The following is a 72,089-nucleotide window of genomic DNA, read 5'->3' as shown; positions in this document are numbered from 1 at the left end:
AGCATTTATTGCTATAAATTTCCTTTTTAAATTTTAAAATAGCTTTTGCTATATTATATTGGATTTGGTTAAATTGTATACTTTAAACAGGTGAACTTTCTATTACGTAACCTATGTATCAGATTTAGTGCAAATGTGTTCCAAGATTAGTATTTTTTTAAGTCAACCAGTTTTTTCTCCTGGAAAGTTTACCTTATGATGTCCATGGTGATTATTCCTCAAATTACATTTTCACTGATATTAAAATTGCTGATTCACATTCTTATTGATTAATATTGAGAGTATACCTTTTACTATATTTTTGTCATATATACATACATACACATACATATAGCTTTTAATTTGCTTCTTATAACTTAAAATATTACTGAGACTGAGTTTTTAACATTTTATTTTTAAGAATTAACAGACTAATTTGCATTATTTATTATTATAGCGTTCCTTGCATTTTTCTCCTTACCTTCACTAACGTGTTAGATTTAATTTCCATCTTTGTGAAAATATTTTATTTGCAAAACTAAATATTTTGTAACTTTTAGTTATTCAACTGATTATTTTCTACTTTATACCCATATTAGAGTTTATTATTTTGTCATTGTGAAACAGCTTCATTGTCTGAGGTAAATACCCAAGGTTCATTGTCTGGTGTCAGGAAGATTTAGGACACCAACACGTAGGAGGAATTTAGGAACAGAGGTTTAATAGGCGAAAGAAAGAGAGAGGAGAACAGCTCTCTCTCTAGTGGTTTCTGAAACGAAAGGCCGGCCAGTGGCAGAGTTCGCCAGATTTTATAGTCAGGCTTGAGGAGGCAGTGTCTGATTTATGTAGGGCCCACAGATTGGTTCTATCAGGTGTGACATTTCCATAGGATGGGGAAGGCTGGCCACCCCTCCCCAATCTTATTATGCAAATAGGCTTTCCACTTGACAGGCGCCATCTTGTCTGCTCCTTACTGTATAAGTGGCTGGCAAAGGGAAGGGAAGATGGAGCTGCCATTTTGAACTTGTCTTTTTCCAAGTGGCTTTTTCCTGCTCTTATTCACCCCTGTAAGCTTCCAGCTTGCTCATCTATTGCTGCAGCTCTATTTTACAGGCTGCTGTTTGTTAGAAAATGATTTTGAGGCTGCTTTTCATTAAACAGGAAAACCTTACTGAAGACTCCCATACCCTCACTATCTACCTAAGTAATTTCTTAACTCCTAAATCAATTATTTAATAGCTTAAATTGTTTAGGAAACTAAAGCTTGAGAATCTGAGTAAATTGCTCAAAAAATATACAAGAAGGCTAAAAAATAGTCCCAAAAATCTCTTCACTGTGTGTGGTCTGTATTACAAATTGTTTAGTTTACATAAAAGCATGCAACTTTTGGTAATGTGGCACAATTAATGATAACATATAAGAAAATATTAAAGCAGATAAGTGGAGAAAACAATTTAAATTAATATTGGGTACTTTTTACAAGATATTTTCAGATGGATGTTCTCATATAATTCCAAGAAAAGCCTTAAAATAGTAATTATTATCTCTATTTTCATAGACACAGAATAAATGTTTGGAACAGATATATAAATTATTCTCATCGTAATGTTAGTAAATTATAACCTGATCTCATAATTTAAGATTGTGAAAGCATGAGGGTTATTTTTAAAGTTTTTGTGGTTCTTTTCCTTTCCTTTTGAACATTATAGCACTTCTTGTTCTAGATGGGTGGGGGATTATTGAAATTCCGTCTCCTGTTTTTCTTATTTCCTCAGAACAATATTTTCTAAATCATGTTTTTCTTTTTTTTGCTTTTGCTTTAATTAAGAATTTCCATCATCCACCCACTTGTACTCAAAGACCAGCAGCAGACTTCAAGCTGTCCTCTTCTTGACTGATCATTCACAGGAAATATTCCCTCAAGGGACAACAGATCGTTTCTGTATGAGAAATGAAATGGATGTGTCACATGGAAGGAGACTGTCAAGCATAAAACATACAAAGAAGTCCCTTCTCTCAGTTTCATGTCAGTTATTTTTTTACTTCCCATAAAGCAGGCTGTGTTATAAGGTGTTAGGCAAGTATATTAAAATATTTAGAAATTCAAACGATATTTTTAAAATTAGGAGTAATTAAGAAAACTTTGTATTTTATGTCCATTTTATCTAAAATCTTATTACAGTAGAATTTTGGATTCATAGTCAAATGTTTATTTACTCAGCCCAATTAAATATTTTGACATATTTTTGATGCATTCTGCTCCAAGCAATAGACTATTCTACAGCAGTACTAGGGGACAAAGACTATTCTATACTTACAAAAGTATCTCATAATTGACAGAGACTTTCCTTGGGCAAACTTTAGTCAGGCTTCTGTGACTCCTCTTCTCAGCTAAGGTTTGACTTTTGTACTTCCATGTTCAAAAGACATCACACGATTGTAGAATATTAGCAGAACTTTAGCAAGAATCCTGTTAAGTTGGTTTAGCAACGATTCCCCACCCTCGATATCCGATTATCCTCAGTATTTGGCCAGCTTCCCTACTAATTCCCCACCATCCTCAGATTGATACCTGATCATACTGGACTGCCTTCCATGAGAATCCTGTTAGGTCAGTTACCTACTCTCTTAATAAATTTTTCTGTCCCCTGATGCCCAGATCTTTCTTCTTGGCTATAGAGTTTCACTTTTCTTTTCTTTTTTTTTGAGACAGAATCTTCCTCTGTCACCCAAGCTGGAATGAAGTAGAATAATTATGGCTCACTGCAGCCTTGACTTCCTGGGTTCAAGCTATCCTCCTGCTAGTTCCATCTAGTCTCCTGAGTAGCTGGGACTACAGGTATATACCAGCACACCCAGTGCTAAAATTACAGGCATGAATCCCACATGCACCCCACTTTTCTTTATTGTATTCAGAATTGAGCCTCATTCTATCCTGAGGTATTTTTCCCCCTACTGCAATAGCACCAAATACAGTCTATTCTTCATACTTTCTAGCTCTGTCTGTAGACAGTAGTTTCTACCACTGTCTAGCTTTGGTTTTCTTTGACAAAACTCAACCACAATTTTGGTTTTTAGAGTAAGGAAAGAGTGTGACAATGTAAACTTTCAGCTTCAATTGTTTTATGGTGCAGATAAAGCAGCCTAATATCTCATGGCTTTAAAACAATAAATCATTATTTCTGTAACATGAAGTTTGTGGACAACTTCACATCCACTGGATTCAATGAGCTCCATTGGGTTTTGTTTTGGCTTTACATGTCTACTCTTTTCCCAAACCCAGGCTGCAAGGAAAAAGTCTAGAAAAGAAGAAGAAGAAAAAAAAAAGGATAATTCTGCTTAGCTTTTCAGAGCAAAAGAATGGGATCTGGATTAAAAGACAAGCCTTGACTTGTTTTTTATTGTATTTTAAGTTTCATAGTACATGTGCACAACGTGCATGTTTGTTACATATATAAGCCTTGACATTTAAAAAATGATTGAATAGGTAGTGAGGAAGTTTTTTTCCTTGAAGTGTAAGTTTACATTTCAATGGAGGGGTGTGAAACTCAAAGCCATGGGGTCAGTGGTTTATATTCCAAAAGATAGTAAATGACTAGGGAGCAAAGATGTCTCTCCTGTCAGAAAGAGAGAGGGGACTGCTGATCCATTACTATATAAACTGCTAGATTCGTTATTGCACAGTTTCACCCCTGTGGTGCAAGAAACCCACACGATACATGCTGGTTTAACCATCTGGCATTCATATATCACCCCAGAAGGGAGAAGAATTGGGATGTACTGAACTGCTTTAGTTATTGCAGTAAATTATAATAATATGTCATTGCTCCAGAAATATTATTTTTGCATTCAGGATGATATGAGCGAATACATATATACACTGAAAACTTGTTTGTAGCCACGGCAGAGGAGCAAATTAGAGTAGCACAAATATGCAGTGTCTCTTAAAGCTTTTGCTTGCAACTCTCACGTTATCACTTAAGCTTATTCTATTGGCCTAAGCAGCACGAAGTCAATGGAGTCAAAGGTAGCATGGCAAGGATAGGGAAGAAATGAAAATTATAAGCAAATATTACCATTTACTATAGTCTATTGCTCTCAAATAATTTCCTCTTTCTTGTACATAAAATATGCTTACCTTTTTTTAAAAAATACATCTCCATATGATCTCATTCAATCACAGCACCAAGCTTAAAAGAAAATTTGTGGCTTAAGTCAGGATCTAATTCATTTCTGGATCTGGTGTCTCTTGATCCAGAAAACTAAGAACTAAATAAAAAACAAATGAATTGTGTTACAATCTCTCAAACACAGAAAACCCTCCATAGTGGAAGAGAGAGACAATATGACTATAATGCATTTTCATATTAAGAAAGATGAGTAACAGGGTGCACATAGACAACCCCTGGTTCACGGAAATTTTGAAATCCAGGTAGAGGGACAAATGTTGCAGTGTCATTCTATTCAGTTAGAATTTAATTTTTGACTGAAGTTTCTTCCTCCTGTCCCCTGAGTTTATGTAGTCAGTCCTTTATTCTTCATAATTTTTGACTCCACACACTAAGTCCTTTATTTTCCATTATCCTTTTGGACTAGATTTGAAAAGGGAGTTGGGGAATATACCTTCCTTGGTAGTTGAATTGCTGCTTCTGCTTGTTCCCTGCCAAAGAAGTTTGAGGTCTCTAGGGTTATTTTACATTTCAGAGTCAGCATCTCTTTTAACTCAAATGAAAGGTGTTAATAATAGAATTCTTTAAACATGTTGGTGTTTATTTTAGTCCACTCGGCATCCTCTGCAAATAGTCGCACCCATAATACATTTGAGGATCTCTCTTTTTCTCTCTCAACTTAATTAGAAGTACTTTGAGCTTGTCAGGTTTTCATGGGATGACACGTTGTGATTCTTCTACCTAGACCATTTATTTAACTGAAAAGATTGCTAGAGTAACTGTATTCATTTCAAAGATTTTTTTTTTAAGACATAGTAGTTATATCCTTGATTTTACCTTTGCTCTTGATATAGTTTGGACATTTGTCTTCACCCAAATCTCACGTTGAAATGCACTCCTCAATGTTGGAGGGCCTCATGGGAGGTGTTTGTATCATGGGAGAGAATCCCTCATGAATGGGCTTGGGCCAGGCCCCTTCATGAGGAGGTCAACCTCCAATAAAGCCTGCAGAACTACAAGCAAATTAAACCTCTTTCCTTTATAACTTATTCAGTCTCAGATATTTCTTTATAGCAATGTAAGAACTGCCAAATACAACTCTTATACTGCATCCTAATTGAGATTGTTGGAGAAATAATCTTTAAGCAGACAGGTAAAGTAATAGTCTTTGTGCTTAGACGTAATTTTGAGTATGCATGACAACTACGCAAATCATTGAAACATGTATTTTTCACTATGCCAATCACTAATCTGAAAAGATAAACTCTTCTTTTTATTATTATTATTATACTTTAAGTTTTAGGGTACATGTGCACAACGTGCAGGTTTGTTACATATGTGTACATGTGCCATGTTGGTGTGCTGCACCCATTAATTCGTCATTTAGCATTAGATATATCTCCTAATGCTATCCCTCCCCCTTCCCCCTACCCCACAACAGTCCCCGGTGTGTGATGTTCCCCTTTCTGTGTCCATGTGTTCTCATTGTTCAGTTCCCACCTATGAGTGAGAACATGCAGTGTTTGGTTTTTTTGTCCTTGCGATAGTTTGCTGAGAATAAACTCTTTTGATTTTGCTGGTGTTCTTCAACTTTGCTAGGCAAACATTTACATAACAGTTTTGCATTTTATTACAATTTGGATAATCTTTAGATAAACCTAATGATTTTTGTTCTTTTTATTATGGCAGTGAAGTAAATCTCTGTATTTTCTAATGGCCATTTTATGAAACTCAAAGATAGTTTAAGCATGAAAGATCTTAACAGAGTTTATTGTTAGGAATTTGGGAAAGACAAAATCAACATTTATCTCACAACTATTTGAAGAGAAATAATTATTGGTAACATAGTGAAAATAAGCAGCAATAAAAAATTTGTTATGAGGAACCTAACATTTTAATTCAAGAGATTTTTTTTTTAATTTTCTTGAAACATACTAAAAAGCAATGAGAGTTAACAGAATAATTGGGTGACAAAAGAAAGCTCTACTAACCTGATCATTACACAACTTGGTAATTTTACAGAGAGAAGGCCTCAATGAGAACATTATTCTTTAGTCATTACTCATATAAAAATCTGCCACTGAGGACTTACTATTATAACTTTACATGTATGTTTAGGCAGCATGAGATACATAAATATATAATTTGTAATTTCAAGCATTTAAATATGGTTTTAAAATATTAACTCATCAGTATAAAAATAAAACTGATATAATTCATATTAAAATATCCACCTAAATAAATTATAATGGCAGTGTTAATAAGCAGATAGTAAACTCATTAATTCTCTTATATTTATATTAATTTTAATGAAATTATTGTGTAACTATATGTTAATTATCAGGCTTAACTAAAATAAATAATATATTTGTTCTCCATATACAAATGATAACTAGATAAAAAATTAAGGCTAGCTGTTTTTCTCCACACTTATTTTATTTCATTATTAAAAATTTGTGAAGCAAAAATAAACAATTTTAGCCCAAGGTCTGTTTTCTGGCATAGCAAACAGTTCTAGTGTACACACATACTACAGAGTAAGTAGAACAATCCATGACTTGGTTAAAAAGGAAAATGAAACACACAAAAAGCAAACTTTACTTTCTAAAACAGATCCGGTTTAATTATAGGCCATGTGTTCATTGTGTAGGCTTTATTATCTAGGTTTCTGGCTTCAGTGCTTGTTATAAAAACTAGTAATCTTTTCTTTGCCTCTGGAAACTGCATGTTACAGTTGGCCAATGTGTTATATCCAGAATCTTAAGTGCTACTATGCAGCCATTGTCACATCAGAGAATTCAACAGCTCACCTGAGAACAAAAGGAGCAGGGAGGATCACTTCTAGTTCAGCTACAGAAAATGTACTCTGAACAAACTCCTGATCAGGACAATTTTGACAATGGTGAAAATCTGGATATCCCTGGTAAATGTCATATTGCCTAACTTCCTCTGCCGGTGACCTGAAGGAAGGGAGGGGCAGGGGACAAGGGAGAGAGAAGGAGAGTGGGAGGAATTGAGAAAGATAAAACCAGTCCCTGACATCCAGGAACTGACCTGACACAATTAGGCTTTGGTTTTTAAGGAGCTGGCATTCATAGCTAGACTGTGCTGTTTCGTTGATCAGATGAGGTGATGACATGACCAAGATAAAGCTAGACAAAAAATAGCAGAACACTTCAGATTTATGTCTGATTACAACCAAAACAAAAACAAGGTCACTGTGCAAGTCACAGAAAATACTAATATCCCTGAAACTCAGCTAATATGAGATTGCTGCCTCTTTATTAGTTACATTTTAACTTCCATCTATTCTTCACTCCCTATAGCTAGACTTAAGATACTGTCATAGAATTATACAAAATCACACTTACTTGAGCTTCACGCAAGTCACATAACAAACTCACAAATCCTATAATACATTTTTTTTTTCTGACATCGTCTTACTTAGACATCCCATACTTGTCTATTACTGTGTTCTTTTTTATTACAGCAAGCAATAAACCTAACAGTTCAGCTACAGGTATCATGAGAGTTGAGAATGATTCTGTTTGGAAATTATTTATTTGAAGAAAATAAATAAAGCTTTATACTTATTTCGAGATGCTCCCTTTTCTCTCCAGTGGTACTAACCTTTACCTAAAAATGAACTAAAATTAAATATGAACTAACAGACAGTCAAATCCATGAAAATAGACCTCAGTTAATAATGTTTCAGGATTTTAGATGTCCAAACCAGAGAGTTTACTACAATTACTACTGAGTAATATGGACCTTTGCAAATCAAACTACATCTGACAGAAAAGTATGGAAAACAATGAAACTCTTATAAATGATTTAAACTCTAATCATGAACTTAAAATATCCCAACTATTAGTCTTATGCCTTGAAAGATATAATGGAATTGTGATACTGGCAAAAATTTAGGTAAATTAATCACTTTGTTAATTTCATCACCTGCTATACTTGTTCAATAGGAAGATACCTACAACACAGAACTATCATGTTTCAGATTAAGGTGCAAGAGCAGTAGAACAATATTTGATTTTACTACCAATTGGTTTCTCCTCACATCCTATTTAATAGGTAACTCTTTAGGTGTCTGGTATTATGGATGTTAACTTTGAACCTTGTATTAGGATTCTCCAAAGGAACAGAACTAATAGAATATATGTACATATAAAAGGGAATTTATTAGGGAGAATAAACTCCCTAATTTGTGATTGTATGGCACACAATCACAAAGAGAAGTCCCACGATCCGCCGTCTGCAAGCTGGGGAAGAAAGAAGCTAGTAGTGACTCACTCCAAGTCCAAAGGCCTCAAAAGCAGGGAAGCCAACAGCGCAGCCTTGAGTCTGTGGCCAAATGCCCGAGAGACACCAGCAAGCTACTGATGGAAGTCCAAGGGTCCAAAGGGCAAAGAACCAGAAGTCTGATGTCCAAGGACAGGAAGAGAGGAAGAAAACATCCATCACAGGAGAAAGAAGGAAGCCAGAAGACTCAACAAGCCAGCTTACCCCACCTTCTTCCCTGCTTTATTCTAGTCTGATGTCCAAGGGCAGGAAGAGAGAAAGGAGACATCCATCATGGGAGAAAGACGGAAGCCAGAAGACTCAGCAAGCCAGCTTATCCCACCTTCTTCCCTGCTTTATTGTAGCCGTGCTGGCAGTGGATTGGATGGTGTCTACCCACATCAAGGATGAGTGTCTTTCTCTCCCGGTCCAGTGACCCAAATGTCAGTCTCCTCTGGCATCACCCTCACAGACAAACCCAGAAACAATACTTTACCAGCTATTTAGGCATCCTTCAATCCAATCAAGTTGACACTAATATTAACCATTACAAACCTTCCATACAGTTGACTTTGGGAGGATAGGAATAGACTGGTTTTGTTTATACTGGTTCTATACTGGTTCTTGGTGATAATGTAGAAATTACCACCACCACCACCCCCCACCACCACCTCCACCCACTCCCCAACCCCCGCCACAAAAATGGTATATGTTGCAGGACAGGCTGCATGTGGCCTTGACTGACCCAGTTTCAGCACTCCCCACCTTTCCCCTGCCTCATGCTTGTAGTTCTTAAGTATAAACATAGAATGTGCTGAGCCTATGAGAATGCAATATCCTGAGATAAGGAGGAACTGTCTAGAACATCCAGACTCTGCTCTTGTCCCTTCTAGAATAGGGGGTCCTACAAGACTTTAGCCCCACAATTAACATTGCCCATGTGATTTAAAATCCAGAGTGGAGTGCCATTCGGGTCCCACAGGGGCAGTTTGACATGGGGCATGCACAGTTGAGACTCCATCCACGCTGTGCAGCTATTCTGAGCCTTGGGGTACTGGCCCACCATGAATCCTAGGCTTCCATTGGCCCTGTCCGCCTGTCTATTAGTAATAAAATTGCTTAAGTTGTTTTATTAGTACTTTTTCTGACTGGCTTCCTGCAAGTTGATTGACACTGGTGTACGGTGTTGGCAAAATGTTTAGAGTTCTCCCCTGGGACTGATACCTATGTACAGTGAACCTGCTTTGCATATGTTACTAAAAGGGTTATAGAATCTGACTTATAATTGGCATATCGTTATTCATACTAATATTATTTTTCACTAAAATACACATTTCTATCTAATAATTTCTATAAGCTGGTTTCTCTTTTATCATTATTTCATACTATTTGAATATTCCCATGTGATAAGATTATTGGTTTAAGGAAATCATTATTGGCTGACAATGAGTCACCACTTATTCAACTCCCTATGACAAGTTAGTTTTGCAAAAATCTGGAACATTTTCAACTCTGAGGAGCAGCCAGGAAAAATAATATGTATTTCAAATTAAATAATATACTAGAGTTTGGATATATTTGTTTCATGCAAAATTGCATATTGAAGAATGAACAGTTAAACTTTAAGGCTTTGAATATTATGTAATTGGAGAGAAAGTACTTCAATGAACATGTTCTCTTTCCATAATTTCATACAAATAAAGGAAAAAACATTAAAAAGATGACTAAAATTATAGGGTTGCTTTTTAGTTGACAATTTAAGGTGCCTGTCAATTCATTTACATGTCAACATCAAGAAGAGTGATTTATCACTGAAACTATTATTTTGACTACAAAGAAAATCTAAACAAATCAATTTTTCTGGATATATATTATATTCATTATTATGATCAATAAAATACATATTTTGATGAGGGAAACATGCCAAAATTATTCAGGAAAAGAAACCTTTTTTGGTTTATAGGAAGAAATATGAGGAAAATTTAAAATGACAAGCTCATTCATATCTATATAGAAAAAATCAATAATAACTGATAATATATATTGAAAATTCACTGTAAGTCATGCACTCTTTTGACCACTTAATCCTCATAACTCTAAGAGAAAAATTATCTTCATTGTAAATAATTTAGAAGCAAAGAACAGAGACATTACGTAACATGCTCGAGTTAATCTAGAAAGTAAGTTGCAAAGCAAGCATTCACAACCAAGAAGATTATAACTATCACTCTAACATTTGTATTATTTTTGCTAGAATTTAGGTCTAGTGGATATGGCACAGACTTTGAAAACAAATGTTATATTCTTTTTACTGTTTGGTACAAGTACATAAAATTTATTCTTATACCTTATTAAATAATAGACCATTTTACAATTAAGATTTTTAATTCATAGTGGGTAGGAGCCATGTACCTAACCATCATCTTTGTATTGTTTATAAATGGTCTGAGTATAGAAGATATTCAATGACTTGCCTAAGATCACAGAATCATTTAGTACCACAGTCTGTTAATAACTCAGATTACTCTAATTTCAAATAGAAATGGAAAGCAGAAAAAAGCAGGGGTTGCAATCCTAGTTTCTGACAGAATAGACAAAGATGAAAAAATGCAATCTTTTGATCTTTGATCAAAAAGAAGGGCATTGCATAATTGTAAAGGGTTCAATTCAATAAGAAGAGCTAACTATCTTAAATATATATGCACTCCATACAGGAGCATTCAGATTCATAAAACAAATTCTTAATGACCTACAAAAATACTTAGACCTTCATATAATAATAGTGGAAGTCTTTAATATGCTGCTGTCTGTATTAGACATACCATCAAGACAGAAAATTGTCAAAGATATTTAGGACTTAAATTCAGCTCTGGACCATGTGGACCTGATAGATATCTACAGGACTCACCACACCCAAACAAGTGAATATACATTTTTCTCAGTGCCACATGGCACTTACTTTAAAGTTTATCACATAATTGGAAGTAAAACACTCCTCAGCAAATGAACAATAACTGAAATCATAACAAACAGCCTCTCAGACCACAGCACAATCAAATTAGAACTTAAGATTAAGAAATCCACTCAAAACCACACAACTACATGGAAATTGAACAACCTGTTCCTGAATGACTTCTGGGTAAATAATGAAATTAAGGCAGAAATAAAGAAGTTCTTTGAAAATAATGAGAACAAGGAGACAACATACCACAATCTCTAGGACAAAGCTAAAGCAGAGTTGAGAGGGAAATGTATAACACTAAATGCCCTCATCAGAAACCTAAAATGATCTCAAATTGACACCCCAACATCACAACTGAAAGAACTAGATAACCAAGAACAAACCCCAGAGCTAGCAGAAGACAAGAAAACACTAAGCTCAGAGTAGAACTGAAGGAGATAGGGACACGAAAAACCCTTCAAAAAGTCAAAAAATCCAGGAGCTTGTTTTTTTTTTTTAAATAAAATAGATAGATTGCTAGCTAGACTAATAAAGAAGAAAAGAAAGAAGATGCAAATAAACACAATCGGAAATGATAAGGGGGATACCACCACTGACCCCACAGAAATACAACCATTACAGAATACTATAAACAGCTCTATGCAAATAAACTAGAAAATTCAGAAGACATGGATAAATTCCTGGACACATACACTCTCCCAAGACTGAACCAGGAAGAAGTTGAATCTCTGAATAGACTAATAACAAGTTCTGAAATTGAGACAGTAATAAATAGCCTACCAGCCAAAGAAAGCCTAGAACCAGACAGATTTACAGCTGAATTCTACCAGAGGTACATAGAGGAGCTGACACCATTTCTTCTAAAACTATTCCAAATAATCGAAAAGGAGAAACTCCTCCCTAACTCATTTTACGAAGCCAGCATCATCCTAATACCAAAACCTGGCAGGAATACAACAAAAAAAGAAAACTTCAGGCCAATATCCCTGATGAATATCATTGCAAAAATCTTCAAGATAATACTAGCAAACAAAATCCAACAGCACATCAGAAAGCTTATCCACTATGATCAAGTCGGACACATCCCTGGGATGCAAGGCTGGTTCAACATATGCAAATCAATAAATGAATTCATCGCGTAAACAGAACTAAAGATGAAAAACACATGATTATCTCAATAGATGCAGAAAAGGCCTTCAATAAAATTCAACGTGGCTTCATGCTAAAAACACTCAATAAACTAGGTATTGAAGGAACATAACTCAAAATAATAAGAGCTGTCTATGACAAACCCACAGCCAATATCATACAGAATGGGCAAAAGCTGGAAGCATTCCCCTTGAAAACTGGCACAAGGATGCCCTCTCTCACCACTCTTATTCAGCATAGTAGTGGAAGTTCTGGCCAGGTCAATCAGGCAAGAGAAAGAAATAAAGTGTTTTCGAATAGGAAGAGAGGAAATAAAATTGTGGTTGTTTACAGATGTCATGATCCTATATCTAGAAAACCCCATTGACTCAGCCCAAAAGTTGATTAAGCTGATAAGCAACTTCAGCAAAGTATCAGGATATAAAATCAATGTGCAGAAATCACAAACTTTCCTATACGCCAACAGGAGACAAGCAGAGAGCCAAATTATTAATGAACTCCCATTCACAATTGCCACAAAGAGAATAAAATACCTAGGAAAACAGCTAACAAGGGAGGTGAAGGATCTTTTCAAGGAAAACTGCAAACCACTGCTCAAGGATATCAGAGAGGACACAGATAGATGGAAAAACATTCCATGATCATGGATAGGAAGAATCAATATCATGAAAATGGCCATACTGCCTAAATAAATTTATAGATTCAATGCTATTTCCACTAAACTACCATTCACATTCTTCACAGAACCAGAAAAACTATTGTAAAATTCATATGGAACCCCAAAAATGCTTAGGACAATCCTAAGCCAAAGGGAACAAAGCTGGAGGCATCATGCTACCAGACTTCAAATTATAACGCTACAGTAACCAAAACAACATGGTACTGGTACAAAAACAGGCACATAGACCAATGAACAGAATAGAAATCTCAGAAATAACACCACACATCTACAATCATCTGATCTTCGACAAACCTGACAAAAACAAGCAATGGGTAAAGATTTCCCTATTTAATAAATGGTGCTGGGAGAACTGTCTAGCAATATGCAGGAAATTGAAACTGAACCCCTTCATTATACCTTATACAAAAATTAACTCAAGATGAATTAAACACTTAAATGTAAAACCCAAAACTATAAAAAGTCTACAAGAAAACCTAAGCAATACCATTCAGGACATAGACGTGGTCAAAGATTTTATGATGTAATCACCAAAGCAATTGCAAGAAAAGCAAAAATTTACACATGGGATCTAATTAAACTAAAGAACTTCTGCACAGTGAAAGAAATAATTGCCAGAGCAAAAAGACAACCTATAGAATGGGAGAAAATTTTTGCAATCTATCCATCTGAAAGAGGTCTAATGTTCAGAATCTTTAAGGAACTTAAACACATTTACAAGAAAGAAACAACCCCATTAAAAAGTGGGCAGAGGATATGAGCCGACAGTTTTCAAAAGAAGACACACATGCAGCCAACAAACATGGAGAAAAGCTCAACATCGTTGATCATTAGAGAAATGCAAATCAAAACCACAATGAGATACCATCTCAAGCCAGTCAGAATGGTGATTATTAAAAAGTTAAACAACAAATGCTGGCAAGGTAGTGGAGGAATAGGAATGCTTTTACACTGTTGGTGGGAATGTAAATTATTTTAACCATTGTGGAAGAGACAGTATGGTGATTCCTCAAGGATCTAAAACCAGAAATACCATTTGACCCAGCAAACCCATCACTGGGTATATACCCAAAGGAATTTAAATCATTCTATTATAAAGATACACACACGTGTATGTTCATTGCAGCGCTCTTCACAATGGCAAAGATGTGGAATCAACCCAAATGCCCATCAGTGATAGACTGGATAAAGGAAATGTGGTACATACACACCATGGAATACTATGCAGCCATAAAAGGAACAAGATCATGTCCTTTGCAGAGACCTGGATGAAGCTGGAAACCATTATTCTTGGCAAACTAATGCAAGAACAGAAAACTAAACACCACAAGTTCTCTCTTATAAGTGGGAGCTGAACAAGGAGAACACATGGAAACAGCGAGGAGAGCATCACACACTGGGACCTGTCGGGGGAGGGGAGAGCATTAGGAAAAGGAGCCAATGCATCCAGGCCTTAATACCTGGGTGACGCGTTGATAGGTGTAGCAAAACACAATAGCACACGTTTACCTATGTAGCAAACCTGCATATCCTGCACAAGTACCCTGGAACTTACAAAATAAAATAAACCACAAGTGTATTTTTTCAACTCAGAACTTTCTGTAAATATAAAGGTATGACAGGCTAATTCTTATTTTTTCATTACCAATTTAAGATGTAATATTTTTCTTTTGACTCTACATGCACTCTAGATCAGGATTCCCCAATTCCAAGGAAACAGACTGGTACCAGCCTACTTCCTGCCAGACCCTAAACCGGGCAGCACAGCAAGAGGTGAGCAGCAGCAAGCGAGCAAGCATTACCACCTGAGCTCTGCCACCTGTCTTGTGAACAGTGGCATTAGTTTCTCATAGGAGCACAAACCCTATTGTGAACTGCAAATCCAAGGGATCTAGGCTGCTTGCTTCTTATGAGAATCTAACCAACGCTTGCTGATCTGAGGTGAAAGAGTTTCATCCCTCCCATCTCATGGAAAAATTGTCTTCCAGGAAAACTGTTCCTGGTGCCAAAAAAGTTGGGGACTGCTGCTGTAGGTCTACTGTCTACCTCTCTTTGCATTTCTCTGTCTTCCTAGGAGTTGGATTTTCATGGACACATGAACCAGGCTCACTTATCTGGTGGTTAGATTCAGTTACTCAGAGTTAGGAACAGAGATTAGAGGGTAGGCAGAGAAATGGAATATTATTTCCACTCTCCTTGGCTACCTTGTCATCATTCTGGCAGGGATTCTCAATCTATATCTCCCCACACTGCTTCAAACAGACTTCCCTTTCCTTTCTTCCTCAGTCCTCTGGTAACAATTCTTGGCTCTTGCCAGCTGCTGGGTATCTCACTACCTTTGTTAGTTTCCCTTAACCCTGATCATTTCTTTTTAAATAGTCACTTTATTAAGTTTTCATTAATTAGACCCTTTGTGTGTTTCATCTGCTTCTACCAGACTCTAAATGCACATTAATCCAAAATTCAAATTTTTAGAGAAATGTCCTCAATGTATATTCTATATTTCTTATTTGATCTTAGACTCCATTAAAGCTAACAAAATTATCTGGTTATATTTTTAAAAGCCTGTACCTTAGAATACAGCTTTGCATATAGAGGAAGTTTGATAATATTAATTTTAATTATTTTACCTTCCTTTTTATGTCTTCTAATTAATCATTCACCTCATTCTCACTTCTAATAACTCTCTTTATTCTTAACCTCATGCATTGCGTCTCTCACTTCATTCTGCCTTGAATGCTATTGTAGATTTTGTTTCCTGGAAATAGATTGTGAAGCTGAGATTTGTTTGCCAAAGTTTATTGGGCATTTTATCACATGAAACAATGAGGAAAGCAGGATTGCGCAGAGGGGGAATCTGACTTGCAGTGTGATTTTAACTGAGGACTTCTGCTGATTTATGGGGAACTCTAGGGCTGAACTGACTTGCAGAATTCTTTCAAACTGAGACCAGGGTTCCTTCTGCATCATCCATTTGATAACCACAGGCCACACTCATAAAAGATACCTTATCTTTGGAAAGATAGTTTCCTGTGTGCAAGAGCAATTTTCAGTGAGGAACATAGCTATGAGAGTCAACAGGTACTGTCTCCAGCAAGTAGAGGATGAGAGCCTCGATCATATGGTAGAATATAACAGTATCCACTATTAACGTTTTTCCACACTTTAATGATTCTTTAAAATATTATTTTAGGTGTATTTTTTTTATTTTGATGTAACCTCAGATTTTATGAAATCATCTTATTGTTGTGAATTTAGATTACTATATAATTTTAGCATTACATTCATGATTCAATCAATTCTCAAATAATTTTATTAACAACATTAGGCCTCTGTTTCATATCCGAGATCATGTGGAGTGGATTGGGCTTGTCCTTGTCTGCTGAAAATGAAAAATAAATGCTAATAAAATCTTTGATGTGATAGAAAATCATGGAAAGTTCTAAGTTTTCAAATCCAAGTAAGCAGGCACAAAATACATTCTAGGTGAAACATCCAGGGTTGACAAAATGAAAGAGGCTATATCAGCTCCACTATGCAGAACTTGAGGGAGAGTTTTACAAAAGGGGTGACCCTGTCCTGGAGTGGCAGCTGTGGAGACCTTGAGCAAGAAGAGAATTCTCTAAGACACTGTTGTTTTTCACATAATATTATTTCCAGTCACCATTATTTTAGATGCCATATTTCATCTGTTTCTCATCAAGTCCATTTGGCTGAGTGATTTTACTAAGAAATACATGGAAAATAAACATTTAAGATGCAGTTTGTTTATAATAATCAATTTTTTTAATGTGAATTGTTTTACTAAACTTAGCCTCCCAGGTCTCACGGTCAAAATCAGTTCCTTTTGCTCCCTCACAAACTCTAAGAGATACTCTTCTACTATAGCTCTGCTAAACCAAAGAGATTTTTTTTCTCCACTTCTAACTTTTCTACATATAGGGAGGTATTCACTAGCATTTGAAATAACTTGTAGTCTTTCTTTGGCAAAACATGGTTTATGGCAAATTGTAAACATTCAGTGCATATTTTTCTTAATTTTCCTGTCAATATGCTGACTTCAATGAACAAGAAGCAAGCCACTGCCTTTTACCTTTCATCATGTAGAAGTTTAAGTATTCTGAGTGGAAGTAGGGGGAAAAAAACTGATGAGGTTTCAGGTTGCAATTATTACTCTGAGACTATGAGAAATTGGTGTTCCCGTTTAGGATTTCCACAGGTTTTTGACAGTGACAAAGACCAAAATTTATGATAAAAGGGTATTCAGTGGCAAAGGCAGTAAGGGAGAAGGGGAATGGTTTAGATGACATTTCTTGTCTCCTTTATTTTGGTCATTTATCTCTTTCATAGACATAAATTGGGTGTTTATTATATTTTGCGTTGGCTTATCTACTCCATAAGGCTATTTCCTCCCAGTATTTGTCAGATGTGACAATATCTTAATTTCCTATATTGTTGTCAACTAGGCTGGTTTGGTAGGCTTTCAAAGGTATTCCATTGGGAAGTGGGGGTGAGAAGATATGACAAGTCTCTCTAGCTAACGTCACCACTCAGAAATCTCAGTAGTATGTTCGCAAATTGTTTAATATGTTGTCATATTCTCTTTGCCAAATCTCATTAGAAGTATAATTTCCAGGTGGAAGTGTAGATTAAAATATCCTTTAAAATAGGAAATTCTAGCCAGTAAATAAGAATCCATATGTAGTTGGAGAAATAAGTGAAACCAGCACAGATGGTATGGAAGCAATGAAGAATTAACTTGTCTCAGAAGATGATAACTTTTACTAAGTAGCATAAAGTAGTGTTTTTTTGTAATGACATCCATCTCACGAGAACATATTAATAATTAGTGCAGAGATTCCATATAATATGCATCTTTCACATTTTAAAAATGACATGTTAAGCTGATTTTTTATTTTCTCTATCCCTTGAGTGGCATTAGAATATGTGTGAGTATGTCATAGATACTTTAGTGATCTGTCCTTTTAATGGTCAACACAAATGTAGTTGCTCTCTTGAGTGCTTGTATTCTGATGACCTTGTTCTCAAATTTGTCTAACATTTTCATAAGTGGATCTCATATATAAATCCTTACTGCAAGCAGACAGGATTGTGAGAATATAAAACACTATTGCTACTTTTCCCTTTTAGCAAGATATGCTATCTTTATTTCAAAACCATGCCACAGGTTGTCAAGAAATAATGAGATCCAGGCTTCTACGATTCCAGTTTAGATTTCTAGAGGCTTGCTTTCTGGTTCTGAGAATCAAACATTCTTTCTTGTTAATATTGTCCTATTTAGTTTAATCTGCACCTTTAAGAAGTCTCCACAAAGCCCTTTGGAGAACTATTCTTGTTAATAATTGGCACTAAACTCCCTTTAGCTCAGGAATTTCTAAAGCTTTTTATTTGTCTTTTAAGGTCTTATGACCTACACCATTTGACCAGAGCGGGTGAAACCCTTTGCATACGTGTAGCTACTCACGAGGCCTCTTTGTTCTCTCATGTGACTTTGGCTTTGGGATTACCATGGTATATGATTCCAAAAAGAAAGGAAATATTGGTTATTATATCTTCTATGCAAAGGTCAAAACTTACTTTAACCAAAAAGAGTACAAGAGCATCTTCAACGTCCTGAGGAAAAATAACTGTCAGCCTTTTCCTGTACCAGAAAATATATATGCCATTTAAGAAAGAGGGCAGAAGATTTTGGTTGAATGAAACCTAATAGGTTTCCTAGCACCAGACTCTGTCTAAAGAAACTTTCAAAAGAAAAATAATCCCAGAAAAAAAGAAAGTGTCAATAATTATCTCAAACAAGTTAAAAAAAAAGAACATACAGAAAAATCATTTTTAAAAGATTATAAAAAACTAACAGCATATTATTTGAAAATTTAAATATAGTAATTGGAACTAATAACCCATAAAACAGGGGAGCCTGAATCAGAATTTAGAGTTCTTTGTGTATTTTGAATTCCAATCCTTTACCAACTATATGTTTTGCAAGCATTTCTCTCAGCCTTTTGCTTGTCTTTTCTTTCATATAACAGTGTCTTTCACGAAGAGAAATTTTGAATTTTAATGAAGTCTAGCTACTAGCAAACTAGGAATAGAAGCTATCCTTAACTTGAAACTTGATATAGAAACTCTACAAAAACCTATGGCTAATATACTAAATGGTGACAAACTATATGTACTTTTTTAAGGTCAGGAAAAGGTAAGGGTGTTTTCACTAATAACTCCTATTCAGCATAATGCTGGAAGTTATGTTTAGTACAATAAGACAGTAAACAAATATAAATTTGTGCTGATTGAAATGGAAGAAACAAAATTGCCTTTACTTGCAGTTAACATGGTTGTCTATGTAGACAATTTCAAAGAATCAATAAAACATTCTGGTGTGTGATGTTCCCCTTCCTGTTGTGGGTAGGGGGGAGGGATAGCATTGGGAGATATACCTAATGCTAAATGACGAGTTGATGGGTGCAGCACACCAGCATGGCACACGTATACATATGTAACAAACTTGCACATTGTGCACATGTACCCTAAATCTTGAAGTATAATAATAATAAAAAACATTCTGGAACAACTAAGGTAGTAGAGCAAGGTGGAAGGATACAAGTTAATAAAATAATGTGAATTGTTTTCCTATATGCTAGTCTCAGAGGCGTTTAAATCAGAGCAACTCCATCTTGAACAGGGGCTGGGTAAAATAAGACTGAGACTTACTGGGTTGCATTCCCAGGACATTAGGTATTCTAAGTCACAGGATGAGATAAGAGTTCAGCACAAGATACAGGTCATAAAGACCGTGCTGATAAAACAGGCTGCAGTAAAGAGGCTGGCTTAAACCCACCAAGACCAAGATGGCAGCAAACGTGACCTCTGGTTGTCCTTACTGCTCATTATACACTAATTATAATGCGTTAGCATGGTAAAAGACACTCTTATCAGTGCCATGACAATTTATAAATGCCATGGCAACGTCAGGAAGTTTTCCTAAGTGGTCTAAAAGTGGGAGAAACCTTCAGGTCCAGGAGTTACCCACCCCTTTCCCAGAAAACTCATGAATAATCCATCCCTTGTTTAGCCTGTCATCAAGGAGTAACGATAAGTACAAGCCGCTGAGCAGCCCAAGCCACTTCTCTGCCTGTGGAGTAGTCATTCTTTATTCCTTTACTTTCTTAATAAACTTGCTTTCATTTTACTCTAGGGACTTGCCTCTAACTCTTTCTTGCACCAGATCCAAGAACCCTCTGTTGGTGTCTGGATTGGGATCTCTTTCTGGTAACACCAGTAATAAAAAATTGAAATTTTAAATTTTAAAAATTATTATTTAGCATGTCACCAAAAAATGAACTAGTTAAGTACAGGTTTAGTAATATAAATCAAGGATCTGTATGAGGAAGCCTACTAAATGCTGATGAAAGAAATCAAAGTTCTGTATAAATGGAGGTATATCCATAGATGGCAATACACAATATTGTTAAAATTCCAATTCTTCTCAACTTTCTGTAGGTTTAACAAAATCCAGTCAAAATAATAGGAAGCTATTTTGTGGAAAGCAACATGATCCTAAAATTTAAATGAAATGGCAATAGACATAGCATACTCAACACAATATTAAAGAAGAATAATAAGGAAGATTCACACATTCCATTTTCGATGCTACTGTACTCAAGATAGTGTGGTGTTCGTGAATGAATAGACACATAGATTAATGGACCAGAGTAGAGAAGTTCAGAAATATAGTGCAGTGATCATTGACAAAGGAGCAAAGGTATTTCCTGTGGGAGCTAATGTACATATTGGCCTGCGAAAGAAAGTAGTTTTGACAAAAGTAAAGAGAGTCTTTTCAATAAATGGTACTGTAACAAATGGATGTTCATATGTAAAATAAATGACTTAAGACACAGATCCTACCCATTTCACAAAAGTCTACTTAAAATGGTCAGAGACCTAAATGAAAATATAAAAACTATGAAACTTCTAGAAGAAAATTTGTCATCTTAGATTTTATAGTGAATATTATATATAACACTAAAATTGTAATTAACAAAGGAAAAAATGATAAAAGCTGCACCTTATTTAAATACTTCTGCCCTACAAAATATACCATTAAGGAAATGAAAATAAAGTGAACAGATTAGGTAAAATATTTACAAAACACACATCCGATAAAGGACTTGTATTTAGAATATGAAAATAACCCTTAAAACTTATCAATAAGATAAATACCTAGATTTAAAAAAGGGATAATGTTCTATACAGACATCACATTAAATATATATATATTTATATATATACAATATAGATTAAAAAATGGGATAATGTTCTACACAGACGCCACACTATATATATGTGTGTGTGTGTGTTTCTGTGTATATATATATATGTGTTTATATGTGTTTATATGTGTGTATATATATATATATATATATACACACAGAGCAAATAAGCACATAAAATATGTCCAACATCATTTTGTCATTAGGGAATTGCAAATTAAAATAAAAATGAGATACCACTACATACCCATTAGAATAACCAAAATCCTCAAAACTAACAATACCAATTACCAAAGACGATGCAGAGCGATAGAAGTTCTCATTCACTGCAGTTGGGAATGCAAAATATTATAGCCGCTTTGGAAGATAGCTGAATGGTTATGACAAAGCTAAACATAGTCTTATTATATGATCCAGCAATTATACTCCTAGGTGTTTCCAACTGATTTGAAAATGTATATTTATATAACAAAAACCTTAACATCAATGTTTTTAGCCACTTTATTCAGCTAGTAAACCCTGGAAGTGACCAAGGTGTCATTTGGTGGGTGAAAAGGATAAACAAACTTCGGTACATTCATATAGTAATTTATTGTCCAACAATATAAAAGAATGAGCTATTAACCCACAAAATGACCCTGAGGGAGCTTATATGTATATTGGCATGTGAAAAAAGCCAGTCTGAAAGACTACATACTACATGATTTTAATAGGTTTTGTAAAATGCAAAACATATAGATGGTAAACTCAACCGCTTCTGTGGTTTTTGGTAAGGGAAGAGATTTATGTAAGTCAAATATAGGAGATTATTTAGGGCACTGCAATTATTTTGTATGATATTGTAATGCTGGATACATTATTCCATAAAAAATGTAGAATGACAAATGTATGCGACAATAACATTGAAGCAGTTAGGGGAAAAGTTGATGGCCTATGTATCCTGGTAAATGACTGGAGTCTGTTATACTAAAGGCAACTTATTTGCATATAAGCACCATACTCTAGGTGGTAAAGTTGTCCTCAAATGGGGTACGAGTTAATGATTCTGATACCACTATACACGTATACTGGAATGAGCAATTAAGGAAATGGATGATGGATGATAGGTGCCAGTTATGTGATCCGTGAAAGGGTTGTATATGCAAAGTGACCCCCAAATGCACAAGGAGCCAAGAAATTAATGATGAGGGAAGATAAGTCTAGTGTGTCCATTTTGCATGATTTATTAGGGGGACTACAGACGGAAGCATGATCTTGAGCAGGGGCAAGACAGATGGATGGCTGTACCACACACCCAGAGCTTATATGTTGGGGAAAAAAGCATATGTGGTCTGGAAGGAATGTATAGGGGGCTACAGTTGTCACACCCTATGATTTCTGCAATGACAAGAGTTTTAGAGGAAACTTACAATGAATAGGTGTTCCTACTAAAGAGTAATGCATCAACCAGATATTTTGGAGGCATTCCTGAACTTATGGTTAGTCAAAAGTTGGATGGCAGATTAGCATTGGAAATAAAGTCACTCTTGTCCCCACAAATGACACTGCTGTTATGGGAATACGTAGATAAGTGAGGAAAGGAGGCTAGAATTACACACATCAATAGATCAGATGCGGAGACTTTAGTAAGAATTCATGTTTAGTTAATATAGATAACAGGTGACCACAAATAGAAATATTTCTAGAACTGTATATAAATGTTATACATATGTAGATATGTGTACAGAATGTGTTAGTATAACACATATATTTCCTTGTTCTGTCAGGTGGGAGAGCCTAAAAGCAGTAATATACTAATAGTAACAAGCACCCCAGCACAGATCTTGGTTTCTAATGCCATGCTTCATTAAGTAGAATAGGGTTTCTTGTAAAAGTTCCTGATTCTAGGCTGGGGCAAGATATATTTATGATGAGCCTCTTTCAGAGAGTAAGGAAGTCCTAACAAAACCCAAAACCTCACAGTGTTCAAGGTGTGTTAAAGAGCTACAGGAGCAAACTGAACAAGCTTCCAATGTCCAAGCCAGAACAATTCAAGCAAAAATATTGTATTTTAATCCAAAGTTTTAAATAAATATCTGTGAGTCAATACTCATACAAACAAATGATTAAAGAAAGAAATAGGGGAGAATAGACATCGCTTGTGCAGAAGAATTCAAAATAATTTATTTTGATAATCTGCCCTCTAGGGGATAGGGCATAACTCTTACTCCTTAAGTGTGGGTTATGCCCTGTGACTCATTATTCAAAGAGTACCTTATGGGAAGGGGAGGTGGCGGATAAGTAACTTTACAGTAGAGAAATCTGACAGACATTTCCCCAGTCAAGTGATCAAGGTTAACATCAATAGTCACATTGATGGTGTGATAAAAATGTCATTTTGCCTCTATGGTCTTCCCACCTAAAACCCACCGCCATAGTCTAATCACAAGAAAAACATCAGATTAATTCCATTTGAGAGATATTTTACAAAGTATCTGACCAGTACTTCTCAAAATTACCAAGGTCATCAAAAACAAGAGAAGTCTGAAAATGTCACAGCCTAGAGGAACCCATGGAAACATTATGAATAAATATATTGTGGTACCCCGATAGGATCTTGGAACAGAATAGAGACATTAAGTAAAAACCTAAGGAGTTCTGAATACATTGTGGACTTCAGCTGATAATAATCATGGGTCAATAATGTATCAATATTGTAAAAAATATATCAATATTTGTTTGTTCATTGTGACAAATGATCATACTAATATAAGATGAAAATAATACGGAAGCTAGATTTGAGATATACGGGAATTCCTTATCTTCACAATTGTTTCGTAATCAAAAACTTTAAAAACAAAAATGTTTATTTAAAAAAAACCTAAATCACTACCCCAAATATAAATGTATTTTTCATATATGAGATGCAAAAATGCAATTGCATATGTTTAATTTTGTTACTGATTATTTTATTTAATGAAATTTATTGTTAATGATTGAGAAATTGAGAGCTCAACACTAATGTTTTTGAATGACATGAGGTAACTTTTCCTGGTGACTACAATTTGCTTTTTTACTTCATATTAATAATTCTTCTTTATGGAAATGTAATATTTAACTGACAATTAAATGTTTTGATGGATGTCTATCTGAAATTACTCTTGAGCTTTAAGTTAGGGATTTCACACCTGATGTGTTCCAGTGTGTGTCAATAACAAATTGAAAACACCTCTGTTTCACGGCCAGCTAAATGATCTCTATTAAATTGATAGTAAATATCCCTTCATGCTGTGTTTGCACAAAGCACAGCATACATTAGAGATCAGGTGTACGAGAAATATATTTAATTGGATATTAGTGAGACTGACATGCATATGAAAAACACATCATTAACTTAGAATATAATTTGAAGGTTACCTCTCCGTTTTTGTACAAGGAGTTTGTGTGAATTAATAATGCTCTTTTATATTTATATAATGCTCAGGAGTTTCATGCTTATATTTAATATAAAATGACATGAACAAATTATTACCTGTTACTCAAACCAGATACAAAAGTTTTCAACAGTAGACATACTTTACTGTCATCATGACCTTTAAATATCCAAACTGCTTATTATCAGCAACTTCCTTTTTTTTTTTTTTTTTTTTTTTTTTTCTGAGACGGAGTCTCACTCTGTCGCACCGGCTGGAGTGCAATGGCGCAATCTCGGCTCACTGCAAGCTCCACCTCCCAGGTTCACACCATTCTCCTGCCTCAGCCTCCTGAGTAGCTGGGACTACAGGCGCCCACCACCACGCCTGGCTAATTTTTTGTATTTTTAGTAGAGACAGGGTTTCACTGTGTTAGCCAGGATGGTCTCGATCTCCTGACCTCGTGATGCGCCTGCCTCGGCCTCCCAAAGTGCTGGGATTACAGGCGTGAGCCACCGCACCCAGCCTATTATCAGCAACTTTAATATTTAGATAATTAATCATTCTAATACCTAAATATATGAATTAATTATTAAATGAATCAATAACACGAATGTAGGAGTTCATTAGGAAGTAGGTGTGGTGTGTATTTCTTCATGATAGGGACACTGACAAAATAACAAATCAGTCAAAGATTGAAGTACATTTTGAAATTGAAAGAGATGCTTACAATAGGCAGTCACAAGTTTGTATACATCAACTCCACCACTGTCCACACTGTCCACACACCACTGTCCACAACTCACAGTAGAAATAATTTTTTTTCTGATGTAATAAATTTGAAAGGAATGTAAAAATAGAAGAAAGAATAATTTTGAGGATTGGGATCACTTGTATATACAGAGCTTAACCATTGGGAAAGAGAATTGAGACTCATATAACTATTTGTTACTTTTTTAAATGCATAAAGTTAAGGCTATGAGCAATAAAGAATTTATTCCATCAGGAAAATCCTGCAAACTAATCGCCTAGGAATATAGTTTGCCCCTTTGGGCAAACATATCTCCAATGAGGACAATATATTGTTCATACTGGTATAGAGCTTGCTTATTAGACAACAGTTTGTGTATTAAGACTCATTTCAAGACTCTTCTCTCAGCCTTACAGTGTTCCATTATCTTGAACTATTACATCACAACCTTTTTTTCAAACCTAAGCACTCGTCCACCTTAAAAACCTGCATTAAATCACTTGAGTCCGGAAACCAAAACCTCACAAACAAGTTTACTCAACACCTTCTGCAATACTGCTCAGACTTTGTCACAATGGTGTGCACCCTTACAGTAAGAAGGTGGTCTAATTAACTTCACTTGATAAAAATTTTTTTCTCTTGGACTTTTTTGGATTCAACTGTTCATAATTCAGTTTTCTTAAGTACTGAAGTATTGTAAACTTACAGTGACACAGCTTTTGTGTTCAACAAAAGTGAGAGCCTTGGATGCCCTATGAAAAAAGGGGCCTGACTGCAGAATTGTTCCTTGCTGTTTTAATTGCCCTCTCTTTGCTGTCATTGATGGGGAAACTGAGCACTGCTACTTGCTTAAGCTCAGGGAAACCATAGAGGCATACCTTAGTTACCTACCCTTATTTCTAACCTATACTTACTGCCCAAGGGCTTCTAGATTACAGCTGTCCCAATCCATGTGATCACAATAGCTCCTCAGAGGCTATGCTTTCATTATAATTAGACTGGACTAAGGATACATTGCATTATATTAACCTGGACTCCAAGCGCTGCAGTTCAGATATATCTCCTATAGCCAAACTTTTTAAGGAAAAACAATCTTCCTTCAGGGTGCCAGATGTAAAACACATTTGATCCCCAACTACTTTATAGAGCTAGAACCAATGAGCTTATATGTTGTTGACCACAGGGCAGAGACAAGGGATTCCATATCCTCCAGTGCTCATTTTAAGGTCTGTATCTTTGTCCTCAAATTTGGTAATCTATCCTTGGGTAAGACTACATCAAACCATAAGATAATTGTGGTTTTGAAAGGAAGGGGTCATATGAATATTGCTCTCATAAGACACCTCTGCTTCTATGTAAATGTGTGGGTGAAAATAAATGCATAAATAAAAGGGTTACAGCTAACTCTTCATTTATAAATATATGTATATATGCATATATGTGTGTATATATGACTATATCAGAATGAGAGTGACTTAGGAACTCTATTTGTCTATATATTCTTCCAAATACACTTGTGTGTGTGTGTGTGTGTTAGACTGATGAATCAGAAAACAAGATAATTAGGCTTCCTTTGATTGAATGGAATGAAATGTGTTGTGACAAAATGACCATTAACCGTCAAACTATGGTTAATGCCAATGGAAACACAAAGATGAAAAAGGAAGACATTTCTTTTCTTTCAGATGGTGTATCACTTTTCCGTGAAACTCTTGAAATTGATCTTTTAATGGTGTGAATGTTTTAAATAACCATCATAGAAATTGAAGTTTGTTTTAGAAATAGATGTACATTTGGGAAACATGACTTTTTTTTTCATTCAAGAAATGTTGGTTAGACATGGCCTTCTTTGTTGGGCCTTTACCTCTAGGGAACACATGATGCCATTTGGTTTGCCAGCTCAAAATGGTGGTGATGCTTTTTGGAGGAAGAGCACAACCATCTATTGTAACCTTCCATATTATGTATAATTAGAAAAGTTATTGATTACTACATCATTCTTTTGTTTCTATCCATTAGTAGTTGATTATTTATTTGCAATGTACGTTCATCCCATTATTCTTACACCTCTTTTTAGTTTGAAAGTTTCTCAATTTTTAAATTATTTAATTTGTAATTGGCACATAATACTTGTACTTATTTCTGAAATAAAATATGATGTTTTGATGCATGTATCCATAGGGTAATGATCAAATCAGGGTAATTATGATACCCATCACTTTAAACACTTATCACTTCTTTGTGATGCCAGCATCCAAAGTATTTCTTTCTAACCGTCTTGTAATATACACTGCATTGCTATTTGCTGTACTTACCCTACTGAGTAATAGAACATCAAAGATTATTCTTCCTGTTTAATTGTAACTTTGCATCCATTGCTCATCCTCTCCCAGTCTTCCCTCCCCCGTCCCTCCCCAGACTCTGATAACCACTATTCCACTCTTTACTTCTACCATTTGCATGGATATGGATGAACTAGGTGGGCATTATGTTGAGTTAAATGAGCCAGGCACAGGACAAGCACTGAAAGGTTGCACTCACATGTGAAATCTAAAAATAATAAGAAAAAGATTTTCTAAAATAAGAGACAGTTTTTCTAAGTAGCATTTAGTTTTTCAAATTGTGTCACATTCAAGCTTTCTCATTTTGTAAAATTTTAATAACATTTCTATTGTTTATTTTCCCACTAACATCAATAGTAAAAGCAAATATTTTGAACATTCAGGACATTAATTCCTGGAAGCAGGTTTAGGGAACAATGAATAGAACACAGTGACATTGTAAACCATTTCATTTTGTATATGCACAGTTGCTACCTAGATTCATGGGGAAGCTTGAGGATAATTTCAATAAAATATATAAGCATACCCATAAATTTACTTAATTCATTCCTAAAGGTGTTTTAAACTAATATTCTTGATTCTGGGCAGATCCAATTATTTTTCCCTTGGTAAAAATAATGTTTACTCATGATTAGATGGAAGCAGAATGAGTGAAAACTAACAGTCACTCAAAATTCCTGGGGACTATTAACCTCATTTACTCCTCAAAATAATATTTGGTTATGATAAAGAAACAGAATGTTACAAAGAAAAAGTGACTATTTCTACTTTAATATTTGGCACAGTATAGATTGAGATAACTCAGATTAAATTGCAAGGATAACATTCAAACAAAATCAATTACTTCATCCTACACAGGTTTATTTTTTCCTCACAATTTGTATCCAATTCAGTTCAATGTATATGGCCAGGGGTGGGGGTGGTTAGTTGATTACAGGACATTCACTTTACTTCATTCTCATTCAGAGACTCAGGCTGATCTGGCATCCTTAGGAAACACTGCTTGGCACCAGAGAGTGTCAATGGAGAGAAGTTGGCTGGGCTTGCCCGTGCAGTGATCAGCAGCCTCCTATTTGCGGAACAAATTAAACAGCCATCTTCAACTTCATAGAAACAAGAAAGTGCAGCTCTACCATCCACATGCCAAAAAAGATATAATTTTTAATAGACTTAGGTCTATGGGTACTGTGCACATTTTTATATAAAAGCAGAAAACTTGGTTTAAAAATTACTGAAGGCACTTTCACTTGAAGTTGTATAGCTAAAGATTTTATATTCCTAGTGAATCTCAGACAATAGAATTGCTAAATTGCTAAGCATGTGACATAATCAATAGTAATAGACTGATAATTAGAAATCAATACATTAGAAATATTGGTTGGATACTCATCAATTACAGAACATTAAATACCTGCGGCAATCACTCAAGTGGCCAGGGTTACTGTATATATAGGAAGGCAGTCATGAGAACATAAGAAAAAGCCCAGCAGGGGGAAGCACAAACTCAGTCTCTGGCTCTGATATGCAATTATGTTTGTGTATAAACCAAAGATCCTACTGGTGCCTTAATACAACTAGTAACTAGACTGGGCTAAAAGAGAGAGGTGTTTCTTCCTCTACCTCTTAGTACATACATCACAGTAAAATACCAGAGAACACCATACTGATACATTCTACTTTTCCAAATATGCTTGGCTCTCAAGAGTAATGCTTGCTTCTCTGCTTTGCAACAAACCCGTTCACTTTTCCTGACACCCAATCAGTCATGAAGAAAATCTTCATCTGATAATTTTCATTTAACAATTACTTGTGATACACTAAGCACTGAGTTACAAAATAAAAGAATGAAACATGAAGTGTTCATGATCTCTGGCCTAGAGGAGCTTGCCGTGAGGGGTGAAGGAGAAATGCAAAAAAATTACAGTACCATATGGTTAGTGGTCAAACAGGTCAAACTCTTACCAAAGGGACAAAAACAATTAACTTTGCTTGAAGGAATTTGAGTTTTCTGTGAAAGCGATCACAGAATGAAATTAGAAGTTTTCCAAGTACAAAAGGTGGAGGTCTTTAACAGAAGGAAACCAGTATGCACAAAGGATATTTGTAAGTATTGTAACACAGTACGGGCATTACAGACCAGAGAGTAATGAGTGGTTTGCAATGAGGAATTCCCAGAGGTTTTTATTGTTGTGGTTGTTAGTATTGTAGTGTTAGTATTGTAGTTGTTTTAATTAAAGGATCCAGATGATCAGATTTGTTTAAAAAATGATTCCCTAGCTAAACAATTACTTTAGCATTTTTATCTTTACTTTTTATTTAATTATACCAGCCACTCAGTGCTACTTCTTGCCAATCCCCTCACAGATCTCTATAGCACTTCCCCTTCATGATCCTAACCACTCGGGGTATTGCCCTGTCTATAGGTACTTTCTTCCTTGATCACCATGTCTAATACATTTTACAAGCAATCTTTCTCTTTTCCTTAGACCCATGTGGACTGTCTTTTGTTTCGGTATTTCATTCTTCATTTAATTTCTTTTCCTTTTCCTTCCCTTTATTTAACTAGCAGCTTTGGGACTACATGTGTGTGGCTTTTCCTTAATTATAGATACCCTTGTGGATTATTTTATCCAGGTTTTAATCTTCATAATATGTTGTAAATAAGGCAAATAATATTATTTCTGCATTTTGAAAACCTCATTTGGAGGGCTGTCTCCATGAACTAACAATTTTGCTTTAGTGAAAAACAGAAAGGGTAAAAGAAGTATATTTTCCTTACCCATACATTCCACTTCCAGCAGCACACTGAGTATCAAATAGGACTTATATATTGAAAATATAACAGGAAGCAAGTCATAAAAGGTGGCCAAACCACTATCAGAGAATCTTGTCATATAATATAGATCATGTCATACTTGTCATACTTTCTAAAGGAATGGATGGTTTAACTTTTATATGTAACTAACACCATGCTCAGTAAACAGTTGTGTAATTGATTACTTAATCCTAAAATTGTATTAATGAAATAGTAATGATTTTCCCTGTTAAACATGCCACTAATCTTAATATTAAGAGTTTAACTTACCTAACAGTACATAGAGTATTCAATTATCCTACTTGGAAGTCAGAATTTCATCCATAGATTATCAGAGGTTTGATAGTGTGTGTCCTTGAATCTCTATGTGCATGTTAATGTCTTATCAAAATTAATAAATATTTTTAACCATACATGAGGTATATTTGGTTTGAAATACAGGGTTAACCATCTTACTATCTTATTCATAATCTGATGGAACATTAAGTCATTCACCTAGAAAATACTAGTAAATGTGGATGTATGTTTTATACTCTAACACAGGTCATCTCCACGACCCATTTCTCAATGAACCTCTCTGTCCATGACCTTACTTTAGGATCTGAAAATGTTATGATCTTCCAACACCCACCTCTGAGATGACCTGACCCTTCACCTGAATGGGTGAAATTCTGTGTAGTGTTTTGAAATAGAATTAGCCCCTGACTTACAATTACCATTATACTCATTTTATGCCTCTCTTGTAAAATGATCTCTGCAGAAACCATCTGCCATCGCAATGGAAGCCACCAAGGAAATAAACATACTGAATGTATGTTCACAGTAAGGAATCCTTTATCACTGCCTTGTCCTGGGTCACACTCAGGATGAAATTGATAGACGGCTGTATAAACCTATTTTGAAAATTTGGGATTCTACCCTGATCATTACTGGACATCATGCTACCTTCTTAGTGTACATCAAGGTGCTAGTTTTCCCAAAGAGCTGCAGCAGACACACAGAAATCAGCTTTAGCAACCTGGTTTCTCTTGTTGGATTGATATGGTCCTAGATCCTAAGTATAATGACCACTTGCTTTAGTAAACTGCTCTCTTATTCTCCCTAAAGTACCCAACACCGGCCAAAGTGAGGGTACAATAGTTATACATAAATTTATAAAAATGGTCTTGGCATTCTAGCACCTGGCAATTTCAAACTGCAAGTTTGGGTATGAATAAGAGATGACTAAAAAATAGGTGAAGTTATAGCTATTGGAATGGAGTGCACTGATTTTGTAGTAATAACGTGTGAACAAAAACCCCTGATCCTGTAGTAATAACGTGTGAACAAAAACCCCTGATCCTGTGGAGGGAATATTTTAGGTCCTAGGAAGTGCTGGGGATGAAGAGACATTAATGATTTTTGTCTTTAAAACACCCTTGAAACTGGATCCTCATCTCTCGCCTTATACAAAAAGGTATTTTTACTATTTTTGTGCCCGTTAACCACTCATACACACCCCCCAAATACCCCGTTGACTGTCATAGCCTCTGGTAACCATTCTTCCACTCTCAGTGTCCGTGAGTTCCATTGTTTTGATTTTTAAATCCTACAAATAAGTCAAAACATGTGATGTTTGTCTTTCTGTGTGACCTAGGATGTTTGTTTCATCTTTCAGCATCAATAAAACTGTGACAGATTAGCTGTTTGGTTTACAAGTAGAAAAAAAATATCTTACATCCTTCACAGGTTTTGACATAGAGCAATGCCAAACTGCAGAAGAACTTATGTGCCTCCAAAAGATGTTTTAATTCTATTCACTGTTTTCCTCTTTGCTACTACTTCCTATTCCAACCTTCATTTCATCTTTAAATTACTGCAAAATCTTTTATGCCCCACCCCATTTATATTCAAGAAAGCAAAATCAAATTTTTAAAACATAATTATGCTATTTGAGTTGTTGTAACCCCTTAATGATTTTTTTCTCAAACCTAAATCATAGCCCTCATGCTTTGCTATGACCTACAATGTTCTGTGCCACTTGGCTTTTAACAGTCTTTACAAACTTATAGCCTAGCTCTGTTCTCCTTGCTCACTATTTTATAGCAATACAAGCCTACGATAACGTCCTTGAATACATGCAGGTTTTCTTTTTCACTGGGCCTTATCACATGATGCTATTATATCTGATAGCAAAAGATTTTCAAGTTAACTAAAAGGTGCATATTTCATCACCTAGATGGAATATCATATCTTTGGAGAGGCATCAACTAAGCATCCTACTGAAGCATATTACATTCTGTTCTTATTTGTTTCTTTAATAATTTGTATCACAGTGATTTTTTATATATTTACCTGCATATTAAAACCCTGTTTTTATTAAAATATAAGCATCATGATAACTGGGATTATATCTGTTTTACTCCTAGTTGTATCCAGAGATTAGCACTTTTATGGAGACAATTCTGTTACCACAAAGATTCATATGAAGACCTAACCTAAGTACCTAAGAATGTGTCTATATTTGAAGACAGGGCCATTAAAAGGTCATTGACTTAAAATGAAGCAGTTATGGTGGGTTCTAATCCAACCTTACCAGTGTCCTTATAGAAAATTTGGGTACCCAGAGAGACCCCAAAGATACAGGCAGAGAGGAAAGACCACTAAGGACACTGTGAGAAGGCAGCCGTCTGCAAGCGAAGGAGAGAGGCCTCTGGAGAAAACAAACTGTATTAGTCTGCTCCCATGCTGCTAATAAAGACATACCTGAAACTGAGTAATGTATAAAAGAGGTTAAATGGACTCACAGTTCCACATGGCTGGAGAAGCCTCACAATCATGGCAGAAGCGAATGAGGAACAAAGTCATGTCTTACGTGGTGGCAGGAAAAAGAGCATATGCAGGAGAACTCCCCTTTATAAAACCATCAGATCTCATGAGACTTACTCTCATGAGGACAACATGGGGAAAAAAACCTCTTCACATTTCAAAACCAAGCATGCCTTCCCAACAGTCCCTAGAAGCCTTAACTTACTTCAGCACTAACTCAAAAGTCCACATTCCAAAGTCTTATCTGAGAGAGGTCTAATTCCTTTTACCTATGAGCCCGTAAAATCAAAAGCAAGTTAGCTACTTCCTAGATACAAAGGGGGTGCAGGCATTGGGTAAATACAGGGAGAAACTGGCCAAAATGAAGGGGCTACAGGTCCCAAGCAAATCCAAAATCCAGTGAGGCAGGCAAGTCATAACCTCCAAAATGATCTCCTTTGACCCTATGTCTCACATCCAGGGCACACTGATGCAAGAGGTGGGCTCCCACTGCCTTGGGCACCTCTACCCTTGTGGCTTTGCAGAGTACAGCTACCCGCATGATTGCTTTCATGGGCTGGCCTTGAGTGTCTGTGACTTTTCCAGGCACATGGTGCAAGCTGTCAGTGGATCTACCATTCTAGGGCATGGAGGAAATGACCCTCTTCTCACAACTCCAGTAGGCAGTGCCCCAGTGGGTATTCTGTGTGCAGGCTCTGACCCCACATTTCTCTTCTGCACTGCCCTAGCAGAGGTTCTCCATGAGGGCTCTGCCCTTGCAGGAAACTTCTGCCTAGACATTAGGCATTTTCATACCTCCTCTGATATGTAGGTGGAGGTTCCCAAACCTCAATTCTTGACTTTTGTGAGCCTACAGGCTCAATACCACATGGAAGTTGCCAAGGCTTGGGGCTTGCACCCTCTGGAGCCACCACCTGAGCTGTACCTTGGCCCCTTTTAGCCATGACTGGAGCAGCTGGGAAGCAGGGCACCAAGTTGCTAGGCTGCACATGCTAGAGGTGCCTGGGCCCAGCCAATGAAGACATTTTTTCCTCATAGGCTTCAGGCCTGTGATGGGAGGGGCTGCCGCAAAGGTCTCTGACATGCTCTGGAGACATTTTCTCCATTGTCTTGGTGATACACATTGGTATCCTTGTTACTTATGCAAATTGCTGCACCAGGCTTGAATTTCTCCCCAGAAAATTGGGTTTTCTTTTCTACTGAATCATCAGGCTGCAAATTTTCCAAACTTTTATGCTTTGCTTCCTCTTCAACATATTGCTGCTTAATAATTTCTTCGACCAGATACATTAAATCATGTCTCTCAAGTTCAAAGTTCCACAGATCTCTAGGGCTGGGGCAAAATACTGCCAGTGTCTATACAGCAAGAGTGACCTCTACTCCAGTTTCAACAAGTCCCTCATCTTCATCTGAGACCACCTCAGCCTGGGCTTTATGGTACATATCACTATCAGCATATCGGTCAAAACCATTCAACAAGTCTCTAGGAAGTTCCAAACTTTCCCACATCTTCCTGTCTTCTGAGCTCTGTTCCAACCTCCGCCTGTTACCCAGTTCCAAGCTTACTTCCACATTTTTGGGTATCTTTACAGCAGCACCCCACTCTACCCGTACCAATTTATTGTAGTAGTCTGTTCTCATGCTGCTAATAAAGAAATACCCAAGACTGGGTAACTTATAAAGAAAAGAGGTTTAATTGACTCACAGTTCCACATGGCTGGGGAGGCCTCACAAGGGCAGAAGGCAAATGAGGAACAAGTCGTGTCTTACATGGCGGCAGGCAAGACAGCACGTGCAGGGAAGCTCCCTTTTATAAAACCATCAGATCTCAAGAGACTTCCTCACTAACATGAGAACAACATAGGAAAAACCTACCCCCATGATTCAATTACCTCCCACCAGGACGGTCCCATGACACAGATAAGTAAATATTACAATTCAAGGTGACAGTCAAACCATATCACAAACCAAATCTTGATCTGACTTCTAGTTCCAGAACTGTGGGAAGACAAATTTCTAGGTGTTGAAGTCACCTAGTCTGTGGTATTTTGTTACAACAGCCCTAGCAAATGAACATAACCCTTATATTACAACATGATGCATCCTAAATTTATATTCATTAAACCAAGGCACTAACAAAAAACCATAAGCAGAAACTCATAAAACGTCTATTCCCCAATGCTCATGTCTGAGTTACCGAGAAATGTTATTTTAGTGTTCATCATAGTGGAATTGAGAAAGTAACTCTTTTCATTCAAAAATGTTAGAGTCAACTTTACAGCAAAAGGAAAAAAGAAGGAAGATGGATGAGGTACACTTTGTTGCTGACAATGCTAAAGATGGAGTCTACGAGATAGCACAGTTCTTGATAAATGACGATACAGTTTTTTCCATAGGATTTTTTAATGATGGGGCCTATAGTCAGTGAAATCAGAATATTTCTTTTTGCTTAAGGTGTTTTATAGAACTAAATCTAAATGTTATCAGTGCAAACTGTGTCTGGATAAGTGAGTGGAATGCCGAAGAGATAATCTTTCTCTGAGATATTGCATTGAATGTAATATTTATAGATTTCTATCATCTTTATTTTTAGGAGCAAAGTTTGTTCTGGGTCAGAGTGTACATTTGTTCCTGTACCTCTTGGCTTTCAAAGCTCTTTTCCTTTTCTCATATTTATAATTTTCTGATACCCTTTTTTATCACTCCTTTCCTTGGTCAAAACTGCTTTCAGAAAAGAATAATTAGATATTTATTCTTTAATATGAACTACTATTTAACTGATCTTGGGGATATTTACACATTAAATCATATCTTTAATTACTGAGTGGAAAAGCCTTATGAAAATAAACTGAATGAGTGGATTTGGGAGTTGGATAGTTTTCCTTGGGAGTCCTGAAGATATTTACATCCACCTTTGCTTCTCTAAACACCAGGCTTAAATCCAATATACTGTAATTAAAAGCAAAGGTCCCGTCAGGTTTCACAGATTATCTTTTTAAAAGACTCATATCTTCGTCATCTAACAGTCTGTATTTGAGACACTTTTGGTATATGAGTTACAACGCCATTATGGACCACAGCTAATTAGACCAGGCATGGACAACTTACTAGAAGACAATTTGCTTTGCCTAATGTGGTTGCAAATGAAAATTCTTCACAATAGGTAAACTGTTAACTTGTTTCAATTAGCAAATCAAGAATTTTCTCTCTGAGATTTTGAATATAAGACATGAATGAGAAATGCAAGAACGGACAATGAGGCAGAGGGAGACACATACTGCAATGCAGATGAGAAGAGACATTTATTTCACACTCAACAGGCACGTCTTGAGTATATGTAGGGAACTGTGCTAGATACTAGACAACAAGAAGAAAAAAAATAAATTAACACATGCCCTAAGTAGAAGTCATGAGGCAATAAAAAGCAGAAGTAATCAGTATCTAAGAGGTATAGTTTGCTTAGATATTAAAATAAAGATTTAATATTTTATCATGCAAGAGTAGGAAAGGTATTATATGAAAATCCCAAATATACATCATCAAATATTTAGAAACGTATCAACAGTCTTATTTCATCTATGTGCCATCCACAGCACAACTCAACCCCCTCTTTCAGATTATTTTGTCCCAGATAAACAAATCAATTTATATAAATATTTAAGTATCTTTCCCTAAATGATTGGGATTCAAAAACTAAAATCCATTATGGAATTATTCCACCTAAAATATTTAACAGTAGTTTCTCAATAATATTAAAGATCCAGTCAGTTTTCACATATCTGATTGCCTAATACAGTAGCTCCTAAACTATTTGACTTCAAGAAAGCTTTACACTCTTAAAGAATATTAAAATTCCTAAACATCTTTTGCCTTATGTGTGTCATACCTATTAATACTTATTTTATCAGAAATTGAAAGTTTTGTTATTCATTCATTTAAAATATCAATGAAATAAATCCATTTTAACACAAATACCACCTTTTATGAAAAATAACTATATTTCTTCCTTAAATGTGAGAACAGTGACATTATATTTTTCAAAATCCCTTCAATATCTTGCTTAATAGAGGACTGTTACATTCTCATATCTGATTGTGTTTCAATATGTTGCTATATATTGTTTTGCTAGAAGTGTGTAAAGACATTTTGGCCTGCCACACATATGCAGCTAGAAAAGGAAGAAGTATTTTGAATAGCATTTTTAGATTATTGTGGATATTATTCTTTGCCACTACACAGAAGTGAGACAAGTGAGAATTTCTTAAAGATTATTTGAATTGTGAAATCTGAACTATATCAATGAGCTTTTTAAAAACTACTCTATGTTAAAATCCATTATACTATCTAATATGGTTTGGCTCTGTGTCCCCAACCAAATTTCATCTCGAATTGTAATCCCCAAGTGACCACGGAGGGACCCGGTAGGAGGTCATTGGATCATGGGGGTGGCTTCCCCCATGCTGTTCTTGTGATACTGAGTGAACTCTCAGGAGAGCTGATGGTTTTATAAGTGGCAGGTTCCCCTGCTCTCTCTTTCTCCTGCCGCCTTGTGAAGCAGGTGCTTGCTTCCCTTTCTGTCATGATTCTAAGTTTCTTGAGGCTTCCCCAGCCATGCAAACTGTGCATCAGTTAAACCTCTTTCCTTTATAAATTACCCAGTCTTGTGTAGTATCTTTATAGCAGTGTGAAAAAGACTAATACACAATTTTGTATACAGAATAGATTTTTTTGCTGTTTCATGCTTTTGCATCATCAAGTAATGATCATTTTGAAAGATTTGATTACTGCATTATACAGGTCATCCACATACTAACACATTTTAGTATATAGTATTTAAAAGCCACATTTTTAGGATTAATCAATGATCTCCTAATGCATGTCTGTAAGTATTGAGGTAAAGTCATGCTAATAATGGTGATGCAAGATTTTAAATCTTGAATTTTTTCTCAAAAGTGCAATTGTTTTCATTGGTAACAAATACTGTCCAGTTGTTTGCTTTAATGTGAAAAGCTCACTCGTTTATTTTTCAAGAAAGTAACAATTGGCCAATTATAAATAACTGTAGAGTGACAGTATTTTCTTCAGTTCAAATAATAAGAAACTTTTTTTTTTGAGATTTACTTCAGAGGGCATGTGTGTTTTATTCTTCCTTTCCATTTAGTCACACATTATATTGAAAATACACAAGGGTCAAGACTGAATAGAATTAATTATTTTTATTGGCTTATCAAGAATATTCTTAAGTGAAACTAGTTTCCAGATCAGTTTAATATTTATTAGGCGTAAGTATTTTTTAAATAAACTTTTTAGTTGAGAGTAGTTTTAGGTTTTCAGAAAAGTTGTGACGTTAATACAAATAATTCCTTTTTACCTCACACATAGTTTACCTACTATTTATACCCTACATAAATATAGTATATTTATCACAATTAATGAATTGATATTGACAAATTAACATTATCTAAGATCCATAATTTATTCAAATTTCCTTAGTTCTTACCTAATGTCCCTTTTCTGTTTCAGGACACCATATTACATTTAGTAGTCATGACTCTTTGGGTTCCTTTTGACTGTGGCAGCATCTCAGGGTTGGCTTTTTTTTTTTTTTTTTTTTTTGATGACCTTGATACTTTTGAAGAGTTCTGGTTAGGTATTTTGAAGAACGTCTGTCATTTGGGATTTGTCTGATGTTTTTCTCATGATTAGAGTGGTGCTATGGTCTTGGGGCAATAAAGTGACATTTTCATTGCATCATATGAAGGATACATGCTATCAACATGATTTATCACTGTTGATACTGACCTTGATTACCTGGATGAGGTAGTATATGTCAGGTTCTTCCACTGCAAATTTATCTTTTTAAAATGCTTTCCATACTGTACTCTTCAGAAAGAAGACACTTGCTCTGTCCACACTTACAGACTGCTGGGGAGTTATGCTTCACCTCTCTGAAAGTAAAGTAACTATTTAATTATTTGGAATTCTTCTGTATGGGGTATATGTTTATTAGTCTTTATTTATTTAGCTTGCAATAATTTATTCATAAAATTGGCTTGTTTTGTGATTCATACTCAGGTGCCAGTATTTTAACCAGCTTTGCTATTGTAACAATGCAAATATTGAACAGTGAGAAAAGGAAAATATCATCGTATTATTGCAAAAGTAGTTTTGACCTTATGAATATTCTGAAACAATCTTATTGAATCCCAAGGTCTATGGGCCATGATTTGAGAACTACTGACCTTTTGTGTTTTTTTGCTTTATTGCATTTGTTTGTATTGATTTATTTTAGGTCGATGCATTATGGTTGGATAATATGTAGCTGAAGTCTCTTTTTATTCATAAGTTTCTGCCTGTTATGAGCTGAATTATTTTCTACCAAAATTTATATGTTGAAGTTCTAATCCGCAGTACCTCAGAATGTGACTCTATTTGGACACAGACCTTTAAAGAAGTAGTTAATGTAAAATGAGGTCATGTGGGTGAGTTCTAATCCAATATAACTGTTGTCCTAAAAAAGAGATTAGGAGTAGATAAGACAAAGATTAGGAGTAGATAAGACAAAGAGAAGACTGTGTGAAGACAAAGGGAAAAGACAGCCATCTACAAAGGAGAGAAGCCTCAGAATAAAACCAAACCTGTCAGCACCTTGATCTTGGACTTCCAGCCTTTGGAGCTATGAGGAAAGAAATTTCTGTTGTTTAAGCTATCCAGTCCATGGTACATTGTCATAGCAGCCCTAGCACAGTAATATACTCTCCATCTTTTTTTTTTCTGTCTTGTTCTTTTGTTGCTTATTTGTCATGTTTGCTGAAGAAATTTGGTTGTTCATACTGTAGAATTTCTTACCTTGTGGACTGTGATAAATACACACCTGGGATATCATTTAACTTGTTCCTTTGCCTTAGGCATTGAAGTAAATCGGTGGTTCCTTCTATAGGAAGCTTTATGCTCATTTTTTTTCGATATTACTACATAAGCCATGTTATATATTTTCATGAGGATTCGCACAATGTCTGGGGAAAAAGTATATTTGTATGAACTTAGCAATCCTTTGTGATTATTGTCTATAAAGTATAATTTAATTTTTAAAATTGGAAACCATCTAAATGCAGACAAGCCTGAGTTGTGGGAGGGCTTAATTGGATAAGGCATGGGCATCTCACCTCCAATGCACTCCTTCAAGTTACTTATTGTTAGAATCCATATTCTATAAAGAAGAAAACTGAACTTATGGGAGGTCAAGTGGTTCACCTGAAATCACACATCATTATTACAGCTGGGGTATGAAATTATGTTCATTTACATGCCTGTGCTCTTCCTCCTTCATCACTGTCTTAATACGAAGAGGGTGTTAGATAATGACAGCAGACTATGTAACAGAAACATTACTAATAAAATGTTACATGATTATAAAGAAGGGTAAATGCAGAAAAATGATAGCATATTGATTTCATTGTGATTAGCCTGATTAAGAGAAAATTTCTCTTTAATTCTCAGTAACATTATTATCTTATTTCAAGACAACAATGGAGGTATCTTGTTTTTTTTTTTAACCACTTTGAAGAACTTTTGAATTTAGACTAATGTGGGAGCCAGTGAAGTGAACAGATCATTCAAAGAGAAAGCAATCTTTTCTGAAGAAAGCTGAATGCTGAGTGTGACTGCCAGGTTTCATCAATCAGTTATCATTTATGGTACAAATTGTAGTTTGATTAATAGGTTTTCTCACCAGTAACTGACAATTGTAATAATATATAAGTCAAACTGCTAGTGCAAATATCAGTTATATAAAAAAAGTAAAACAACCCTATGCTTTAGAAACTGAATATATCCATATATGTTTATACATAAATATATTTATAATTTGATTTGAAATGCATAACAACATTGAGATACAGGTACTATCATAATATTAGGTTGGTGCAAAAGTAATTGCTTTTTTGCCATTAAAAGTAATGGGAGGTATTTTATATCTTATAGAGAAAGATCAGATACAAAAAAATGAGGTTCAGAAATGCTCAAGGTCACTTTGCTATGAAATGATATAACCAAGAAATTACAGAATGGTATCTGATAATGTTAGATTCCAAAACATATGCATTACACTATGTGTATTATAACTCACATACTACTTTAAAAGATTATATCCAGAGCTGTCAATTGCTTCAACAAAGTGTTTCTTCAAGTATTTGGATTATTGTGCCTGTATAGATTTAACAGCAATGTACAAGCCACATATTGTGTTTTATTTTAAATTTTTTTAAAAGAAAAGCCTTGTCACGTTTGGAGGAAGAAAGTAATTCCACTAGGCATTAGCTTTGTAGAGATCATCTCCTTTTTTATACATCAACCAATAATTACATTTGATATTGGGATCCATTCATTTTAATCAAACTAACAAGTTTATTTATTTCCTGGGAATTCTTCTCTGATGGAGTTTAACTCTTAGTAGAAGATCTATAGAACCATAAAACTATGTGCTGTGAAGACCTTTTGTCCTATTATTGTTTGTTTATATAAAATGATTTCATATCTAGCACTCACAATATAATGGGAGAACTGAAGCAGAGAAACAAAGGAAAGATGAGACCTTGCAAACTATCTAAATCAACAAATAAAATTTTGTTCTACAGAGCGGAGGATCAATAAAGAACACAAGATTTTAATGTACCATCTGTTACGGGATCTCTGGGGTATCGATTTTTCTGGCTGATTTCTGGCCAGAAACCTCTGTGGCCATAGCGTCTTTGCCTGAGTTCTTGTCCTGCATCCAGGAAGAATGAGGTATGCAGACAAGTGAAGGGTGAAGAAGAGTTTTATATAGTGTTAGAACTGCTCAGAGGAGTGGGTAGTCCCTCTGCCAGCAGGTGATCTCCAGCTCTCAGCAGAGAGGGTACGCCTGTCTGCATCTGGTCGTCCCATTGTCTCCAGCTATCAGCAGAGAAGGTACTCTCTGCCCTCCTTGTCCTCTGGCCGTCCTCTGTCCTGCTCTGGCTGAGCCCAGGGCTTTTGTTGACCTCAGAGGGGAGGAGGTGTGTGCTGATTGGCCCATGGATGGCCATGGGCACCCGGAAGAGGCACCGGGAATCCCCATTCCAGTCTGGGGGACTGGCAGTCAGGCCCCGAGTCTTCAGGTCCTCCCTGGCCTGAAGGTGGGACCTTACTGGAGATCCACCCCTTTCTGCCCAGGGATCAATCTGCCTCCCGCCGCCATTCATGACCTCAACTCCCACTCTGAGATCAGAGCAGGTGCTGGGAGTGGAGAGAGGCCAGGCCGCTACCACCGAGGCTGCAAGGATGATGGGGCGTCCTTCCTGGAGCCCACAATGGTGCAGGCTTCAGAGACGCCTGGGTCCTGCACCTGGGAGGGCAGCTGCAACTGCACCTGGGAGCTCCCGCCCTGCCAACTCGAAGAGGCAGGTCTCCTGCTTGTCCCTGGTTCCTGCCTGTTTCGTGGAACGGGAGGCCTAGGTCTGCAGCTGTAGGTCCAATGGCTGCGGATGCACCCGAAAGGGCAGATCCTGCCTGTTTCCGGCTCCCCCAAGAGCACAGGGAGGCTGGGATCCACAGCTGCAGTTTGGGCTGCTGCAGTCCCACCCAGGAGGCCGGGCTCCTGTTTGCTCCGTAGGCCTGGGTCTACAACTGCTGAGTGGGTGACTGCAGAAGCACAGGGAGCTCCTGTCCCAACTCAGAAGGGGTAGTGCTCCCACTGGCTCTGTGGAGCCGTGCAGCCCCAGCCTTGCTTCCCTGCTGCAGCCAGCATGTTGGCAGCAGCCACTGCCATCACCCCCAAACCCCGTATTTAAGGATATTTTGGTGTATTTTAGCAACAAACACCATAAAAATAAAGTCAACTTTGAAAAATAAATGACCCATAAGCAGCACCTAAGTTTAAGAATTTATGTCATATATGTGTTTATGTATGTGTGTATATATAGTGAATATCGTTATAATTTCAGAGGAGTATTAGTATCTATCTGGGTTTTGTTTAGAAGCAGAAAGTATTGAAATTTTTAGAAAATAAATAAGCCTATCAGTTTATTACAGATAGTTATAGAGCTACAGGACAGTTAAAAAAGCTGAAGAAAAGAAGGTCAGAAAAACTGCTGTCAGGAAATGCGGATGCAGAGACCCAGGGATTCAGGGAAGCTGCTGACAACCATCTTAGCTGCCTCTTAGAGCAAAATTTGATCATTTTCAGAACAACCAGAGTCCATGGAGGTAGGGTTGCAAGATATAGCACAAGATGCTCAATTAAATGTGAATTCCAAAGAAACAACATTGTTTCTTAGATTAAGTATGTCCCATTTATTGCATGAAATATACCCATGCTAAAAATGCTCATTGTTTATTTGAAATTCTGATTTAACTGAACATCAGTTTTTTTTTTCTTTAATTTTGGTAAGAAGACAACATGAGATGTACCCTCTATAAAGATTTTTAAGTGTACAATACAATATTATTAACCAGAGGCATAATGTTGTACAGCAGATCTCTAGAAGGTGTTCATCTTGCATTACACGTTCTTTATATTAATTGATTAGCAACTCGCTATTTCCCAGTGACCATTGCCCCGGCGACCACCATTCTACTTTCCACTTCTGTGAGTTTGACAATTTAGATACTTAATATAAGTGGTATCAAGCAGTGTCTTTTTGTGATTGGCTTATTTCACTTATCATAATATTCTCAAGTTTCTTCCATGCTGTCACATATTGCAGGACTTCTTTCCTTTTTTTGAAAACCTGAATAATATTTTATGGTATGTACATACCACATTTTCTTAATCCGTTCATTCATCAGTGAACATTTAGGTTGTATCCTTATCTTGGCTATTGTGAATAGTACTGCAATGAACATGGGAGTGCTAATATTTCTTTGAGATACAGATTTCAATTCCTTTGGATACATTCTGAAGTAGAATTGCTGAATCATATGGTTGTTCTATTTTTAACTTTTTGAGAAACCTCCATACTGTTATCCAGAGTGGCTGTGCCATGTTGCACTCCTACTAACAGTTTACAAGAGTTTCGATTTCTCCAAATCTTCACCAATACTTGTTTTTGTCTTTTTCGTAGCAGCCACTCCAATAGCTGTGGAGTGATATTTAACTGTAGTTTTGCTTTTCATTTCCTTGATGATTTGTGACTTATTGGATGTCTTTTCATGTAACTGTTTGCCATCTGTAAGTCTTTGGAGAAATGTCTTTTTAATCCCTTTGCACATTTTTCAATTGGATTGTTAATTTTTTTGCTATTCAGTTGTAGGAGTTTCTTATACATTTGGAAATTAACCCCAATTTGATATATAATTTGCAAATATGTTCTCACAATTCATAGATTTTCATAGATTGTTTTTTCACTCCATTGATTGCTTCCTTTGCTGTATAAGTTTTTTAGTTTAACATAATCTGATTTGTCTATTTTTGCTTTCTTGGCTATGCTTTTGGTGTTGTATCAAGTGAATTCACTGCCTAGACCAATGCCATGAAACTTTTTCCTATGTGTTCTAGCAGTTTTACAGTTTTGGGTCTTATGTTCAAGTCTGGAATACATTTTGTTTGAATTTTTGCATGGTGTAAAATAAGGGTCCAGTTTCATGCTTTTGCATAAATATCCAGTTTCTCTAACACAACTTGCTGGGAAAAGGAGCTATTGTGTATTCTTGGCAAACATGTTGAAGATCAGATAAACTATATGCATGGATTTATTTCTGGATTCTATTCTCTTTCAGTGGTCTATATGTCTGCTTTTAGTTCAGTATCATACTGTTTGAATTACTGTAGCTTTGTAATATATTTTGAAATTACAAAGTGTGATTTGTTCTTCCTTCTCAGAGTTACTTTGCATATTCAACATCTATATTAGTCTGTTCTCGTGCTGCTAATAAAGACATACCTGAGATTGGGTGATTTATAAATAAAAAGAGGTTAAATGGACTCACAGTTCCATGTGACCGAGGGGGCCTTACAATCATGGTGGAAGACAAAGGAGGAGCAAAGTCATGTCTTACACGGTGGTAGGCAAGAGAGACTGCATGCACAGGGGAACTCCTCATTATAAAATCATCAGATATCATGAGACTTATTTCATGAGATTAGCAAAGGAAGAACCCACTCTCATGATTCAGTTACTTCCACTGGGTCCTGCCCACAACAAGTGGGAATTATGGGAACTCCAATTTGAGACTTCGGAAGGGACAGAGACAAACCGTATCATTTCACCCCTGGCCCCTGCCAAATTTCATGTCTTCACATTTCAAAACCAATCATGTCTTCCCAACAGTCCCCAAAGTCTTAACTCATTTCAGCATTAACTCAAAAGTCCACAGTCCAAAGTCTTATCTGAGACCAGGCAAGTCCCTTCTGCCTATGAACCTGTAAACTCAAAAGCAAGTTAATTACTTCCTAGATACAATGGGGTACAAGGATTGGGTAAATACACCTGTTACAAATGGAATAAATTGTCCAAAACAAAAGGGCTACAGGTCCCAGGCAAGTATAAAATCCAATAGAGCCGTCATTAAACCTTAAAGTTCCAAAATGATCTTTTCTGACTCCGTGTCTCACATCTAGGTCATGCTGATGCAAGAGGTGGGCTCCCACGGCTGTGGGCAGCTCCACCCCGTGGCCTTGCAGGGTATAGCCCTCTTCCCTGCTGCTTTCATGGGCTGGCAATGAGTGTCTGCAGCTTTTCTAGGTGCATAGTGTAAGCTGTCAGATCTACAATTCTGGGGTTTGGAGGATGGTGGCCCCCTTCTCACAGCTCCACTAGGCGGTGCCCCATTGGGGACTCCCTGTGGGGGCTCCCGCCCTACATTTTCCTTCTGCACTACCCCAGCAAAGATTCTCCATCAAAGTCCGGCCCCTGCAGTAAACTTCTACTTTGACATCCAGGTATTCCTATACATCCTCTGAAATGTAGGTGGAGGTTCCCAAACCTCAATTTTTGACTTCTGTGCACCTGCAGGCTTAACACCACAGGTGAGCAGCCAAGGCTTGGGGCTTGCACCCTCTGCAGCCATGACCTGAGCTGTACCTTGGCCCGTTTTAGCCACAGATGGATAAGCTGGGATGCAGGGCACAAAGTCCCTAAGCTGCACACATCAGGGGGACCGTGGGCCGGTCCGTGAAACCATTTCTTACTCCTTGGCCCCTGGGCCTGAGATGAGAGGGGCTGGTGTGAAGGCCTCTGACATGCCCTGGAGACATTTTCCCCATTGTCTTGGTGATCAACATTGGGCTCCTCCTTACTTATGCAAATTTCTGCAGGAGGCTTGAATTTCTCCCCAGAAAATGAATTTTTTTTTTTCTGTTGCATCATCAGACTGAGAATTTTCCAAACTTTTATTCTCTGCTTCCTCTTGAACACTTTGCTGCTTAGAAATTTCTTCTACCAGATACGCTAAATCATCTCTTTCAAGTTCAATGTTTCATGGATCTTTAGGGCAGGGATGAAATGCCACCAGTCTCTTTGTATAGCAAGACTGACCCTTACTCCAGTTCCCAACATGTTCCTCATCTCTGAGACCACCTCAGCCTCAACCTTATTGTCCATATCACCATCAACATTTTGGTCAAAGCTATTCAAGGATGTTCCAAACTTTCCCACGTCTTCCTATCTTTTGAGCCCTCCAAGTCCCTAGGAAGTTCCAAACTTTCCCACATTTTCTTGTCTTCTTCTGAGCCCTCCAAATGGTTTCAGTCTTTGCCTGTTACACAGTTCTAAAGTCGCTTCAATATTTTCGGGTATCTTTACAGCAGCACTCTACTCTACCAGTAACAATTTACTGTATTAGTCTGTTCTCATGCTGTTAATAAAGACATACCCAAGACTGGGTAATTTATAAAGAAAAAGAGGTTAAGTGGATTCACAATTCCATGTGGCTGTAGAGGCCTCACAATCATGGCAGAAGGCAAAGGAGGAGCAAAGTTATGTCTTACATGGTGGCAGGCAAGAGAGAGAGCATATTTAGGGGAACTCTCTTTTGTAAAACCATCACATCTCTGAGACTTATTCACTATCGTGAGAACAGCATGGGAAAGACGTGCTCTCATGATTCAATTACCTTCCACCAGGGCCCTCCCACAACATGTGGGAATTATGAAGGCTTCATTTCGAGATTCGGATGGGGACACAGTCAAACCATATCAACTTCTTTTGTGATTCCACATGAATTTAATAACTTTTTTCTATTTGTGTAAAAAAAAGTCATTGAAAGTTTGATAGCAATTATATTAAATATGTAGATTGCTAAGGAAATTAGGAAAGTACGCCCATTTACAATGACATGAAAAAATGACACAAAGATTTAGGTATAAATTTAACTAAGATGCAATAGACATACACTGAAACATAAATGAAAGAAATTAAAGAATATATAGACAAATGAAAAGACATTTCATGTACCCAGATTGGAAGGCTTACTAATTGTTACAGTGCATCTTGTATTTTTATTTGTGAAATCTAGCAACTCAGCCTGGAAGCTACCACAGGTGATCCCAGTTACCCGCATCAATGCAGCGTATAATACACCAAAGGACTTCGGGAGCCAGAAGAAACAACTGCCAATGATCTCAGTTGACTGTTTATAACTGCCAAGAGCACAGTGGCTTTTCCTACTCTTCTGGGAAAGGAGTTTAGGCTTTTCTTTTTCTTCTTCTTCTTTTTTTTTTTTTTTTTTTGAGATGGAGTCTCGCTCTGTTGCCCAGGCTGGAGTGCAGTGGTGTGATTTCAGCCCACTGCAAACTCCACCTCCTGGATTCGAGTGATTCTCCTGCCTCAGCCTCCTAAGAAGCTGGGATTACAGGCATGCACCACCATGCCCAGCTAATTTTTGTATTTTTAGTAGAGACGGGGTTTCACCATGTTGGGCAGGCTGGTCTTGAACTCCTGACCTCGTGATTTGCTCACCTTGGCCCCCCAAAGTGCTGGGATTACAGGCATGAACCACCATGCCCGGCCCGAGTTCAGGCTTTCCTTTAGGAGAAAATGCATATGGGGATGATGAGGAGTTGACAAAAATCAATCTACTATTTTAATTTACGTAGTGTAATCATAGCTAAAACACGAATATTTATTAATATATTTTGCTTCCATTATTCATTACTTTACTACTTATTATTGTTTTAATAAATGCATATCATTCATTTAGCTTGAAATAACTCTTCCTATATTATTGGATATTTAGGTTGCTTTTAAAAATTATTTAAAGTAAGATGAATGTAATTATACATTAATGAATAGAAAAAGTACACAAGTACTATTAGAGACAGTTTTCCAAGTGAAATAAAATGTGAGACAGTCATAGCAAATGGAAAAGCATAGTACAAAAATAAAGGCAGGGCAGAGACATAAAAAATCAGAGTTAAGGATTACAAAACAATGATCAAATGCATAAAATATACATGAAGCCATTGAGTTGGGAAAGAGTTGTTTTCATGGCAAGCAGTGACATGCCTAACAAACACGCTTTAAAAATATTAATTCAAAGAAGCTATAAAAGTAAGTTTCCTAAGGTATAGATGCTGATGATATTCAGCAGCGTTAATGTTTGATATCAATAATTAAGAATCTTTGCAGAGTTAAAATATAGAACCAACCTTCATTAAGACAAGGGCTCAAGCTTCAATTCACTCATCAGCATTATGATACTTTGCCAATCATTTAACTTATCTGTACTTCAGTTTCTCTCCTTATTAGAACTACAGCCATACTTCCCAATAGAGAAATTTAATGTGTACAACTATAGAAGTCCTTAAGAACTTTTAGCTCAAGTTAGTTCTTTGTATAGAAACTTCTCCAGTGAAGCCTGAGTGGAGGCTTCAAAGTTGTGTATGAACCATGTGCTGGGATATACACAACTTCACTAAAAATTTAGTTTCCTAAAAAGTTCTTTACCTTTTTTCTCCTAATAACTCCAAATTATCCCTCTCAATTTCATAATTAAGCTGTTTTTAAGGTGCAGTAGCCCACACAGTATTTGGAAAAAGCAAAATCACCTTTTCATTTTGAAATGTGTCAGGTTTCTCTATTATGTGGTTTCCAAACTTTCATCTTTCTGCTCATCTTCCTTCCAATGAAATTTGTCTAACATGGAATATAATCACGTTCCTCAACTTGAATAGTATGACTGATAGCAATGATTTAATTTTGTTTTGAATTGTCGTCCTTAAGTGCGAAATTTGGTTGTAAAAACAACCCAATAAAGGTCTTTTTATCTTATTTTTAGATTTTAGAATGAATTACATTGTCACTTAAGGTTATAAAGGTTAGTTTATAATTACAATGTATAGTACTATTACCTGGTGATGGAAATAAACTTTAACTTTCTTTTCTTATTATTATTATTATAATTTAAGTTCTGACATACATGTGCAGAACGTGCAGGATTGTTACATAGGTATACACGTACCATGGTGGTTTGCTGCATCCATCAACCAGTCATCTACATTAGGTATTTCTCCTAATGCTATCCCTCCCCTACCCCATAACCCACCGACAGGCCCTGGTGTGTGATGTTCCCCTCCCTGTGTCCATGTGTTCTCATTGTTCAACTCCCACTTATGAGTGGAAACATGCGGTGTTGGTTTTCTGTTCTTGTGTTAGTTTGCTAAGAATGATGGTTTCCAGCTTCCTCCATGTCCCTGCAAAGGACTTGAACTCATCCTTTTTTATGGCTTCATAGTATTCCATGATGTTTATGTACATTTTCTTTATCTAGTCTATTATTAATGGACATTTGGGTTGGTTCCAAGTCTTTGCTATTGTGAATAGTGCTGCAATAAACTTACGTGTGCATGTGTCTTTATAGTAGAATGATTTACAATCCTTTGGGTATATACCCAGTAACAGGATTGCTGGATCAAAGGGCATTTCTGATTCTAGATCCTTGAGGAGTCCCCACATTGTCTTCCAGAATGGTTGAACTAATTTACACTCCCACCAACAGTGTAAAAGCATTCCTATTTCTCCATATCCGCTCCAGCATCTGTTGTTTCCTAACTTTTTAATGATTGCCATTCTAACTGATGTGAGATAGTATCTCATTGTCGTTTTGATTTGCATTCTCTAATGACCAGTGATGGCCGAATTCTACCAGAGGTACAAAGAGGATCTGGTGCCATTCCTTCTGAAACTATTCCAAACAATAGAAAAAGAGGGACTCCTCCCTAACTCATTTTATGAGGCCAGCATCATCCTGACGCCAAAACCTGGCAGAAACACAACAAAAAAGGAAAATCTCAGGCCAATATCCCTAATGAACATCGATGTGAAAATCCTCAATAAAATATTGGCAAACCAAATCCAGCAGCACATCAAAAAGCTTATGCACCACGATCAAGTTGGCTGCATCCCTGGGATGATTCAAAATACACAAATCAATAAACGTAATCCGTCACATAAACAGAACCAATGACAAAAACAACGTGATTATCTCAATTGATGCAGAAAAGGCCTTCGATAAAATTCAACACCCCTTCATGCTAAAAACTCTAAATTAGGTACTGATGGAACATATTTCAAAATAATAGCTATTTATGACAAACCACACCCAGTATCATACTGAATGGGCAAAAGCTGGAAGCATTGCCTTTGAAAACCAGCACAAGACAAGGATGTCCTCTCTCACCACTCCTATTCAACACAGTATTGTAAGTTCTGGCCAGGGCAATCAGGCAAGAGAAAGAAAGAAAGGGTATTCAAATAGGAAGAGAGGAAGTCAAATTGTCTCTGTTTGTAGATGACATGATTGTAAATTTAGAAAACCCCATCATCGCCACCCCAAATCTCCTTAAACTGATAAGCAACTTCAACAAAGTCTCAGGATACAAAATCAATGTGCAAAAATCACAAGCATTCCTGTACACCAATAATAGCCAAATGTTAATGTTTATTTTTTAAAATAGTATTTAATTTTATTTAATGTGAATTTCTTAAGGCAAGATTTTGTTCGTGAAACATGACCTTGCTCTTGTGTTCTAGTCACTGTGATCAAGTGAGTGTTTTGGTAGACAGACCAATTAATTGATCTCCATTTATTTCTAATATTGCTTTTACCTCAATGTAATTTAAAATTACCAATAAATTTATACCTTGAATATAACCACTTTATAACATTTTTCTTTCTGTCCTTTGTAGGCCAGGATATAGCATTTATATTTACAATGTCAATTAAATGTAGTGGATACTTTTGTTTTGCTGAAATAAATCAGCATTTGCAGTATGATATTTACTTAACCAATATTTGTTTGAATTTGATGTAACCAAAACTATTATGTTCCTGGATGCCTTAATTCTCCAACCAGTTTTCTCTCTTCTAATGACTGTGGAATGTTCATTGGTTCCACACATTAAGGTGTCATGTGCAAAGTAGATTCCAGAGTGTTCCTGACCTAGAAATCTATGGCAAGTTATGAATTTTGACATTTTCATATGCAAAATATGAATCTACTTTAGTAGGAGATCAACTGCTATGGTAGGGAAATTGTAGATGTGAAATGCAAACCATGTATCTATGTCCCATCTGAAGTTTTATCTCATATTTCAAATGCACTTAATTGCATATTCTCCAGTGTTATTTACATCAACAAATGGCACTTCCTTCAAGGCAATTTCCCAGGAAGGATTTCATAGATAATTCTTGATTGCTTTTTCTCCCTGATACCCCTCGCCAAGTTTTCTTTATTATGCCTTATGTATTTTTGAATACAATACCAAGTATATATTTTTGTGTTCTTTGCTTTTATTTGATGGCCGTCTTCTCAAATATAGGTTGAAGAACAAAGTCCTGCCATATCTCTCTGCCTTGACTCGTATCTCCTTTATTCCATGAACCACAGTGTAGCTAGAGCATTTTTTGCTTTAAATAGCAAAACTGATCATGCTATGGCCTTGTTTACAACCCTTATTGACTCCTCGTATCCCTCATTCTAACTAAATTTTAATATATGTTTTTAAAACTTAGAACCAATTTCATGCCTATTGAAAAGTTGCAAGTACAAAAATATTGCAGTACAAAAATATTGTTCTCTTCTTGAGCCACATAAATAATTTTTATACCTGTTGACCCAGCACCACCACCCCGAGGTACATTAATAGGTGTTTTCTACAAACAAGCATGGTTTTCTACATAACCTCTGCAAAAATATTCAGTTTGAAATTATGTGTTGTATTTCATTGTCATATTCCTTTAGTTTCTTTTGATATGCAAAAGGTTCCTCTGACTTCTATAACGTTGACATTTTTTAAAGAATGCAGGCCAGTTTATTTTGCAGAAGATCCCTCAGTTTGAATTTGTCTGATATTTCCTTACAGTAGATTTATGTGTTGTATCACTGGGCAGAATGTCACAAAACTAATGCCATGTTCTCATTGAGCGAGACATGATATAAATTTGCCCTATAAATAATGATGCTTACTTTGATCATTTGATGAGGTGGTATCTTCCAGCCTTTACCTCTATGGGTGAATACCTTTTGCCTTTTGTAATTCCCAGGCATATTGTCAACAGCTTGTGGGAGAAATTTGGATGATAATATCTTATTTCTGGTTAAAATTTCAATGTGTTCATTTATTTGAATATATTATTTTGTATTTATATTTTGGTATTTTATTCCGTGGGGTATAAACCATTACAATAATTATTTCCATTTATATAATATTGTTCATATTTTGCCAATAAGATTCCCTTTATGCTGCCTTCTATGACAACTTTGACATGTCTGTGGGGTATCATGTGATATATCAATACATGTATATATTGTGTAATCAAATCAGTATAACTGGCATATTCATCTGCTCGAACACTTATTTATAACACTTATAACATTTCGTGGTAAAAACATCCAGAACCTTCTCTTCTAGCTATTTTGATATATACATTACATTATTATTAACTATAGTTGCCCTAGTGTGCAATAGAACACCAGTGCCTATTCTTCAGATCTAACTCTAATTTTGTATCCATTGATCAATCTCTTCTCATTGCCCTTTTGCCTACTCTCCTGAGCCTCTGGTAACCACTATTCTACTCTCTACTTCTATGAGAAAAACTATTTTAGATTCCACATATGAGTGAGATCACGTGGTACTTGTCCTTCTTTGTTTGGTTTATTTCAATAACACAATGTCTCCTAAGTTCATCCATGTTGTCGCAAATGACACAATTTCATCCTTTTTTATGGCTGATTAGTATTCCATTGTGTGTGTGTGTATCACATTTTTAAAATTCATACATCTATTGTTTATCATTCTTGGAGCACTTCATTAAATTATCCTCAAGAATATGTTCCAGGCTCATATGATACTTTCCTGTCCCAGTCCTGGAATCAGCAATTTCTTGAAGGAACCCTAATTTTTCTAGTTGGTCATAAGACGTAAAAATGCATGATTTGGTCGCTCTGCGTGCTCATTGTTATTGGGTTGTTGCTGCTCCCAGACTCTCTACATGGAAAGAACATGAGAATGCACACACACATGCACACTCATTTACATTTGTATTTACCTGTATATATATAAATATTGAAAATCATGAAGTCACAATGATAACTACAACCTAATACCAATGACAGGATTCATTCCAGCTCTCTCTTTTCATCTTTATAATGCATGTTTCTCAAATAGTGAGAAACTTGGTGCCTAATGTCCTTATTATATTTCCTTATTTTATCATTTACTATGCATATATCTAATCTCCCATTGCTGCTGCCAGTTTCTCTTCCTTTGTGAAGATGTCATCTTCATCATATTCAGACTGTGATACCCCTAATTGGGTCATTCAGTCTCCAAAACTCTGCTGATTCTCTGTTCACTCTCCCATTTTTTTCACATCCCATTGAGAAACATCCTCTAATGTGAAAGTCCATCTCATTTTATCTTGCTCTGATAACCTCAGTGCCCACTCCACGAACATCCTTATCACCCCAAACATCATTTTACATAAATTAGGTAATTATGATGAAAACACATGAGCTTTCTTTACTGAGATTTTTTTAAACATTTACTGTATAGCAGACATTATCTTTCACTGTACTTATGCTTATTAGACCCACACAATGGCCTTATTGACGTCACCCTGTGAGACCTTATTGACAACACCATGTTGAAAAAAGAAAACAGACTCACATGGAAATGAAGTAAATTTCAAAGATTGCTTAGTTTATAAATGGTAGAGCCTGGATAAAGTCCAAATTTCTCAACTTGGTAGATAGTTTTCTGTATGATCTGCGCTCAGGCTTTGTATCTTAATAGTTACTAAGTTGAACTATATAAAAGTTCCAAATTCAACCATTTTTATACCTACAAAAGAGAAATTTCCCAAGTTTCCACCTATTTTTATTCTCATATTTCCTGTTAATATTTTTCTTCCTATTGCATTGTAACCTACAGCCTATGTAAGTATTTGAAATTTCACTATCGTATCACGGCGACATGCACCTAGATCCTTGAGAATGTTGCTACAATAGACAATGTTTCACACTTCCCTGTAACTGTTCCCTTGGTCTATATTTATTACTATCCCTGGATCTAACTTTTATCTCCAGCTCTGAGAAGGTTTTCTTGATTTCTCAGATAGTATTAAATACCTGCCATACATTCTCAGTTAGTGTGTTCTATTACTACATCTATCATTATACATTGTAAACTAATTGCTCATTTTCTAACCTTCCCATTTATTCAATAGGTCTTGATGTTTTATATATTTTTCTACTGAATAGTACAAATATATTTATATGTTTTCTACATGGACCTTAATTCTTATTCTTTGCTGTGTTTTCTTAAACTCAAGTAGAAAAATATTTTTTTTTCTCTTGCTTAGCCTTCTGCCTTATCTTCTATTTCTATTCATAACCCAGTTTCTGTTCCAAAAGTTGACTGACAGTTCATATTTACTGAAACTAAATTTCTCACTCTTGAAGAAAATGTAAATATAAATACATTTGCATATGTCCTTATTTCCTCTAAGGAAACAGATGGATGGGGAGTTTGTAGAGTAACTTGCATTTACCTAACAATCAGTGGCATACACATAAAACTATATGTAGAATAAACACAGCACTTCCCGTATAATTTTGCTGCTAGTGCACTCTTTATACATACCACTTATCCATGAAGATTGAGTATGACCTTTTACAATCTCATTTGGAAAATGGGTAGATGAGAAATCAAGCCTACTTTATAAAAAATACCGTTACAGGACCCATTTGTCAACCAGAATATATGATGCTTTTGTATCAATCTGTCAGCATAACTTTTTTAGTGGGCTTGTAACTTCACTCATCTATCTTTATCTGTTATGAAACTTCATGTTGTATTAGTCCTATAGCACAATAAAACAAATGGATACTTTATGGCTTCCAATTGAAAATAAATGTTTCACGAAGATCATTTTTCTCTTCACAGAACCAGCCGAAAATTACTTTTCTTTGTGTCAACAGATTTTTAAGAGAAAAAAAATCCACTAAAGTTAGTTTGGTAACTATTCAAAAGAAACTGTACTATTATTCAAAGGTGCATTCTCCTCAGAGTAGTATTACTCCATTGACTACGGGGAATGATCTTTACAATCTGTGGGAAGTCTGTACTGTTGGCTTGTGGTAAAAGATGAAAGGTGGGAGTAGGTTTGTGTAGAGCCAGGTGTCATGGAATTTGCCTGAAATTTGAAGACAATCTAATATCTTTTTCCAGTTTAACCAAATTTTCCTTTCCTTATTGATGTAACTATATTTTTACTATTTTTGGATCTTTAAATTTCATGTAATATTCAGTAAATCATTTTTGAGTGAATAAGTTATAACACTTAAGAAAAATAATAAGAGTATTTTGATTAACATTATTTCATATATATCATTTGTGCATTGTATACTGTAATAAATACAAAGGACATACATTTGATTATATCTTCTTCCTTATAAACAAACATAAAATTATGCAAATTTAAATATACGTTTCTTATCTCAATATTCATATGATCACCAATCATTCTTTTCTCACTTTCTTTACCTTAAATATTTTAACCTTCAGGTAAACTCTTATCCTGATTTCATAGATCTTGGAGTTAATGAAATATGCAGTCCAAAAAAGTAGCTTTTTTGTGTTTCGTTTTGTTTATCTCTTGCAATCAATCCTCTTTATGTAAGACTCAATAGTCTTTTTGTTCCAATTTACATATTCATTATTGCCTCTCAAATCTTAGCCATCTGGGGCATGGTTTTCATCATAACACTAAATACTGGGTAGGAGAGATAATATTTTAAGAATATTAATGTTACATATTCTTGCCTATTTTATACCTTTCCTGTAATTCCCATTTAAGAGCCAAGTCTCAATGATTAATAGCAAGTTCCCCTCTACCGCAGAATACAGTAGATGTTTCAACTGTAATAAGAAGGCAATCAGGCTACATTTTCTAGAAATGATGAAAATAGAAAGTAAAAAGTGTTTATGTACAGGAATGGAGAAATGGAAAAATCTACCTCTTCTCTCCTAGGGAGAATATGAGAAAGGAATGGGATGAAAGGAAAGGCTTATGATTACCATCTGGAAATTTAGTGGATTTGAAGAGCAACAGTGAAACAACTGGGCAATATAGATTCAGTGTTACAATTAGCACATTCAACAGAATAAAACTGGTATCTCAGTGTTACAGTAAAAGAGGCCCAGTTAGCACTTTTAACCCTTTCCCCAATTCTTCAGTTTCATGAAAGGGACTCAGAAATCTTTGTGAGAATTCAGGAGGTAATCAAATATTTAGGCAGGTAAGGTGGCTAAAGGGACTTTCAAAGCAGGAACAAAATAATGTTGCAGATGGAGTTGCTGGACCACTGCATGAGTCATGGGTGAACTTGGAAAACAACTTGACATCTAGGGTTATCCCCAGTATTGGAGGGGACAAAGGTCCAATCAATCCAGTAGGAGCCTTTTTCAAGGTAACAGAATAAGACAAAAATTTACTGGTCACAGATTTCTGGACCAGTTGGTAGCAAGGCACTGGTGATTAAACTTCAAAGTGATATTGTGAAGGAAATCAGAAGAACCCTAACCCATTGATATTATTTAATCCCCTCACAACCCCTATGTAAAGAGAATCCAATGCACAGAGAAGTAGCGTGACATGCAGAAAACCTAAAATATTGAACATTTACCCAACTAAGAGCAAATCATCCACAGGAGACTATTTGTACTGGTAAATTCTAAAATACGATTTCTCGATTTACTTCCCTGATTCTCAAAAGGGTATCAGGAAATACTTGTCCACGGGTCATTCATAGTTCTACATGTATTGGGGACAGAGATCATGGTAGGTTTTGATACCGGGCTGCCTTTTGAGGATGTTTAGGTCACAAACAGCCTTGGAAGATAGAGAGACAGGGCTTCCCTCTGGACAAAAGGCAGGTTTGTTTGCTCACCAGTTTAATAATCTCTTTGTCTAGGAGAAAGATTGGGTAGGCTTATGCACACCACATTATAAAAAATTGGTCTTTCCTAAATTTGAGGTTACCTCAGCTGTGACAAACTCACTGTGTGCAAATAACATACCCAGACTATTTTCATTGTCCCCATGGGGCATGAGGGATGGGGAAAACCAATGTGACGATGAAGCTCATGCTGCCTGCTGTGCTATGAGCAAAGATTGCCCCATTTACAATGTGGTAGACTATGTTTTTAGCTGGGTACTAGAGAAAAAACTCACAGAACTTTCATTCTTCATATAAGGTAGAAAGTAGATGAGGAAGACAGGCTCAGATTTAGTACAAATAAGAAAAATAAACAGTTTATACGTATACACACATATGCACATACATATAGATATATATACTAACATCATAAGGAAATAATTTAAAAACACCTCACTAAAAACTAAGATTTTTATCTCCTCTGCATGTCCTTTGGTATTGATATGGGGCTAGTAAAGTGTTTTTCTATTTTAACCATTTAAATTGGCTCTAACTCATAGTGTGATCCTCAATAAATTTTAAATGATATTTATGTCTTATTCACTCTCTTCTATATATTAAATCTTTTTTTGAACATTTCATGATTATAAAATTAGTAACCATTATAGAAAAATTGGAGTTATAAAAATTTCAAGAATGATATAATCTTTCTGCTATTATTATTCAGAACAGTGCCTATTAATATATTTGTATATTTACTTCTAGTGTTTTTAACAAATTTTATTTCTATTTTGTTATTGAGATCATTACTAAAATTCAATTCTGTATTTGTACAGCCTTGGCTTCAGCAGTACCTTTGTCTGCAGTTGAGATTCAGAAATGTCCAGGTCCTCTTGGAATCCCTTTGCAGAATGAGTACCTGGGAGAAATTGTGTTCTGAGGAAACAGGGCTGACACAAAAGCTTTCCTGAATAATAAAGCCCCATGTTTTTGGAGGAAATGGTGATATTAAATTTAGCATGGTTTCTGTAATTCAGAGTTTTTATGAATCTCATCTTTCATGAGTTTATCCCTCCAGTAAATACACGCAATCATGGTCATTGTTTATTTAAAGATGGTTTCCTCTCCAAACTTGGAAAGGAAAATAAGTTTCTTGGCATTCTCTCTTAATTGATTTTAACATAAGTGAAGACAGAAAGATTATCACCAATTACAGCATTCAGCACAGCAAAATTTTATCATTTTAATGATTTAAACATATCAGCAAGGGTGATAGGAGTTTCCAATGGGTGATATGGTGTAAAGCAGAAGCAGCACTGTATTCCACAGTAAAAAGCAACACCACCGTCACCTCATGGGTTGAGATGACATTACCCACTAGTCATAATGGAAGTATCTAGTAGAATTATCAATATGGGGTTTCACTTCAAGTAAGGAGGGGTAAATTGTATTTCTTCCTTTTTTTCTTTTTCTTCCTGAAAAAAAAACTAACAACTATTTTTAAAAACAACAACCTGAAGACACTGGGCAGTGAGCAAAAGCAGACAGAATCAACAGGGGATCAATACTTGGAAGACAGAAATGGCACTGGCCAGGTTTCTCATGATTATAAGACTGGTTTGAGAGCAGGAGCCAACCGGTAGGAGCCCTGCTGAGAATCTGAAACCTGAGTCTTTACTAGCTAAGGAGCTGGATTACTTAATTTGGCGTAATCACAATGCATGTGAAATATATTTCCAAGATGTTCTTGGGTGTTTGCTTCTGAAATCATACTTCACAAGTACCACAAGTGATGCTCCATATTGACGCTGTAAGCCTTACTTCTCTCAGTTATAGTGACTATTCAGATGCACTGAGAAAAAATAAAATAGCTGAGAGAAACCATATAAGGTCCTTCATACAAGATTTTAATGTGGAATGTAATGGATTATTTTAAACCCCTAAAAGTCTGTTCTCCTAAAACTGGTGACTTCTTGTACATCATGCTACAAAGAAGAAACTCAAATATTGAATTTAGTTAATAGTTTTTTATCAATATTATATCAACAAATGTGCCACATTAATGCAAGATGTTAACAGAGGATACAAGGAGAGAATAATCTGAGCGGGTATATGGGAGCTACGTATTTTCTATTCAATTTTTATGTAAACATGTAGCTGTCAAAAATAGTTTAATAATTAAAAAAAGTATTCCCAAGGATTTGTAAATAAGCAGTTTTTATGTAAATGGCAGAGAAAACCATCTGGTCTATTATTAGGTGAATTTGTGAAGAGTAATGTTTATTGCTAAGCAAAATTTAACAGATTCAGTTGCATAATTGCTACCACTTTGGCAGCACCTTCATCTTTCTTAGACAGTATATAAAAATAGAATAATACAATATTTGCAATGCTTGCTCTTTACCGAAATGACTTTTCTATAATATTTAATCAATTAATTTGTCTCAGTAAAAAAATCAAGAATTATCACAGTGAGGCAGCAGAGAATTACATTTAGATTTACAACAATAAAATTATTAATAAACATTTGTGTGTGCAGTCTAAAAAATGAAGTAACACTGCAACCTTTTAAGCACATTACTAAATAAGCCATGAAGTCAAAACAGAGTTTGCAGTTTACATTCTGCAATAGTAAATTCAATCTAAACAAAAATTTATTTACTATAAGGGATGAATGTTTTATCATTGGCTAAAATTATGATGTCATGCAATGATCCAGAAACTGGAAATAAAAAATTTGGAAATAAAAATGAATATGTTTTAACTGATGACATTAAATTTACATATGGTAATTAGTAGATCGATCAAAAGCTTTAAGAATACTTTTAAGACTTATTTGTACCTTATGACTCTTGTATTATGGTGACTAATTACAACCATGTATTCTATACCATGACAGCATACTTCACAAGCTATTTTTAGTTACATAGTAATGTAGGTGATTGTTGCACACACTGTTTACAAATTTATTTATGGTATAAAATTAGATTACACCCAACATAAATACAAAACTCAACTGTAATAAAATTCATGCTGACGTTGAATTATATATTACTTTAAAAACTGCTAATAGTGGTACACATTTTTAACAAGATTTAATTGTAACTAAAGTTCTTAGGTTTTAAGTATCACAGGAGTGATGTAAAGCTTTATACCAAAGAAGATAGAGAGATACATGAACAGGTAGGCTGATATAACACCACAATTCATTATGATATGTATATGTCCACACACACACACACACACACACACACACACACACACACACACACACACACAACATTCATTTGCATAAACAGAAGTAAAATGTTGGGAAGACAAATTAGGTCTCTGTAAAATAATGTAAGTTGAACAAATTGCCACAATTAATAATGATATCTTATTTCTTTATATTGTTCATATCAGGGCATTTTAATCTCTAAGTAACAGACTAGCCAACTGATATGGTTTGGCTCTATGTACCCAACAAATTCTTATGTTGAATTTTAATTCCCAGTGTTGGAGCAAAGGTCTGGCGGGAGGCGATTGAATTGTGGGGGTGGACTTCACCCTTGCTCTTCTTATAACAGAGTTCTCATGAGATATGTTTGTTATAAATTGTGTAGCACCTCCCACATTTCCTCCTGCTCAGGCCATGTAGAATGTGCTGTCTTCCCCTTTGCCTTCTGCCGTGATTGCAAGTTTCCGGAGGCCTCCCAAGCCATGCTTCCTGTACAGACTGTTGAGCTGTGAGTCAATTAAATCTCTTTGCTTCATAAATTACCCAGTTTCAGGTATATCCTTATAACAGTATGAGGATGAACTAATACACCAACTAAATGAGACCTAAACAATTTATTTTAAATATAAATATTTATATGTACATAACCAGATTTCCAGAAGGATAATAGTCCAGAATTGGTATGGCAGCTCAAAAACATCATGAAGACTTAGGATTTTTTATTCTTAGACATCTCTATTGCATTTGTTTTTGTTCTCAAGCTTATAAGCTCATCTTCACAAGAAGGCTACACAAGATTGATGCATTATATGTTCATTGAATTTTGTTGAAAAACATGAAGAAAGATAGTACTTTTTCCTCTTCTATCTTCCTTTTTTATTATGGAAAATTATATTTCCTAATAATATCAAAAACTTTATACATTATCAAAATAATATAGCCATATGTCTACACCTACACCAATTATAGTCAAGGGGAGTGATATTCTCATCATTGGTTAATGTACTGTTATGGTTATTTCACAAGCCTAGGATAAGGAAACCCTTTATTCTGAATATACTGCAGCCTGATATCTGAGGAAACTCAGCAAGTAGGAAGATGTTGGGTAATGTACAATTAGTGTATCAGATAGAAAGCAAATTCACATGAGCACTATGAGATAAAAGATTTCTTATAGTAATTTGGATTTACATAATTATATGAGAAGCTAGGGGAGTAATTCCAGAAGAGCAAGATGGCAAATAAGGCAGTTACTGAATCTAAGAGCAGATTTGGTCAAAACATAGTAGACATAGAAGCAAATTGAAATCCAGTATATATTACAAAAATAACACAGCATTCTGATTAATAATAGAAATTTTATAGGATATTTGTATACTGTTAAAAACTGAGAGTTCTGAAGTTTAAACTGACTTAGAGACAGACAAGTTAATCTAACACAGCTTCACGAATATTGGTTGAAGACATTAGACCCACGGTTCAAACATGAGGGACATGTTAGTAGTAGCCAATCAATATTTTTGTGCTCATTCTCTGAACTTCAGTCCTCACTGGAGGATGCAAAAGGGGCTAGATGACACTTGCACACATACTAAATAGTGTTAAAGAAAACACGGACTTAGGAAACTTAAATAACTTATAATGAACAATAAGTACATCTGCCCTTTGCTCCAGTATCTGACTTCTAAGGCTGTAACTGAGCAGACTGTTAACTCTATTACAATAAAATGTCACTATTTTCCAAGGCTGTTGGTGTAATGCCATCATGGAAAGCAGTCCTGAAAAAAAGGAATTATATTTCTTATTCACAAGAAAGAAATTAAACCAAATTATCTCCCAACAATATTTCTAGAGCATCTTGGCTTCCAGTGAATATTCACAGAAGTATGTCAGTGTGTTAGCCACTCTGGTTGACTTACAAAGCCTGGGACAAAACCATTAAATTTGTCTCATGCAGAGTTTAAAACGACTATAAACATGACACCAAGCAGCAGGATGAAGCCATCCTGCAGCATTGACCTTAACCTTGCTTCCCCAGGTCTTAGATTAAAATCAGCACACCTCTAGAATCTACCTTAGATATCCAGGTAGCTCTCTCCCTCAGTTTCCGTATTGACGTTTCCACTTCTCCCAAGCACTAGTCTCCTTAGAGTGGGAATTATTAACAACTTTAAAGACTAACTTGACTCACAAGGATTAAAAACTAGGATGATTCCATAATCCATAACAACCCTGGCCATTGAGTTAAAGTTGACAAAAATGACCTCCATGACTGAAGTAGTATCAACGCTTACCTCAAGTAGGATCAGGGACAAATTTTAAAACATCTCTTTTATTTGCATGAACCCAATTACAGGAACAGTTGCCAAAGGTATATATGTAAATAACGAGTCAGTTATTCTTCCAGTAAGTTCCCATGGATTATTACCAAGGGTAGCCTTTTGTTGGAGAAATCTCTGTAGTCATCTGAGGTTTACAGGATTTACTGGTGATGTTTACTTAAACACTTGAAAATGTCTCTTGGACTCCTCTAATGTACAAGTCATTGTATTTTTAGGAGGTAGTTAATGTCTTCCTTCCATAATAGAAGTACATTGTTAAAGGTACACATGGTAGCCCAGAAAATACAGTGTTAAAATCACTGGGGATCCCCAAGTATTGAACTACATTAATTGAGGTGCATAGGTTGACATTACCTCCAACATGAATTCCCAGCCGGTTCGGATTGGTAGTTGGTAGACTTTGGGGATTAAAGCTCAGCTGGAATAAATGATTCTAGTCTTGTTTTGAAGGAACTGCATAAAGGCAGATAGTACAATCTGTGCTGTTAGTGCATGCTGCCAACTTGATGGCATTCTTCTGCCTTACAGAATGTCTAAGTGATGTCTTCTGGAATGAAACCTTGAAAATATACAAAGGTAGTTAGAAGTACTTTTTGCTGGAAGAACAGGATCTGGGGTTCTCACCAGCTATTTCTGATCAACTTTAGTTAGGGATGAGGGGAGTGGCAGTCAATCATGGTTAAAGCTGTCTGGCCAGGGACAAAAGAGCAGTTTATTAAACTCAAGGTTTTTGTGTTTTTGCAACATTTGGGGAGAGCTACTACAATTTTTTTCTTTAAAAAGGTTTCAGAACTCTTCTAAAAAGACAAATATCAACCTTCATACTTCTTCTAGTTATTTGGTATTGCATTCCCAGTTGTCAAGTTCCCATTATAGGAAAGACAACATTTTTTTTTAATCCCTTTCACTTGGACCCAGAACTTTAATTTGGCAAGGGTCAGGTGCAGGAGGGTTAAAAGCATATTGTACCAAACTTAAAGAAACTAGTTCAATTTAACCCACATTGCACACAGTAGATTAGTAGGATTTGTGATCAACTCAATTTAGTCATTGACACCTTTTTATTAGGACTGTGTCAGTCCAATAAGATAATCGAGATTGCAGATCAAGAATTAAGTTTGAATCCTCTAAGTCCCTATTGGGTCATGCTGAAACCTAGAGCTGTGTCAAACCAGGTTGGCATGAGGTTGCTATAAAGGGAAAGAAGGATTAACTTGCCCCAAAATGGTCAGGACAGGATCTTGAATTTTCTAAATACCCATGTAATCCTTCACCCCTTTTTCCTTCATAATTAACCAGGAAGCAATCAAGAGGAGAAAATACCTTCTTGGGACAGCCATTTAATTACCAATCTTCCTTTCCAAATGCATAGATCAAGAGGGGGAGATGGAGAAAGAGTTGACATGGTTTTCAGTCTACTTTTGAGAAGGTCTTTCAACAACACTAGATGCCTATGGAGTGTGCCTAGGGAATGTGAATAGTCAGTCAAATACTTTGACTATCAGCCCATTTTTGAGTGACTGTTATGATTAAAGGCACTTCATTATCATATTGAAAATAATCAGGAAAACTTACAGCATAAAATTATATTCAAGAGTTAAAATGATAAGGCAAGATTCAGCAGATTGAACTGAAAGAACAATTCTGATCTATGAATAATATGCCTAAATATATTATTTTTCTTAAACTATTGCTTCATGAGATGAGCTATTTTAAAATTAATCCAAATTTTACCTTAGTGTTTCCATATACTGATGATACAACTAGAAAGAACAAAAGTCATGTTTTGACAAATTAGATGTAGAGTCTCTTTGCAGAGGAGAAATAATTGACTAAAATATTTCCTTTGAAGCTGTATACTATGTCATATAAAAGAGAGTTGGTTAGAAATTAGCTTCAAATAGGTATTTAAAACAGTGACCATTGTGCAATTGTCTCACAATATTTCAGTGGTTAAGAGTATAAATATTTAAGTCTTAAATTTAACCATTTTATATTGTACATTCGGGATTATATTGAAAATATTTTACAACTAGGATGCAGAGAACCTTAATAATGGACACAGACCAATCAGAATGAACATAAATGAAAAACCATAGCTCTACTGGAGAGTACTGGCTTATATAAATAAAGTATGGACAGAAAAATATTTATGGAGACACAGTTTTTTAGTAATTTGGAGTGTTGTTTGCTTCCAATGAATCTTAAAAGTCAATCAGATGAAAACTCATCACACAAATATGGCAAAATATCACTGGGATAATGCACTTGATATCACTGAAATTTAAAAGCTTGGTGACACAGGAAAATCACATCTCAGATGATATTTTAATTTTTACTAATGCTCTAATATGACAAGAATATGGCTCCTTTAGATACATTTTATTCTGTCTCTGACTCTTGCTCTCTTCTGCATATGTCTTACTAAAAATAGTATGTGTGTATATGCATGTTTATGTGTGTGAACTTACAGCAAAAGAGAGCTAGCTATTGGAGGCATTCTAATCACAGTTTTCCTACTGCTGTAATATCTGCATGATGAAAAAGGCATTTAGAGTAAAATTCCGATAAGTTTAATTGTAAGTAATTTCAATTTAAATATGAAAATGAATGGGCATGAAAATAATTCATGGTATTCAGAGATGGAAAGGATTTTGTTACAGACCTTTACAAAGTGTTAAAATATTTTGCCAATTTATATTATAATGACAATAGGTATGATGGTATTCAAGCATCAGATTTTATTTTTACTTGGTTTGAAACATGCATTTTAATAAATAGCATCATGCCGATATTAAAATATTATCTAACATCAGTCATATCTTAAAATATTTCCTATCAAGCCTAGAGTGAACATTGGTTTTTGCTAATCTGACTCTGGCATTAAGTAGTAAGTCAGAATAAAAAAGAATTAATAATCTACTGAGCTCTCATATGTACAGATAAAATTATGTAAAGAATGTGGGTTTTGCCATTGTAAAACAAGTAGATGTTACAATAGTGAGAGAAAAAATGTCATTATAAGTATCCTTAGTTGTTTGATTTGAGGTATTTTTAGCTAGATAAAATGGCATTAGACACTATTATGGTAAATGTAATTTTACTATTAAATTTAGAATTACAGGCAATTTTCTTTTGATTGTTTTAATGTTATGATTTATGCCCTTAGACAAATTAAAATGTTTTAATAATTTCATAGTCTGTGCTAAGTTTTGCTTATTTGCAGGTAATTTTCCATAGATGTCTGAAAAATGAATTTTCTGAAATTATTACTGAGAAATAGGTTCAATGGAAGCTATTAGTAAGATTTAATGTTATGAAATAATAGCCCTGTACTGAGTTCAGATGCCTGTACTAGACTGATGAGGTAGCTGCATGACCTTGGGCAAAATCTGAATGAAAACTTTTGTAACTTCTGTCACTTTCAACATGAGGGAATGTACCACCATATATTGAAACTTTTATCCTTTTAAGTTCTAAGTCATAAATGAGTGTCAAATGCTTAACAATCTTTTCAGAGTTACAGTTTAAGTCAGGACTATTTAAACTTTAGTTATAGCTTAAATCAGGATTTCGGGAACAGTTCCCTTCCCTATCCTCGCCTAAAATATATTTGTGTTATGTAAAAGTAGTGTAGTCAAAAAGAAAAATAATGATTCCACCTTCCTCTCCTGCAGACAATCTTTTCTATTTTTTTTGAGAATAGAGAAATCACCAATGGATCTCCATTAGAAACCAGACATTATTTTTTCACCTGATTGAAGCCTTTTAGGCCTTACACTAATTATAAATATGATCCCCTCATTCCCAGGTGAAAAGGTTTGAATGTTTTTGTCCCCTCCAAAATCCGTTTTAAAATTTAATTCCCAATGCAATGATATTGGGAGGAGTGGACTCAAGGTAATTGGTGGGATTAGATACTCTTATAAAAAGACTTGCTGAGGGGAGTTCACACTGTTTTGTTCTTCCACATTCTGTTACATGAGGCCATAGCATTCCTTCCCTCTTGAGAATGTAATCTTCAAAGTGTCATCTTGGAAGCAGAGACCTGGTCTTCACCAATCAACTTGCCAGCACCTCATCTTGGACTTCCAGACCACCAGAACTGGGAGAAATAAATGTCTGTTCTTTTTGAATTACCCAGTCTGTGCTATTATGTTACAGCAGCACAAACTAATGCTCAAGGGAATATATATGTTGTAGTACTTAACACCATTGCATCCCACAAAGGTTATATGCATAGGATACTTTAGAATAACTGGTCTTCTGGGGTTCTTCCAGAATATTTTCAGGAGCTCCTCTGGATATGTGGAACAAATTCTCATAAATATTTCCTGCAATTACTTCTTTAGTAATTCTGACTTTTATTATCTGTGAAGCAGCAACCTAGCCTAATCTGTGTCTTCCCTCTTTACAATTAACCTTTATTGTCAACTAATATTCTCGTCCTTAGCTAGCCAATGATGTCTGTCAGTACTAAAACATATTTACACCAATTTCCGATTGTGCAGCAGTTTCCTATGATCCTACAATTAGCTATCAGTGGAGGCCATGAATCTTCATGCTTAAAATTACTTATTCAATGTCTGTCTTCTTAATTGGCTTTAAATTCCAAGAATGAAGTGGGTTCTCCCTCGTATTCATACTTTTTCCTTTGAAGCTATTATGGTGCAGGTGATATATAAGCATTTGTTAAATGAATAAATCAACATGGAAGAAGAAGAAGTTCTAGTAACAGTCTACCCCTTAGATGTGTTCTACTTCTCCCCTGGGTTATTCACAAGCAAAGTAAACTTTTATTGTTGTTCTTGCTGCTGCTGTTTCTGTGTGCTTCGTTACCAACATCATAAATTGAAACTAGAGTAGAAGCAATATTTTTGGAAAAACATAAATGCAGAGAGTAAAGGCTACTTCAATAAGAAATGATCATATTTATATTATTAAATTGTGGTTTAAGTTTGTGCAACATTTTTTACCTTAGCTCATTTTAATCTCACAGTAAATCTTATAGACATTATTATCCCCTTTAACTTACTAAGCGGTATTTAAATCTGTGAATATTTAGTTTTGAGTACCAACCTATGAATATGTTCATGTATTTATATGTTTTGTCGATGCAAATATTCTATATTTGGAATAATTCTCCACAATTGTCACTTGTACCCATATTTAATGATTGCTTGTACTTAAGAAATTAGCTTTTTACATGCATGTAGTTGATAATATATTAATACACGACTTGGATAAGGGTTAGAGAATGGGAAATTTTGGAGAAATATTAATGATTGTGTAGTTAAACGATATTATTTTAGGGAACAATCATGGTCCATGAATTACATAGTTAGATGGTAGCAAAAGTGGGAATAAGACACAGATACTCAATTTATTCCTTCCAGTATTCCACAAACATAATCTTCCCTCCTATGCCATCTTTTTGCAAGTTCCTGTGTTCATCTTTGGCAGCAGTATGATGCCACTTCCGATTTTTAGTGGGATAAGAATTAAAAGTACTCTGTCCAAATCTGTATCACATGCCAAAATTTTCTATTAAATCTGTGAAAGAAACAGACTAGTGTTGCCTTAGCAGGGGAAGGCAGTAAGTATGGCTCATCATCAGTATGTCCTGAGTTCAAGCATCTGAGGGAATCTTTGTTCTTTGTCTGTGTGCTGCTGTGGCCAGCATCAGAGGTTTGATTCTCATGTGGCCCAATTAGCTGTGTGTTGTTCCATAGCTGCTGGTGGTGCAGTTCACTTAATTCTTTTTAGGATGATATCTTTATAGAGATGCTTTTTTTCAAAATCCCTCTTATAGCAAGTTTCAGGTTCCAAAAAGAAATTGTTTAGAATAAATTGCTTTTATGTTAAAGAAATACCATGGAGATGTATTATGCTGTGACTGAAGAAGAATTGAATTATTTTAAATGTTCAACCATTATAATTTGTGAAGTTAGTCATGTAGATTTAAGAGGTGTTTCTGCCATCTTTTAAGTTTGTACCATCAAATTTCTGGAACACACGTTAGCCAATGGAACATGAATGAAAAAACTAAAATCTTCATTTTCAAGTGTGAACATCAGAGTGGGAATGTTTATTTTATTCTTCATGATTGACATATTTGATTTCTATGTAGAATAAAATAATCATTTATAATATGATTTTACATATAAAGTAACTTGAAAATTTCATAGAAAGTAGAACCAAAAGTTTAAATTTCTTATTTAAAAGCATCTTTTACATATACATTTTTTATTTAAAAACGGACTCTCTCTCAATTAGGATATTGTATATATCTATGGCTGTCACATAACAAAATATCAAGAGAGTAAGCAGTAAAGAGAAAGAAATATATGTGATTTATAGAGGTACAAAGATCTCCTTTTATTACGAAGCTTCTAATGCCAATCTTCATTTAATACAGATGTCATTTTTAAAAGTTCAATATTAGTAATAAGTATATCAGACGTTCTATGGAAAGCATTCCTTAATAACATAACTTTAAGTTTGTAATTCATTGTTTTTTTTTTTCTACAAAATAAGACATGATTATGAAAACTAATAGCAATGTTACACTGTCTGTTCTACAATACTTAAAATACCAAGCAGGATATTTTTAAATGTAGTGAAAATACACATTTAAATTCAGATAGCTTTTCTACAGCACTTCTATTGGATCATATATCATGTAGTAAAGTAAAAGCATCTAATTGCCATATTCTTTTATAAAGTTAAAAGAGGTCTGCTATAAAAATTACATGTAATCAATATGAATGCAACTATAAAAGTCACTACATATGGCACCCTGCAATTTAATTCTCTTTTCATAATTACTGCTGGTACCAGTTTTATATTTAGAATGTACGTAAGAAATGAATACTTTGGCACCAAAAACCTCCTCTATTTTACAATGATTTTAACCAAATAGATAATTTCTCCCATCAACAGGTTAAGTTCCTTTTTGAGAAAAAGTAAATTAATACTTAATTGGTATTTATTGTTTAACATTTAAAGTTAGATATTTCTGCTTTCACAATGAGAAACATCAATTTATCCAGGAGAAACATCATGAAAATTATCTGTAACATTAACAAATTTAATGAGGAGTACAATTTAGAGTAAATTTGAGTGACATTCATTCTATAATGTATACGTTTTTAAACATTACATTGCACACCTTAAATATATACAATTTTTGTTTATTACATCTTATAAAGCTGGTAAAATAAATAAATAGTTAAAAATAAAAGCTTGTGGGAAAATAATCTGATTCTCCTGAAAGGTAACCATAATGTGCAGAGTTCACTTTTACAGTGTGACTATCCCAAATTTTAGAATGATTAATTCAGTTTCATACCAATCACTTCATCTGAAATGACAAGTTGTTTGCAATGAATTATCACAGTGAATCATCTGGTTTTACATGTGGTCTGAAGGACTATTTACTACTTAATGGTTTTCTATACATTGTATTCATAATTTAGTACTATAACTACAGTTCCTGTTTGGAAATATTATAAAATATTGAAACCCTACCCAGTGCCAGGCATTGTGCTAAAAATGCTCACCAATCTATCATGTAGGTACTATGATTATCCACATGTATTCAGGAGATATGACAGATTAAATAAGATGCTCAAGCTTAGATGGAGGTGAGGGGTGGGAAAGCAGTAATTCAAACTCAAATAGTCTGATTTATTGGATCAACCCATTTATCTCACTGAATTTTAGTCAAGTTTAAGTTGTGTATTCAATGTCATAGCTTTAAAAAGTTATTTGAGGTATTCTTACTTTAATTCAGGCATATATTTATTTAAAATATCTATGTGAAATATTATTTTCAAAAAATTGAAACAAAATCAAGCAGCATTTATTAGGTATATATATATACACATATACGTGTATATGTATATATCCTACTCTGTTTAGAAATAACATATATATCCTACTGTGTTATAAATATATTTTCTGGAGTCCAATATAATAATCTCATTTGTAATTGAAGCTTTAAAATAACTGGCTATAATAATTATCAATATGATTGTTGATTAACACTTAATAAAATATATATATTAATATATAAACATATAAATATATTTGATTATTTAATACAATGTATTTATAAATATATAAATATGAAATTTTATTGTATTTATAAATATATTTTGTTAAATATTGAATATGACAGATTATTGTATTATGATTATATAATATAACTTAATATATTATTAAAATAATGGCAGCATATTAACTTTTTCATTAAAAAGCTAAGTTTATCATTAAGACATTATCATTTCTTAAGCTAAGTTATTCTTATATTGTAGCCGTCCAAATTAAAAAAAGATCTCACTTTTCTTTGAGAAGGATTCCACTTTCCTGCAGCTAGCCCCAACCTTTCTTTTATCTTCTATATGCATTCTGGTCATTGTTTCAGTATGCCTACTTTACCTTTATATATTTTTTAAATCATTACATAATGTATCAGAGATAGCACATTCATTATTTC

Source organism: Gorilla gorilla, chromosome 14 (assembly GCF_029281585.2).
Source record: "Gorilla gorilla gorilla isolate KB3781 chromosome 14, NHGRI_mGorGor1-v2.1_pri, whole genome shotgun sequence".
Lineage (NCBI taxonomy): Eukaryota > Metazoa > Chordata > Mammalia > Primates > Hominidae > Gorilla > Gorilla gorilla.
Note: the sequence above shows the minus strand (reverse complement) of the source record.